Source organism: Lampris incognitus, chromosome 3 (genome assembly GCF_029633865.1).
Source record: "Lampris incognitus isolate fLamInc1 chromosome 3, fLamInc1.hap2, whole genome shotgun sequence".
NCBI classification, from domain to species: domain Eukaryota; kingdom Metazoa; phylum Chordata; class Actinopteri; order Lampriformes; family Lampridae; genus Lampris; species Lampris incognitus.
This window is the reverse complement of record NC_079213.1, coordinates 46,720,810-46,792,898: the sequence shown is the minus strand read 5'-3', so window position 1 is coordinate 46,792,898 and position 72,089 is coordinate 46,720,810.

Genomic DNA, 72,089 nt, shown 5'->3' with positions numbered 1-72,089 from the left:
TGATAAATATAATTTGTTGTTCATCAAAAAGCAATAAACATGCAAGGATCACAATGTTCTATTGTCTGTTTTAAAGTCCATTTGAAAAATGTGTTTCTAGCTTGTAAAGCAAAAAATACATATAATAATGACACCTCTGTTTGCGAAAACATGACCACCAGCTTTCAATCCTTTGATTTGCTGTTGAAGAGCCATACAAATGACTGGCAGCCCCAGCATAGTCGTCAGTGTGAGATGATCTTAAGGTACAATGAATTGCCGCCATTGTGCCATTTTCAGTACCACAGTCAGTGCATAGTCGCATTGGAATGATTCCACATTCTGACAGACAGTTCAGATAATTCTGGGCAATGACCACTGGGTCATTGTTGCTTGCTCCACATCTCAATCACAGTACTTTTTGAGAGTATCCATCTATGCAGCCACTTATTCCAAAACCGTACTGCGTTAACTTATCATATCCATCCACGTGCCAGACATGGTTTGGTCCATCAGAACTGTAAACTCTTTTTACAAATTTTCTGCTAGCACAAAGTTGAATTCTTGTGGATCAAGTTCTCTCATCAGGGCCGAAACATCATCCCTCTTAACAGTCAGAGAGTACTTTAGGTGCAGTGTCTGCCACATTGAACGGTAGCCATAGTGTTGACCTGGACCCTTTAACTCTTCCTGTATGGCAGCACGAACGGTGGCAAGAGGAGAGCAGTCTTTTTGCCTGGATAAAGACAAACTTTTCAGCTTCCTCTTCAGGGAGCGAAGGCTCACATGAACATTGTGTTTTGAAGCCAAAAAATCCAAAATTTCTGCATTGCTGTAGCTGTGATTAAAATATCTTTGTATTAGATCCTCTTTTGTGGAGATATCTGATGCTGACCCTGCCAAACATAAAGTTAGATAAAGACAGAGATTTAATTTTATTAGAATTATAACACTTTTCCTCTGATGGACGGTGGAGGCTCTTTAACATCAGACCCTGCATAAATGCTAATTTTCTACCCTATGGCAGTGAAACTCACTATCCGCACCTCAATGACACACAGCTGATCACCTCAAGATTTGGTTAACTATATCACCAAGCACTGTAACTTTATTACACAACACAAGCTGTTAAAAGTCAAATATAATGCATTTTACATAAGGACGTGGTGTGAACTACATCAATGTTATTAACGAACTGGATATGAGTCCACTTACTGTTGTCTGCCTCTGCCAAAAATTGCACTGTGCTGCCCCCAGATCATAGCTTGGCAGCCAGCTAAACTCAATTCCCTGCCGAAAACAACCCACCCCAGATCGAGTTTCTGGGCGTAGGGTAGATCATGTGGGACATTGACTTGCTTGCGGACTTTATGAACTCTGATACTGTCCCGTCCGAGCAGAAGAAGGATTGGGGCGTCCGGGTCAAGCTCTGGGATAAGGTGTGAGATGGACTTTAAGTGAGGATGGTGAAGGGTGACGTTTGGTGTTGGGATCTCATCCCTATTGTTTGGGATCTCGTTGCATTCGATGAGGCTGGGCAATGGAATGCTGATTTTTCCATCGAGAGATTTCACCTTGTATCCGCTGGCTCTCCTTCCGATTGTCTCCTTCACTCCAGCGCATGCTCTCAAGGAGTAAGGAGCGCTTGGACTTTTGTCATTGACTATATCAAAGAGCTGTGACCGGGCCAATGATCTATTGCTTTGCTCATCTAGTATTACGTATACTTTCACTGCTTTGTCTCTCTGCCCGGCCGGATAGACTTTTGCAAGACATATTTTGGAGCAAGAGCGCTCTGCTTGTTCTCCGCCACAGATTTGTGTGCATTCGGAGGTGACGTTGGGTGCTGACTCGACCTGTGTACAGTCAGCGGAGACGTTGGGTGTGGATGTGACATCCTCATCGCCGTGCTCTGAACCAGGGTCCTTTTCTTTGGTAGAGCGGGCGGGGCCATTGTGGAGCGCTGTGTGATGATAGTCACTTTTGCACTCATTGCATGGAGCTTTAAATTTACAGTTCTTTGCGATGTGTGTAGTGCTGGTGCAACATCTGAAGCACACCCTGTTTTCTTTCAAGAATGCTTTGCGTTCTTCGATGGGCTTCTCTCTAAAGGCGCGGCATTTCCAGAGAGGGTGTGGTTTTTTGTGTATAAGACATAGTTTGTCACCACCGTCTGCTTTTGAGGGTCTTTCACTATCAGAGCTGGTTTGAGGGGATACCTCTGTTTTGTGTACAGACACTTCTCGACGTTTGTTTGGATTCCAGGCTGCTTTCTCTGGTTTATGTGTCGTGTCTGCAGTGAACTTGAAGCTGGGATCGTTTTTGACACTATCCTGCTGGTGAACAAAGGTCACAAAGTGACTGAATGGTGGAAAGCACCCACCATGTGTACGCTTGTAATAGGCACCGTCGGAGGCCCATTTTTCCTGCAGGCTAAATGTAAGCTTCTGTACTATAGGATTGACACCCCTTGCTGTGTCAAGAAAAGAGAGTCCATGAAGGTCTCCTTCGTCCTTCGCTGACTGGAGTTCCATAAGCATATCACTTAATTTTGTTAACTTTGGATAGTCTCTGTTTGTTATCTTTGGAAAGCTATCAAGACGTTTAAACAGAGCCTCTTCGAGGGCACCTGCTGAGCCATAACGTTGCTCAAGTCTACCCCATGCCATGGCCAAGCCTGCTTCTGGTTTGTTAATATGTATAGCTCTGATCTGTTCTACATGTTCGGCTAACTCTTTACCTAGCCATTTGAGAAGTAGATCCATTTCTTCACTTGGTGACAAATCTAAACCTACAGTGGCATTTTCAAAAGAGCGCTTCCAAGCTCTGTAGTTTTGTGGCTAGTCATTGAATTGAACTAGGCCTGCTACGACTAGCTCACGACGAGTCACGTATCTGACAAAGTCTTTAATGTCTGATTTACTGTGGCTCAGATGTGGGGGGTTAGACTTAGGATAAGGCACGTTGTCATGGAGACGTGTGAGAGTCTGTGGGGGAGGAGCTATGTGTCTGTAGCCATCCAGGTGTGACTTAGGTGTCTCCTGTTTGAGTGGAAAGTCAATAGCTGGTGTGCTTTGGGCTGGATAGAATGGGATTGACTCTGGGTTCAAATTGTAGAATGGATTATTGTGACTTCTATCTTTGTCCACTTTTGTTGTTTGGATGTCAATCATGACATCATCACCATCATCCAGACATTCTGTGCTCTTTTTTCTTTGATCAATGAGATATTGTTTAGTGCGTTGTGCAGTCTCAATAGGAGTGGGATCTGGACCTAGTTTGCTGTGTTTGTCACTCTTTGCATCCAAGGCATTTTCTAAAGCCTCCGCTTCTGCCTCGGCTGTGGCTATCTCCTTTTTACAACTAAGTCCATTGATGCTTCTAGCTCTGCCTTTGATGCCTCTAGCCGTGCTTTTTCTAACCTTAATTCCTTTTCTTTTTCAGCGAATGCAAGGCAAGCCTTTGCTCCTTCCGCCTTGGCTCTGGCCTTGGCTACAGCAACGCTGGATGAACTAGATGTTATTGAAGCCTCGGAGCGTGTCTTTAAGGAAGTCTCTTCCATGGCATCGTTGGGTAGAGGTTACCTGATGAGAAGATCGTCCACTGGTTGCGTGTGACGGTGTATGTTGTGTCTGTTAACAGCTTGGACCTCGTGATCTTGCCCGATGAGAAGCTGTTGTTTCACTGTGCTGTCCCCAGATCATAGCTTGGCAGCCAGCTAAACAATTCCCTCTATCAAAGACTGAAGAAATTTCTTGATTCCACAGGCTTAATGATAGACAGGATCAGATGAAACAACAATACAACGTGTAGGTACAAGATGTATGATGATCGACGATGTCTAACGGGACCACGTTATGACTGAACACTTTCCCAACTTTCTACTGAATGAACTGAGCTCCGCCATAGAGGATCATGGGAACGTTTTCCTATTGTACACAGTTCCTACTTTCTGCCACTAGACGACGCAAATGGACCCACAATGAAAATCTCAAAAGCAAATAATGAAGCATACTCCAGTGGTCACATAATGAACAGAATGGCACATAACGCAATAAAATAAAATAAATACTGTCTTATAACAGCACATGCACATTAGACCCACATGAGCCACAGAACATGTGAATTGTTCCCAGACCTTGTCCACAGTAAGGGCAAAACATAGTAGCCTGGAAAAAAAGATGATAAATCAGTATAATCTAGAAAACTAAAAATGAAAAACGTGATAATTAACGTTACTGAGATGAGTATTAATACTCTTCACTACCTCTTGATATACACACACAGTGGATATCATTCATAACTGCTTACAAGTTAACTGCTGTAATTAACAAGCATAACACGTAATGTGCAGCGCTGTATGTTATGGAAGACTGTGATAAGAGGGCTTTTTAATGTACTATTATAACGGGTGCTTTCTATCAATCTCTAATCTTTATCTTATCTTATTAAGCAGGCTAATCTACGTGCAAATATGCAGCCTTGTATCGTCTGGTGTAAAATACAATAAAAAAAACGTCACGTAATGTGCAGCGTTGTACAGTGATATAAACATAGTATATAAATATAAGCAAATAAAAGTCACGTTACCGTTCCCGCTGAATGTTGAAACAGTCAGCTGTTACAGAGACGGCTGTTCTGTCTCTCTCCATCCCGTGTGTCTTTCCATTGAGCTGTTACGCTGAGATCGCCCCCTGCAGGTTTGGAGCGTTATGAAGCGTTTTTCTTTTGAAGATCGTTCCTTGGTTTGTATCGTTTTGTGCTTTGCATCGTTTCTCTATTTGCAGCGCGTTTGATGATGCTGCATTTGTCTTTGTTTTTTGCAGCACGTTTTTTCATTTGCACCACGTTCCTCTTTTTGTACCTCGTTTAGACTTGTGTTTGAGTTTGTGAATTTGAATCGTTTCTGTACTTGAAGCCGTTTTCCTTAACCGAGACGCATTATGCCGTTGCAGTGCGTTTGGCCCTTGTCGGCCACCGTAAAATTGTCACAGCCTCTCGCCCTTGACATCAAAGCGATCGCCTTTGACACCTGCTACGCCAGCTGACACCTGCTACGCCAGCTGACACCTGCTGACCCCCCCCTTCACCCCGGCAATCGCCCTCACCCTAAAAGGCCTCCACTATGGACCAGTCTTCGCTGGAACGTCGCCATTCATGGACTTCTGCCTGCCTGCCACAGAGCCACCTCCTGCTCTACCCCCGAGATTGGTCACTTCAATAAAGACTGGATTCTTCCCTTACCTGGTTGTCCCTTCTGCTTTTGGGTTCTTTCCCGATACGTGACAGTACGTTCCAGCCACTATGGACCCAGCAGACCATTCCACCACAGACCTGGCCACGGTCTGCCAGGCTGTAGCCAACCAGGAATCGGTCCTCGGCCAGCACAGCCAGGTGCTACAGGGGATGGCGACGCCCTCCGTGGGCTCAGCTCAAAGATCTCCGGAATCCAGACCCAACTTAGTGCCTCCGCTAGCCCGGGATCCGCCCCTCCAGCTCCGCCACCCCCAGCGCCATCAACTTCGGCTAAGGAACCATGGGTTGCCCCGCCCGATAAGTGTGATGGAGATTTTGGACTTTGTCGCCCTTTTTTGATGCCGTGTGAGATTGTGTTTAACCAGAAGCCCGACCAGCCGTAAGCAGCTTCAGAGGTTCCTCGGGTTTGCCAACTTCTACAGACGGTTCATCCGCAACTACAGCCGCGTTGCGGCCCCACTAACTGCTCTTACCTCCACCTCCAGACCGTTGCTGTGGACCCCTGTAGCAGAGGCAGCTTTCCAAGCCCTCAAGCACCGCTTCACCACAGCTCCTATCCTCATCCAGCCAGACCCAACCAAGCAATTCGTTGTAGAAGTGGACGCCTCTGCGATTGGGGTGGGGGCGGTCCTTTCTCAGCGCTCCAGTGAGGATGGCAAGACACACCCCTGTGCCTTCCTGTCTCGCCGTCTCTCCCCAGCCGAAAGGAACTATGATGTGGGGAATCGTGAGCTCCTGGCGGTGAAATTGGCACTGGAGGAATGGTGACATTTTCTGGAGGGGTCTGACCTTCCTTTTTATAGTGTGGACTGACCATAAGAACCTGGAATACATCCAGTCAGCAAAGCGACTCACCGCGCGCCAAGTCAGTTGGGCGCTCTTTTTTGGTCGTTTTAATTTTTCTTTGACGTACAGACCTGGCTCCAGGAATGCCAAGCCCGATGCTCTGTCTCGTGTGCATGGGGAGAAGTCTGAGCCCAAGCTCCAACCTGACACCATCGTTCCCTCTACCTGTGTGGTTGCGGCTGCGGCTGTCACCTGGAACATTGAAAGGGAGGTCATGGCAGCACAACAGACTCAGCCTGACCCAGGTAACGGTCCCCCCGGGCGCTTGTTTGTTCCAGACGCTGTTAGATCTAGCGTGTTGCAGTGGGCTCACTCTTCCAAACTTACCTGCCATCCTGGAGTAACCCGTACCCTAGCCTTCCTCCGCAGGCGGTTCTGGTGGCCTTCCATGACGGAGGATACTGGGTCTTTTGTTTCTGCCTGTCCTGTTTGTGCCCAGAATAAGCCCTCCACTTGGGCCAGTGCCGGTCTGCTGCGCCCCCTGCCTGTTCCACACCGTCCCTGGTCGCATCTGTCCTTGGATTTCGTCTCTGGTCTGCCCGCCTCCGTCGGTAACACCGTTGTATTGACTGTTGTTGATCGCTTCAGTAAATTTGCTCACTTTTGCCCTTGTCTAAACTGCCTTCGGCCCGAGAGACTGCGGATCTGCTGGTCAGGGAGGTTTTCCGGGTCCACGGTCTTCCCCGTGATATAGTGTCTGACCGTGGCCCCCAGTTCACTTCTGTTGTCTGGAAGGCTTTCTGCTCTGCCATCGGTGCCACTGTCAGCCTGTCATCGGGGTTCCATCTTCAGACCAACGGCCAGGCCGAGAGGGCCAACCAGGCATTGGAGACTGTCTTCCGCTGTCTGGTGTCTGCCAACCCATCCTCTTGGTCCTCACAACTTCCCTGGGTAGAATATGCCCATAACACCCTGCCATCGTCTGCTACTGGGTTGTCCCCTTTTCAATGCCTTTACGGCTATCAGCCCCCCTTTTTCCTTCTCAAGAGGTAGACATTCCAGTTCCGTCTGTCCAGGCCCATGTCCGTCGGTGCCGTCGGACCTGGCGGCGAGCCCGTGCTGCACTGCTCAGGGCCTCCGGCCGTTACCAGCGCTTGGCGGATCGTCATCGCACCCCTGCTCCGGACTACTCCCCCGGTGACCAGGTATGGCTCTCTACCAAGGATCTACCCTTGAGATCGGACGCTAAAAAACTGTCCCCCAGGTATATTGGTCCCTTTCCCATTGTCAAAGTCATTAACCCCTCTGTGGTCCGTCTGAAGCTGCCCTCTCCGGGTTCACCCTTCCTTCCATGTGTCCTGCCTCAAACCTGTCTCTACCAGCCCTCTAGTTCCTCCAGCCCCCCCGCCCCCACCTCCTCGTATGATCAACGATCATCCGGCTTACACCGTTCGTCGTCTCCTGGACTCTCGTCGCCGCGGTCGCGGCCTGCAGTATCTCGTGGACTGGGAGGGATATGGCCCGGAGCAGAGGTGTTGGGTCCCTCGTCGCCTTGTCCTGGACGCGAACCTCATCCGGGACTTCCACAGAACGCACCCTGACGGGCCTGGTAGGTCGCCCGGTGGCGCCCCTCGGAGGGGGGGTACTGTCACAGCCTTTCGCCCTTGACATCAAAGCGATCGCCCTTGACACCTGCTACACCAGCTGACCCCCCCTTCACCCCGGCAATCACCCTCACCCTTAAAAGGCCTCCACTATGGACCAGTCTTCGCTGGAACGTCGCCATTCATGGACTTCTGCCTGCCTGCCTACCTGCCACAGAGCCACCTCCTGCTCTACCCCCGAGATCGGTCACTTCAATAAAGACTGGATTCTTCCCTTACCTGGTTGTCCCGTCTGCTTTTGGGTTCTTTCCCGATACATGACAAAAATACAGAGTCCCGGTCCAAGTTGAGGAACTTTACTGAAGAACTTTGAGAATGCAAACCTTTTTGTAAAACTGTATAGGGGGGCAATACAGAGAAAGAATGTTTCAATAAACATTGCATAAATTATAAAATGTTATCACATGTCTATGACATAACTACATAACACATGTAAATAACTGCACATGACTGCATGTAAATAATAATTGTAGGCTACATAACTGCATGTAAATAGCTGTACGTAACCTAGGAATTACGAAATCACACATGACTTGTGAACTAGTTGTAAATAATGTACGTATAACATAGATCAGTATACTATAATATAGGCGGAATACGGGCAGACAGAATAGCGTGACACTTCTACCACGGAGCTGACACAGCCAACCAGCAACCGAAAGCCTGGCTGGCTAACTAGCTAACAGAAAATGGGAGAAGCTAACGTTACACATAGCTATTTTCGTATTAACATGAATACAACGACGTTCCCATGACGGACATCATCGATCACTTAAATAATGTCACAACTGAACTTACAGACGATGCTCTCCAAGGCACAAACGTAGATAGAAGCAATAAACACAGGAGCTGGGCAAACATATGAAACTCCGCATGGAAAGCTGGACTGTACTGTTACCATGACTATCAAGCAGCAAACTATTTCCTGAATTAAAGTCACGTGAGGAAGGCTAGAGGGAGCAAATAAACTTCAGAATTAAAGTACTCTTCTCACATTCTAATAAAGTAACGTCACACTCCCCGCCTGGTATAATTACTATACCACTATCTTAAACTAACATGAGGAGCATGTCCGGAGAACACAAACTAACTCAGTCCATATCCTCAGCAGGCATGAGTAGGACTGTCTCGGAGGCAGGCCTCAGGAAGGTCTTTGTAGATACATATTTTGTCACCTTGAGCTCAATCTTCCTGACCTTTCCATCCTGGCCAGGGAATGTCTTTGTAACAAGAGCCAGGGGCCACTCGTTCCTCGTCACTTGATTGTCCTTCAGCAACACTATGTCGCCCTCCTTGGAATTAGGACGCATGTCCTGCCACTTGCTGCGACTTTGGAGTGTGGGGAGGTACTCACGCCTCCATCGGTGCCAAAAGGTGTTGGCGAGATGTTGCACCTGCCTCCACTGCTGGCGGTGGAGATCCTTGCTGTCGAAGGTCCCCGGAGGGGGAGGGAGAGTACACACCTTTTGCGTCAGTAGTGAAGCGGGGGTCAGGAGGAAGGGAGATTCTGGGTCCGAGGAGATTGGTGCGAGGGGCCTAGCGTTGATGATTGTCGTAACTTCTGCCATTAAAATAGACAACACCTCATGAGTAAGGCGTGATTGGCTGATTTCCCTGAGCATGGAGTCAAGAATACGTCTGGAGACTCCAATCATACGCTCCCAGGCTCCTCCCATATGGGAGGAATGAGGAGGGTTAAAGATCCATGAACACCCTTACTCACCCAAGTACTTCCTGACGTTGGGCTCTTCAGGATCTGTGAGGAGCATATGCAACTCCTTGCAGGCGCCTGTAAAGTTCGTACCACAGCCAGAACGAATCTGCTTCGCAGGGCCTCAGTGCAAAGAATCGTCGTAAGGCATTGATGGAACTTGATGTATCCATCGATTCGATGAGTTCGATGTGCACGGCACGAGTGCTCATGCACATGAAGACGACTGCCCACCTCTTGCTGTTAGCTTGACTGCCACGGGTTCGTTTTGTGGTGACAGCCCAAGGACCGAACACGTCGAGTCCTACGTAGGTGAAGGGTGGCTCTGTGCTCAGACGGTCGGAGGGTAGGTCCGCCATTTTCTGTTCGGCCGTCCTCCCTCGAAGTTTGTTGCAAGCCACGCATTTGCGGAGGATGCTGTTGATGCACCGCTTGGCCCCGACGATCCAGAATCCTGCTGTGCGGATGGACCCTTCCGTGAAGATACGACCCTGATGTTTGACTCTCTCATGGTAATGCCTCACAAGGAGCGTTGCGATGTGGCTGCGAGCTGGGATGACGACTGGGAACTGTTCTCTTGTGTCGATTGCTGCATGCTTGAGCCTTCCCCCTATCCTCAGAAGACCATCATCATCCACGTAGGGGTCCAGCTTCCTTAGAGGACTGTGTTTGGGAATACTTTTCCAAGCAGCCAAGCAGGTGAATGTTATGCTCGCGCACCAGAACCCGACCCGTGTGGCGAAACCCAAGACAGACAGACACAGGATAACTTCAAAATCCACAAAGGTGGTTGTATTGTGGGAGGGGAATGTATGGTGCAAAAAACGTTCTGTTAGTGGGGTGTGTGAATAAACTATTTGTGGTGTCCCGTGGTTTGCGTGTATAACTATGTGTGAGTGTTTTTAGCCTATGTGTGGTGCGGTATGTAAATGACCAGGAGGTGTTGAAATAATGTGCGTGCAACTGGCAAGAAAGTCCAGTCCGTGATCCAAGAGGGGTTGTCCGAGAAAGTCCGGGTCCGAGATCCGGGAATTCGAGTCCGAAAGGAGGGGTCCAGGTAGAGGGACAAGGGGGGAGATCGCAGGAGAGGTCCGGGGAAAAACGTGAAGGTCGCTGGGGACGAGGGAGACGCGGGGAGCCGTGGAAGTCGCGGAGGGAGAGTCTTGGGAGGAAACAGAGACACGAAGATAAGACACTGGGGAATAAACAGAATGCAAGGAACGCTGGGGGGCTTGTCAGAACTTTACCGCCAGGGTTCAGTACGTCGAAGCACGGAGTGATGTTCTGGGAGACTTCTTGTAGAGGGCTGCCTGATTGCCGCAGGTGTGCCTGATGGATGATGGCAAACACCTGGTGCAGTGCAGCGCTCGTCTCCTCAGAGCGCGAGCCGAGCGCTCGGATGTTTCCGGCACGTCCAAGCTGGGGGAGTGGCTTGAACGTGCCGGGGAGGCAGCTCGGGGCGGTGTAACCACAACAGGACCCCCCCTCCTACGGGAGACACCGGGTGACCGTCCGATAGCGTTGGGGTGGGCCCGACAGAACTCCTCCAGGAGTGCGGGGTCGGCCAGGTAGGACCGGGGAACCCAGCTGCGGTCCTCGGGCTCATAGCCAACCCAGTCCACCAAGTATTGGCACCCACGCCCCCGGCGGCGTACGGCGAGCAGCCGGTCGACATCCCAGACCATGTCACCACCGTCGAGGACCCTGGGGGGTGGAGGAGCTTGGACAGGGGGAGACAGGGGGCTGGAGGCTACCGGTTTGAGGCGCGAGACATGGAAAACGGGATGGATCTTGAGTGAGGTGGGGAGATGGAGACCCACCGCCGATGGGTTGACGATGCGGTCGATGGTGTAGGGACCGCCGTAGCGGGGAGCCAGCTTCCGGTTGAGGGTAGGGAGGGGCAAGTCCCGGGCCAGGAGCCATACCCTCTGGCCAGGTCGATAAGCTGGGGCCGGCACTCTCCGCCGGTTGGCGCTGCGCCGGACCCGCACTGTAGCTCGCAACACAGCGGCCCGGGCGGTCTTCCAAACGCACCGACATCGGCGGAGATGGGCCCTCGTGGACGGGACCGCCACCTCCAACTCCTGATGGGGGAACAGAGGGGGTTGATAGCCAAGGGAACACTCGAAGGGGGACAAACCGGTAGCCGAACTCTCCATGGTGTTGAGCGAGTACTCCACCCAGGGCAGGTACTTGCTCCAGGAGGCGGGGTTGCTGGTGGTAACGCAACGCAAAGCCGCCTCCAGGGCTTGATTGGCCCGCTCTGCCTGCCCATTGGTCTGGGGGTGATACCCGGAGGAGAGTCTGACCGTGGCCCCAATCCCCTTACAGAAGGCCTGCCACACCTTAGAAGTGAACTGGGGACCACGGTCAGAGACAATGTCCAGGGGAATCCCATGGGGTCGGACGACGTGGGAGACGAGAAGGTCCGCCGTCTAGGCTGCAGAGGGGAGTTTGGTGAGGGCAACAAATTGGACGACCTTGGAAAACCGGTCGACAATGGTCAGAATGGTGTCATTGCCTTGGGACACGGGGAGAACAGTTACGAAGTCCAAGGCAATGTGGGACCAAGGTCGGCCGGGGAAGGGAAGGGGGCGCAGGAGACCTGCTGGAGGGCGATGGAGAGCCTTGCTGCGGGCGCAGGTGGTGCAGGCAGCCATGAACTCTCTGGTGTCTGCCTCCATGGTGGGCCACCAGAAACCCCTGCGGATGAATGCCGCCATTCGGTGGACACCGGGGTGGCAGGCAAAACGGATGGAGTGGCCCCACTCTAGCACCTGGGGCCGGACAGAGGGAGGCACAAATAGCCGGTTCCTGGGTCCATTGCCTGGGTCGGGCTGGGCGGGCTGGGCCCTTCTCACAGGAAAGGGGGTCCTGTGAGCCTTGTAGTTTTTGTTAGCTCGGCGGCAGGTACCGATCGGGTAGCATGAGCCGCTGGGTTTTGAGCTGTGTGGACGTACCTCCACTGTTCTGGTTTGGTGAACTTCCTGATTCGCTGCACTCTGTTGCAGACGTACACATAGAACCGCCTGGTCTGGTTGTATATGTACCCTAAGACAACTTTGCTGTCTGTGTAGAACCGCATCGTGTCTACATTGATGTCCAACTCCCTCTCCACCAGCTCTGCCATTTCCACTGACAGCACAGCGGCGCCGAGCTCCAGTCTTGGGATAGTATGAGCGGACGGAGGCGCCAGTTTCGCCTTTCCCAGGACAAAACCGACATGACACTCTCCATTACTGTCGATCACCTTGAGGTAAGCTACCACGGCGATAGCCTTCACTGAAGCGTCAGAGAAGACGTGGAGCTCATTCCTTTGCGCAGTAGATAGGGTGGTGGGAGTGTAGGCTCTTGGTATCCTGATGTCTTTCAGGTCTTGTAATGAAACTTTCCACATCCTCCATTCTGCTTCCTTTTCATCTGATAGAAGGGTGTCCCAGTCGAGAGCTTCATTGCAGGTGAGTTCTCGCAGCAGAAACTTTACCTGAATGACAACTGGAGCGACGAGACCGAGGGGGTCAAACAAGCTGTTCACCGTGGCTAGAGCACCTCTGCGGGTGAAGGGCTTCTCTGTGGCCGTTGCTCTGAAGGTGAAGATGTCGTGCTTGAGTTCCCAGCTGAGTCCCAAGCTGCGTTGGATGAGGGTGGAGTTGTCGTCGAAGTCCAAGTTTTGCAGTCCCTTTGCATGGTCTTCTGGAGGGAAGGCCTCCAGGACATCAGAACTGTTTGACGCTATCTTATGGAGTGTCAGGTTTGAGGCAGCAAGCATCTCCTGTGTCCTTTTCAACAGGTCGATGGCTTCTGTGGCTGACGGGAGCGACTTGAGGCCGTCGTCGATGTAGAAGTCGCATTCCACGAAGTGCTTGGCATCTGTTCCGTGTTCCCTGGAGCTGTGTTCTGCTGCTCAGTGAAGTCCATAGATGGCGACAGCTGGGGATGGTGAGTTGCCGAATACGTGGACTTTCATGCAATACTCGACAATCTCTTGGTTGGGGTCGTTGTTGTTGAACCACAGGAAACGCAGGAAATCTCTGTTGTCTTCTCGAACGACGAAGCTGTGAAACATCTGCTCGATGTCTGCTATGACAGCCACTGTTTCTCTTCGGAAGCGCAGCAAGACTCCCAGCAAGCTGTTGTTCAGATCCGGGCCGGTAAGTAGCACATCGTTCAGGAAGATGCCTTGATGTTGAGCGCTGGAGTTGAAGACAACCCTGATCTTGTCTGGCTTTTGAGAGTGGTAGACGCCGAAGATAAGTAAGTACCAGCACTCACTTCCCTCCGGTAGTGGTGGGGCCAACTCAGCCTGGTCGTAATCAAAGATGTTTTGCATGAAAGTGACGAAGTCGGCTTTCATCTTAGGCTTTCTTTCCAGGGTGCGGCGGAGAGAGGTAAGTCTGCTGAGAGCTTGAGCTCTTGAGCTCTCGATTGTTCGGGAGCCGTCGACGAGGGGATCGGAATGGGAGAGGCGCCACCCAGCTGTTGGTGTCGTCCATCACCATCTCTCTGTCCATGAACTCCAGGAACAGACGATCTTCGATGGAAAGCCCCACTTTGTCGTCATCTTTAGTACTCTGGAAGATAGTGCTGCCTAGGCTGCAGTCATCAGGGACTGGGGTGTCATGTTTGACGCTGTAAGGAGGAGAGGTGCTGTTCTGTGCTTTGGAGCTGAACCTTTCCTTGACCTGGAGACGGTTGGGGCACGGAGTAGGGAGAGATGGCCTTCAGTTTTCGAGCACGCTGGTGCGATAGGAAGTCACAGCTGCTGGCTTGTGGGCTGAACCCAGGCACACGTCCCCTATAACCACCCAACCCAGGTCTAGACGTTGGGCATAGGGGGCGCTGGGAGGACCATTGCGTTGCTCCCTGACTTTGTGGACCTGAAGGATGTGGCATCCCAGAAGTATCAGGATCTGGGCTTCAGGGTCCAGGCGAGGGATTCTGCGAGCGATGGACTTCAGGTGGCTGTGGTGCTGTGCAGCTTCTGGGGTCGGGATTTCTGACCGATCGTCAGGCATATGGTTGCACTCAATGAGTGTTGGAAGCACCACACTTATTTTTCCATCCAACGACTCCACCAAGAACCCTGTGGCTCTTCTTCCAGATGTCTCGGTGAATCCTGCACATGTACGCAGGGTGTACGGTGAGTCTGAACCTCTGATTTGGAAGAGGTTGAAGAATTCAGACCTTGCCAGAGGTCTATTGCTCTGGTCGTCCAGGACGATGTAGACGTTAGTAGCTCTGTCTGGGTGTGCTTTGGGGTATACCTTCACCAGGCAGATTTTGGCACAGGATCTGAGGCTTTGGCCTCTGCCACAGACTTCTGTGCATTTATAGGTGACTGCTGGTGGAGGCGCCTCCTCTTCACTCTCCCCGCCATGCTCTGAGGTGGGGTCCTTGTCTTTTTTGTCCCATGGAGGAGGTCCAGGGTGGAGCGCCGCTATGTGGTCATCACTCTCGCATTCGCTGCACTTCAAAGTTGCCTTACAGTTCTTCGCCAGGTGAGTTGTGGAGGAGCAACACCTGTAGCAGGCACCATTCTCTTTCAGAAAGGCTTTGCGCTCCTCAAGAGGCTTGCTTCGAAAACCCCGACAGGGTCTTTCTGAGAGATTTTTGGAAAGTTCTCCAGCCTCTCGAAGAGCGCTCTCTCGATCACTTCAGGGGAGCCATAGCACTCTTCTAGGCGTTCCCAGACAAGTTGTAGGCCCACTACAGGGTTGGTGACGTGCACGGAGCGAATCCTTGTAACGTGCTCTGAGGACATTTTTCCTAACCACTTTGTCAAGAGGTCGAGTTCCTCGATGGCAGTTAAGTTCAGTCCTTCAATGGCGTTGAAGAAAGAGGACTTCCACGCCCAATAATTTTCTGGGCGCTCGTTGAACTGGGTGAGACCAGAATTCACAAGCTCTCGGCGCACCAAGTACCTCGCAATGTCATTCATACCAGTCGTGTCATCACGATGTGGCTGCGGTGAGGCTCTGAGAGGAGAGTGGTGCAGCTGAGCAGGAGGAGGCTGAGGAGGGGAGAGCTGAGCAGGATGTTGGTGATGTACTAGAGGTGTTGACCTCGCAGGTTGCTGTGCCGGAGCTGCAGGCGCTGACCTTGCAGGTTGCTGTGCCAGAGCTGCAGGCGCTGACCTGGCAGGTTGCTGTGCTGCAGCAAATCCACATGGAGCCACCACCCCGTGGACCCACCGCATGCGGGGATGAGCATTGAGATGCAAAGGAGGCGAGCGGGGCGTGCAGACTTCCGGCATCGCAGATTGATCATCGCAGAATGTCACCTCTCTGGCAGAGAAGGAGCCTGAGCTAGATATAGCTGGGTTCACCTCCACACATAGCATGGGCTCTGGTAGCAAACTCCTGGGGAGGGGCTTGACTCATTACTTTTCCGGAGGTGGCCAAGGTGACAGGCGCTGGTTGAGCGCCGCCGTGTTTGAGTTCTCCCCGGGGAATGAGAGGGTTGCCTCTATATGACTGCGAGTCGCTGGGTGGAAGGCTCTGACTGTTGTGTGTGCTTATGCACCAAATAGCAGTTTGGAGTATCCGGCCTTCTTGGAGTCTCTCGGTGGTGTCCTGGATAAGGCTCCACCTCGGGACTCTATAGCTCTGCTGGGTGACTTCAACGCTCACGTGGGCAATGATGGAGAAACCTGAAGGAGTGTGATTGGGAGGAACGGCCTCCCCGATCTGAACCCGAGCGGTGCCTTGTTATTGGACTTCTGTGCGAGTCATGGATTGGCCATAACAAACATCCTGTTCGAACATAAGGTAGTTCATAAGTTTACTTGGTACCAGAACACGGCCGAAGATCGATGATAGACTTTGTGGTAGTATCATCAGATCTGCAGCCATATGTTTTGGACACTCGGGTGAAGAGAGGAGTAGAGCTGTCAACTGATCACCACTTGGTGGTGAGTTGGATCAGATGGCAGGGAAGGCTGCCGGACAGACCTGGCAAATCCAAACGTGTAGTGAGTGTGAACTGGGAATGTCTGGCGGAGGCCCCTGACTGTGAGGTCTTCAATGCCCACCTCTGGAAGAAGTTCTCGTGTATCCCAAGTGAGGCTGGGGACGTGGAGTCTGAGTGGGCCATGTTCAAAGCCTCTACTGCAGATGCGGCAGGCAGGAGCTGTGGTCATAAGGTTATCGGTGCCTGTCGAAGCAGCAACCTAAGAACCCGCTGGTGGACACCGGCGGTGAGGGAAGCCGTCAGGCTGAAGAAGGAGGCCTTTCGGAATTGGTTGGCCCAGGGGTCTCCTGAAGCAGCAGACAGGTTCTGGGTGGCCAGAAGGGCTGCGGCTTCAGCGGTCGCGGTAGCAAAAACTCGGGTTTGGGAGGAGTTCGGCGAGGCTATGGAGGAGGACTTTCGGTTGACTCAGGAAGGGGAAGCAGGGCTTGACTGAGGCTGTGTTCAGCCGGGAAGGGGAACTGTTGACCCGGACTGGGGATGTTGTCGAACGGTGGAAAGAACATTCTGCGTAGCTCCTGAACCCGGCTAACATGTCCTCACTGGAGGAGGTAGAGTCTGAAGACTCAGGGGAAGCCCCACCCATATCCTTGGCAGAGGTCTCTGAGGTAGTTAAAAAGCTCCTCGGTGGCAAGGCGCCGGGTGTGGATGAGATTGGCCCTGAGATGCTGAAGGCTCTGGACATTGTTGGGTTGTCTTGGTTGACACGCCTCTTCAGTGTGGAGCTCGGGGACAGTACCTGTGGAGTGGCAGACTGGGGTGGTGGTTCCCATATTCAAAAGGGGGACTGGAGGGCGTGCTCCAATTAAGGGGGCATCATATTGCTTAGCCTCCCTGGTAAACTACTCTAGGGTGCTCGAAAGGAGGCTCCCACTTATTGTCGAAGCTCGGATCCAGGAGGAACAATGTGCATTCCGTCCTGGTCGCGGAACAACGGACCAACTCTTTACCCTTGCGGAAGTGCTGAGGCGGGCATGAGAGCTTGACCAGCCAGTCGACATATGTTTAGTGCACTTGGAGAAGGCTTACGACCGTGTACCCGGGGCACTCTGTGGGGGGTACTGTGGTAGTATGGGGTACAGGGGCAGTTGCTACAAGCCATCCGGTCCTTGTATAACCAAAGTGAGAGCTGTTTCTGCATTCTTGGCAAAAAAGTCAAACAAGTTTTTGTTGGGTGTCGGACTCAGCCAAGGCTGTCCCTTGTCTCCGATTGTGTTTGTGATATTCGCGGACAGGATCTCAAGGCGCAACCAAATTGGGAGTGTTTCCGTGTTGGGAATCTCAGAATTGCATCTCTGCTCTTTGCAGGTGGTATGGTTTGGTTGGCTTCATCAATACACAACCTCTAGCGCGCACTGGTGTGCTTTGTAGCTGAGTGTGAAATGGCTGGGATGAGAGTCAGCACCTTCAAGTCTGAGGTCATGGTTCTCTACCAGAAAATGGCGGATTGCTCCCTCCGGGTCGGGGATGAGTTGTTGTCTCAAGTGAAGGAGTTCAAGTATCTCAGAGTCTTGTTCACGAGTGAGGGAGGATGCAGCGGGAGATTGACAGGTGGATTGGTGCAGCATCAGCAGTGACGCGGACGTTGTACCGGACCGTTGTGGTGAAGAGGGCGCTGAGCCGGGAGGCAAAGCGCTCAATTTACCAGTCAATCTTCATTGCAACCCTCACCTATGGTCATCAGCTTTGGGTAGTGACCAAAAGTGTGTGATCGCGGATACAAGCGGCTGAAATGAGTTTCCTCCGTAGGGTGCTTGGGCTCAGCCTTAGAGATAGGGTGAGGAGCTCGGACATCCGGAGGGGGCTCGGAGTAGAGCTGCTGCTCCTTCGCATCGAAAGGAGCCAGTTCAGGTGGTTGAGGTGATTAGGATGCCTCCTGGGCGCCTTGCTTTGGAGGTTTACCGGACACGGCCAACTGGGAGGAATCCCCGGCGTAGACCCAAAACTTGCTGGAGGGGCTACGTGTCCAATTTGGCCTGGGAACGCCTCGGGATCCCCCAGGAGGAGCTGGAGGGCGTTGCTGGGGAGAGGGACGTCTGGAGTGCCCGACTTAGCTTGCTGCCACCGCGACTCGACCCCGGAGAAGCGGCTGATGATGAATGAATGAATGTTGACAAAGAAGCGGGATAGCTAGAGAGATGAAGAAAGTAGACAGGGGTACAAGGAGATGTGGCGAAAAGCGAAGCGAGAGGCGGTGAAGGCAAAGGAAATGCATATGGCGTGTGTAAGGACCTCTAAAATCTATTGTACATACGTTGTGGTACTTCATTTACCAGCATGCTTTGCGTCTTCGATATTTACTATGTTCGTGTGGGTTCTAAACATGTGGACCAATGGAATGTATTTGTTCTTTGTATTTTTATTTGAATTTTGTTATTAGCCAATGATGTGGTGTGGAGTTGTTATGCCCGCGAAATCGCGAGGTTCGCAACGGTCGATCTCCTCACGGAAAGGGAGGAGTTTGGGATTCCAAGCAAGACTCCGAGGAGAGACGTCCATTTTTTCTCTACTGCTCCGTCTGAGTACCCGTTTCGCGGAGACTTTATACACAGCCGTGTACTAGGCCCGCATTTGAGGACAGGAGTGTTGCGATTGGCCCGCGGTCGTATGCTTGCTGGTGGGGTTTGTTTTAGTATTCCGATTATTTTGCTTCTGCCGCATAGCCAGTGTCGCCGCTAGCTAGCTAAGTGGATTTAGCATCCAGTGCTAGAGTTGTGGAGGCTAGCCAGAAGTCATCGGGCTGCGCTGGACGGTGATCTAACTAGGGGAGCCGCTCTGCTCCATTCCTGGGACTTGTCTGCTGTCCAAAGAGGACTCGCTTCATCTGCTCTCCGGCGCTGGGCCCACCGGAGGACCATTATCTTCGCCAGGGTTGTCTGAACATTGCAACCTGTGGCCATCTTGTAGGCTAGCACTACGCCTTCCATCCTCTGGACTGCACATAGCCTCCCGGTCGAGGGAGCGATGGGTTGTGAGTAACCCGAAAATTTCATTTATACTGACACACACACACACACTTTTATCTCGTCACCTGGGCATCGTAGCGGTGGCTGTCTTGCCTTCCGCTCAGAGAGCTGTTTTAATGTGCACCAACGGGCCCCATCGGAAAGCACTGGGTATTTGTGTGTTCTTTTGATACTTTCTTCCTGTTTATTGTGACCGGTTGTCACACCCTGTGTAATTTTAATTAATGTTTATTTAATCAACAATACTACACTCGTGTGGTACTCTCTCTCTCTCTCTCTCTCTCTCTCTCTCTCTCTCTCTCTCTCTCTCTCTCTCTCTCTCTCTCTCTCTCTCTCAGTATTATCAAATAAATCCTATTATAATTAATTATATTTCGGGTGTATTGGCAGCTCATTTTCCGCATATGCAAAGCCTAGGTTACTTTTAGAGTGCTGGTAATAAGCTTGTACAGTAATTCAGTACACAGCAGGGTTATAAGATCTGCCTTAACCACATGTTTGTTTAATTCTGGGAAGACACACCATTCACTAGCCTGAGGTAAGTGTAGTATTTTCACAGTGGAGGCACCGCGCTACTAAATTTATTATTATCTTGGTTAATTATTTATATGATCAATTATCACTAATATTGTCAGTAGGGGCACTAGCCTACTAGTACACAGGAGGTTCAGCCAGCTCACCATTCCACCGCTGAGAACTCAGGATCCGGTTGCGCTATTGATTTGTATTGTAACACTTTAGTAACTGGTAGCATTAGGCTTTTGTCTTGTTTAAATGTGCTTGGCGTTGCCCGCCAGTGAAAAAGGGGTTACATTTTGGAGGCACCGCTGGGATTTTCCTGTTTTACTAACTTTAGTAGGTAGTTTGCTGTTTATTGTTGTTTGTTGTGATTTAAGACAGTTAGCATGGAGCTCAGTCAGGCTGTCGAGTGGCGCCGTGAGGAGAATGTGGATGTGTCTCGTGCTATTTTGCTTGGCAAGGTGCCACTGAATGTCGGAAATGATATTGTGAGCCGTGTACTTGATACAGTCAAAGTTTTGGGTCGCACTCGGATACGTGGTTGCCGTAGCGACAAGACTGGTAGGCACATGTTCATTCTAGTGGAGACATCTGCTGTTAGGGCTCGGTCTGTTGACCAACCTGGCAACCAGCAATGAGAGCGGGGGAAGGGCGCGTCTGAAACACCTGCAGCCTACCTACTCGTTAACCACTCTAGTATAAGTTTGTTTGCTTTCCAGAACTCGTCGCGAGTTCGTCCTGAACAGTCCCGTGAGTAAATTCTTCGTCTCGAGTTTTGTGACATTTCTGTGTCTCCCGGTGGAGTACAGATTGTAGTATTCTCCGTGTTTTTGCTTGTTTGATTATTCCCTTGTGTCAGTTCTCCTTGAGAGCTTGTTCGGAGAAGAACTCTCTTTGTGTTTTCCCCATTGGATTTTCCCATCGTGATTTTCTAGTTGAGATCAAGTTTTTGATATTCTAATTTCTCCTCTCTCACTGTGGATCTTATTACTCGGTTGGACTTCTACCTTAAAGGAGCAGTTTGTGTTTTTTCCCCTTTCGGACTTTAAAGGAGCAGTTTGTGCTTTTTTCCCTTTCGGACTTTAAAGGAGCAGTTTGTGTTTTTTTTCCCTTTCGGACTTTAAAGGAGCAGTTTACGTTTTTTCCCTTTCGGACTTTAAAGGAGCAGTTTACGTTTTTTCCCTTTCGGACTTTAAGGGAGCAGTTTACGTTTTCCCATTTTTAAGAAGCTATTCTCAAGTTCCGCCTGAAGCGCCTCCCCCTTCTGTCCAGGCCCGGCCGGCTCTCCTCTACGAGTCCTGCCAGGTTGGTGCTTTACTTTGTCTTGTGTTGTCGCTATTGGGTTCGTTCTACAAACCTTAACAGTACGAACTCGCCCTCACTATGAACCCAGACAACCTAGACGCCAATCCTGTCCAGGCTGCTCTCTATAAGCAGATTCAGCTTACAGCCTCCCACGGCCAGCAACTACAAGAGGCCGCTGTTGCCATGCAGGGCCTCCGGGCTCAGGTGCAACCCCTCCAGGCTTCGGTGGATTCTCTTTCGGCCCAGCAAGCGGCGCTCGCGAGCCAACAAGAGGAGGTTCTTAAGCAGTTGCAAACTCTCACAGCGGCTATCACCATCCAGCCAGCTGTCCCACCAGTTCCGGCCGCCCCTCCTCCAGCAGTGCCCGCAGCCGTTGCCTTAGACAATCCTACCGTTTATGTTTCGGATTTCCGGGAGCCCAGTATCTCCAATCCCAAGCCTTTTGATGGCAACTTTGAGACCTGTGCCACGTTCATCATGCAGTGTGAGCTTGTCTTCGCCCACCATTCCAGGGGGTTCACCACAGATGCTGCAAGAGTTGCTTACGTGACTAACCTGCTGACTGGCCGCGCTGCTCAGTGGGCCACTGCTTCCTGGTCCATGGGGGCCAGTTTCTGCTCTTCCTACGATGACTTTGTGGCTGAGCTTCGGAAGGTATTCCATCATCCAGTGTACGGTCAGGATCCGGGTGTCCGATTGAGCAGGATCCAGCAGGGCAGTGGCAGTGTCACTGACTACTCAGTCGAGTTCAGGCTGGCTGCGGCTGAGAGTGGCTGGAACGACCAGTCACTTCGGGTAACCTTCCGTAGGGGCCTCAGCGATGCCGTCAAGGATCAGCTAGCCACCCGGGAGGATCCTACCTCTCTCGACGACCTTATCAGCCTTGCCATCCGCATCGATGGACGTCTCCGCGAGAGAAGGCGCGAGCGAGGTCTACGGGGAACCGATTCTACCTCTCAGCCATCCAGAGCTTCCGAAGGGGGCTCTTCTTCGTCGCACTCCACTTCCCCTGTGGCAAGCCTCTCCTCCTCCCAGACAGTGACAGAGGAGGAACCTATGCAGCTTGGGCGTACACGACTGACTCCCGCTGAACGTGAGGCCCGGTTCAAGGCAGGTCTCTGTCTTTACTGCGGTCTTAAGGGACACCGGATCAGCGAGTGTCCTACGCGGCCAAAAGATTAGGCTCACTGGGACCCTGGGAGATCCTAGTGAGCCGTCTTTTCTGTTCCCGCCATCCTGCTCCGGCTAACCATCTTGTGAGCGTTACCCTGGCTTGGGCAGACCAGCGGCTCACTGTAGGCGCACTCATCGATTCGGGAGCTGATGGGTGTTTCTTGGACTCTACGTTTGCTGCTCAAGCTAACATTCCATGTGAGGAATTGGAGAGGCCAATAGAGGCCTTTGCTCTGGATGAGCGCCGCCTGGCCAGTGTTACCCGACAGTCCTGTCCCGTGTCTCTCACTATTGCTGGAAACCATGTGGAGAGCCTTCAGTTCTTCGTCATCCAGTCTCCCTTAGTTCCTGTGATCTTGGGGCGTCCCTGGTTGGCTCAGCATGAGCCACACATTGCTTGGTCGTCTGGTAACATTTTGGAGTGGAGCTCCTCCTGTCACGCCCGGTGTCTTCAGGCCGCACCTGGTCCAGCAGTCCAGACTGTTCCGATTGCCCCTCCTCCCGATCTTTCCTCTGTTCCTCCCGAGTATCATGATCTCGGGGAGGTCTTCAACAAGACGCGGGCTCAGTCTCTCCCTCCGCATCGGCCATATGATTGTGCTATCAACCTCCGTCCTGGGGCCTCTCTCCCTAGCAGTCGTCTTTACAGCCTTTCCATTCCCGAGAAGGCTGCTATGGACGATTACATTTCAGAATCGTTGGCGGCAGGGCTCATCCGACCCTCAACCTCCCAGGTGGCAGCTGGTTTCTTTTTCGTTAAGAAGAAGGATGGTGGTCTCCGACCCTGCATTGATTATCGCCAACTCAACGACATCACCATCAAGAATAAATACCCCCTGCCTCTGATGAGCTCCACCCTCGAACCCCTGACCCAGGCGACTGTCTTCACTAAGCTGGATCTCCGGAACGCCTACCATCTCGTTCGGATCCGGAAAGGGGACGAGTGGAAGACAGCCTTTAAGACTCCCCGTGGTCATTATGAGTACCTGGTAATGCCGTTCGGCCTCACCAACGCCCCGGCGGTGTTCCAGGCACTCATGAATGACATCCTTCGCGACATGCTCGACCAATTCGTTGTCGTCTACCTTGATGACATCCTCATCTTCTCCAGGTCCCTCGAGGAGCATGTCCAGCACGTGCGGCAGGTTCGCGAACGCCTCCTTCGTAACCGGCTGTTCGTCAAGGCTGAGAAATGCCTGTTCCATTCTGAGTCAGTGGACTACTTAGGTTTTATCGTGGAGGGAGGCAAGACTCGAGCTGATCCTCGCAAGATCAAAGCGGTGGTGGAATGGCCGGATCCTAAGTCACGTAAGGAACTGCAGAGCTTCCTCGGGTTCGCGAACTTTTACAGGAGGTTCGTCCGAAACTACAGCTCTGTAGCAGAACCCCTCACCCGTCTAACCTCCCCCTCTCAGCCGTTCGTCTGGTCCCCAGCTGCTCGCTCTGCATTTCTGTCGCTCAAGGAGAGGTTCACCAGTGCCCCCGTCCTACTCCATCCCGATCCCAAGAGGCAGTTCATAGTTGAGGTGGACGCTTCGGACACCGGATTGGGGGCTGTGCTCTCCCAACGATCAGAGACCGACCAGAAGGTTCATCCTTGCGCGTTCTTCTCCCGCCGGTTCCTTCCCGCCGAGGAGAACTACGATGTTGGTAATCGGGAGCTTCTCGCTGTAGTGGCTGCACTTGAGGAATGGCGCCATTGGCTGGAGGGGGCAGAGCATCCATTTACCATCTGGACTGATCATAAGAACCTGACGTTCATCCGGGCAACCAAACGTCTCAATGGTCGGCAGGCACGGTGGGCCAGTTTCCTCAGTCGGTTCGACTTCACACTGACTTATCGTCCTGGCTCCTGCAACACCAAGGCAGATGCTCTGTCTCGTCAACACCTTAAGGAACCTGTAACGGTGGAGCCAAGTCCCGTCCTCCCTGAGACCAAGGTCGTTGGCGTGGTGACCTGGGGCCTTGAAACGGTGGTCAAGCGCGCCTTGCGCTCCAGTCCAGCCCCGAGCAACGTGCCGCCTCGCCGACTGTTTGTTCCGGACTCAGTGAGGTCTCGGGTCCTCAAATGGGGCCACACCAGTCAGCTCGCTTGCCACCCTGGAGTCCACCGCACTTTCACTTTCATAGCTCGACGGTTCTGGTGGCCCACTATGAGGAGGGACGTCAAGGAGTTCGTCATGGCCTGCACCATCTGTGCCCGCAGCAAGGCCTCTCACCAGGCACCGGCTGGTCTGCTGCAGCCCCTTCCTATTCCCAGTCGGCCCTGGTCCCATGTGGCGTTGGATTTTGTCTCTGGACTTCCTCCGTCTCAGGGCAACACAGTGATCCTGACGGTGGTGGATCGCTTCAGCAAGGGTGTTCACCTGGTGGCTTTGCCTAAGCTTCCTTCTGCTTCAGAAACCGCTGACCTCCTGATGAGCCACGTCTTCCGTTTGCATGGACTTCCCAAGGACATTGTGTCAGACAGAGGGCCCCAGTTTGTTTCCCGTGTGTGGCGTGCTTTCTGCAAGGGGTTGGGCGCCTCGGTCAGCCTTTCGTCGGGATATCATCCGCAGACTAACGGACAGACTGAGAGGATGAACCAGAGTGTGGAATCTGCTCTCCGTTGCGTCGCTGCCAAGAAGCCAACCTCCTGGAGTCAGTTTCTCCCCTGGGTCGAGTATGCGGTCAACTCCCTGGTCAGCTCCGCCACCGGCCTCTCGCCCTTTGAGGCATCCCTGGGTTACCAGCCGCCCGTCTTCTCTGCACAGGAGTCCGAAGTGGAGGTTCCCTCCGTGCAGACTCATCTGGACCGCTGTCGTCGTGTCTGGGAGATCACCAGGGCTGCGCTGCTCCGTGCTACGGAACGTGCCAGACGAGGAGCTAACCGTCGCCGATCCACAGCACCAGCTTACCAACCCGGACAGAGAGTCTGGCTGTCCACCAAGGATCTCCCCCTTCAGTCCTCTGCCAAGAAGCTGAATCCCCAGTTCGTTGGACCCTTCGAGATCCAGGAAGTACCCAGTCCTGCAGTTGTGCGTCTTAAGCTCCCGGCCTCCATGAAGATCCATCCGGTTTTTCATGTGTCCCGAGTAAAGCCTGTCTCCGAGAGCCCCCTTATGCCTCCGGCCCCAGCTCCGCCTCCCCCTGAGATTGTGGATGGGCATCCACAGTGGAAGGTCCGTCGGCTGATGGACGTCCGACGCAGGGGACGGGGGTTCCAGTATTTGGTTGACTGGGAGGGCTATGGGGTGGAGGAACGAAGCTGGGTATCCCGCCAGCTCATCATGGACCCTGGTCTGCTCACTGAGTTCTATCGCCGTCACCCTGACAAGCCTGGCAGGTCGCCTGGTGGCTCCCGTAGAGGGGGGGGGGGTACTGTTAGGGCTCGGTCTGTTGACCAACCTGGCAACCAGCAATGAGAGCGGGGGAAGGGCGCGTCTGAAACACCTGCAGCCTACCTACTCGTTAACCACTCTAGTATAAGTTTGTTTGCTTTCCAGAACTCGTCGCGAGTTCGTCCTGAACAGTCCCGTGAGTAAATTCTTCGTCTCGAGTTTTGTGACATTTCTGTGTCTCCCGGTGGAGCACAGATTGTAGTATTCTCCGTGTTTTTGCTTGTTTGATTATTCCCTTATGTCAGTTCTCCTTGAGAGCTTGTTCGGAGAAGAACTCTCTTTGTGTTTTCCCCATTGGATTTTCCCATCGTGATTTTCTAGTTGAGATCAAGTTTTTGATATTCTAATTTCTCCTCTCTCACTGTGGATCTTATTACTCGGTTGGACTTCTACCTTAAAGGAGCAGTTTGTGTTTTTTCCCCTTTCGGACTTTAAAGGAGCAGTTTGTGCTTTTTTCCCTTTCGGACTTTAAAGGAGCAGTTTGTGTTTTTTTTCCCTTTCGGACTTTAAAGGAGCAGTTTACGTTTTTTCCCTTTCGGACTTTAAAGGAGCAGTTTACGTTTTTTCCCTTTCGGACTTTAAGGGAGCAGTTTACGTTTTCCCATTTTTAAGAAGCTATTCTCAAGTTCCGCCTGAAGCGCCTCCCCCTTCTGTCCAGGCCCGGCCGGCTCTCCTCTACGAGTCCTGCCAGGTTGGTGCTTTACTTTGTCTTGTGTTGTCGCTATTGGGTTCGTTCTACAAACCTTAACAGTACGAACTCGCCCTCACTATGAACCCAGACAACCTAGACGCCAATCCTGTCCAGGCTGCTCTCTATAAGCAGATTCAGCTTACAGCCTCCCACGGCCAGCAACTACAAGAGGCCGCTGTTGCCATGCAGGGCCTCCGGGCTCAGGTGCAACCCCTCCAGGCTTCGGTGGATTCTCTTTCGGCCCAGCAAGCGGCGCTCGCGAGCCAACAAGAGGAGGTTCTTAAGCAGTTGCAAACTCTCACAGCGGCTATCACCATCCAGCCAGCTGTCCCACCAGTTCCGGCCGCCCCTCCTCCAGCAGTGCCCGCAGCCGTTGCCTTAGACAATCCTACCGTTTATGTTTCGGATTTCCGGGAGCCCAGTATCTCCAATCCCAAGCCTTTTGATGGCAACTTTGAGACCTGTGCCACGTTCATCATGCAGTGTGAGCTTGTCTTCGCCCACCATTCCAGGGGGTTCACCACAGATGCTGCAAGAGTTGCTTACGTGACTAACCTGCTGACTGGCCGCGCTGCTCAGTGGGCCACTGCTTCCTGGTCCATGGGGGCCAGTTTCTGCTCTTCCTACGATGACTTTGTGGCTGAGCTTCGGAAGGTATTCCATCATCCAGTGTACGGTCAGGATCCGGGTGTCCGATTGAGCAGGATCCAGCAGGGCAGTGGCAGTGTCACTGACTACTCAGTCGAGTTCAGGCTGGCTGCGGCTGAGAGTGGCTGGAACGACCAGTCACTTCGGGTAACCTTCCGTAGGGGCCTCAGCGATGCCGTCAAGGATCAGCTAGCCACCCGGGAGGATCCTACCTCTCTCGACGACCTTATCAGCCTTGCCATCCGCATCGATGGACGTCTCCGCGAGAGAAGGCGCGAGCGAGGTCTACGGGGAACCGATTCTACCTCTCAGCCATCCAGAGCTTCCGAAGGGGGCTCTTCTTCGTCGCACTCCACTTCCCCTGTGGCAAGCCTCTCCTCCTCCCAGACAGTGACAGAGGAGGAACCTATGCAGCTTGGGCGTACACGACTGACTCCCGCTGAACGTGAGGCCCGGTTCAAGGCAGGTCTCTGTCTTTACTGCGGTCTTAAGGGACACCGGATCAGCGAGTGTCCTACGCGGCCAAAAGATTAGGCTCACTGGGACCCTGGGAGATCCTAGTGAGCCGTCTTTTCTGTTCCCGCCATCCTGCTCCGGCTAACCATCTTGTGAGCGTTACCCTGGCTTGGGCAGACCAGCGGCTCACTGTAGGCGCACTCATCGATTCGGGAGCTGATGGGTGTTTCTTGGACTCTACGTTTGCTGCTCAAGCTAACATTCCATGTGAGGAATTGGAGAGGCCAATAGAGGCCTTTGCTCTGGATGAGCGCCGCCTGGCCAGTGTTACCCGACAGTCCTGTCCCGTGTCTCTCACTATTGCTGGAAACCATGTGGAGAGCCTTCAGTTCTTCGTCATCCAGTCTCCCTTAGTTCCTGTGATCTTGGGGCGTCCCTGGTTGGCTCAGCATGAGCCACACATTGCTTGGTCGTCTGGTAACATTTTGGAGTGGAGCTCCTCCTGTCACGCCCGGTGTCTTCAGGCCGCACCTGGTCCAGCAGTCCAGACTGTTCCGATTGCCCCTCCTCCCGATCTTTCCTCTGTTCCTCCCGAGTATCATGATCTCGGGGAGGTCTTCAACAAGACGCGGGCTCAGTCTCTCCCTCCGCATCGGCCATATGATTGTGCTATCAACCTCCGTCCTGGGGCCTCTCTCCCTAGCAGTCGTCTTTACAGCCTTTCCATTCCCGAGAAGGCTGCTATGGACGATTACATTTCAGAATCGTTGGCGGCAGGGCTCATCCGACCCTCAACCTCCCAGGTGGCAGCTGGTTTCTTTTTCGTTAAGAAGAAGGATGGTGGTCTCCGACCCTGCATTGATTATCGCCAACTCAACGACATCACCATCAAGAATAAATACCCCCTGCCTCTGATGAGCTCCACCCTCGAACCCCTGACCCAGGCGACTGTCTTCACTAAGCTGGATCTCCGGAACGCCTACCATCTCGTTCGGATCCGGAAAGGGGACGAGTGGAAGACAGCCTTTAAGACTCCCCGTGGTCATTATGAGTACCTGGTAATGCCGTTCGGCCTCACCAACGCCCCGGCGGTGTTCCAGGCACTCATGAATGACATCCTTCGCGACATGCTCGACCAATTCGTTGTCGTCTACCTTGATGACATCCTCATCTTCTCCAGGTCCCTCGAGGAGCATGTCCAGCACGTGCGGCAGGTTCGCGAACGCCTCCTTCGTAACCGGCTGTTCGTCAAGGCTGAGAAATGCCTGTTCCATTCTGAGTCAGTGGACTACTTAGGTTTTATCGTGGAGGGAGGCAAGACTCGAGCTGATCCTCGCAAGATCAAAGCGGTGGTGGAATGGCCGGATCCTAAGTCACGTAAGGAACTGCAGAGCTTCCTCGGGTTCGCGAACTTTTACAGGAGGTTCGTCCGAAACTACAGCTCTGTAGCAGAACCCCTCACCCGTCTAACCTCCCCCTCTCAGCCGTTCGTCTGGTCCCCAGCTGCTCGCTCTGCATTTCTGTCGCTCAAGGAGAGGTTCACCAGTGCCCCCGTCCTACTCCATCCCGATCCCAAGAGGCAGTTCATAGTTGAGGTGGACGCTTCGGACACCGGATTGGGGGCTGTGCTCTCCCAACGATCAGAGACCGACCAGAAGGTTCATCCTTGCGCGTTCTTCTCCCGCCGGTTCCTTCCCGCCGAGGAGAACTACGATGTTGGTAATCGGGAGCTTCTCGCTGTAGTGGCTGCACTTGAGGAATGGCGCCATTGGCTGGAGGGGGCAGAGCATCCATTTACCATCTGGACTGATCATAAGAACCTGACGTTCATCCGGGCAACCAAACGTCTCAATGGTCGGCAGGCACGGTGGGCCAGTTTCCTCAGTCGGTTCGACTTCACACTGACTTATCGTCCTGGCTCCTGCAACACCAAGGCAGATGCTCTGTCTCGTCAACACCTTAAGGAACCTGTAACGGTGGAGCCAAGTCCCGTCCTCCCTGAGACCAAGGTCGTTGGCGTGGTGACCTGGGGCCTTGAAACGGTGGTCAAGCGCGCCTTGCGCTCCAGTCCAGCCCCGAGCAACGTGCCGCCTCGCCGACTGTTTGTTCCGGACTCAGTGAGGTCTCGGGTCCTCAAATGGGGCCACACCAGTCAGCTCGCTTGCCACCCTGGAGTCCACCGCACTTTCACTTTCATAGCTCGACGGTTCTGGTGGCCCACTATGAGGAGGGACGTCAAGGAGTTCGTCATGGCCTGCACCATCTGTGCCCGCAGCAAGGCCTCTCACCAGGCACCGGCTGGTCTGCTGCAGCCCCTTCCTATTCCCAGTCGGCCCTGGTCCCATGTGGCGTTGGATTTTGTCTCTGGACTTCCTCCGTCTCAGGGCAACACAGTGATCCTGACGGTGGTGGATCGCTTCAGCAAGGGTGTTCACCTGGTGGCTTTGCCTAAGCTTCCTTCTGCTTCAGAAACCGCTGACCTCCTGATGAGCCACGTCTTCCGTTTGCATGGACTTCCCAAGGACATTGTGTCAGACAGAGGGCCCAAGTTTGTTTCCCGTGTGTGGCGTGCTTTCTGCAAGGGGTTGGGCGCCTCGGTCAGCCTTTCGTCGGGATATCATCCGCAGACTAACGGACAGACTGAGAGGATGAACCAGAGTGTGGAATCTGCTCTCCGTTGCGTCGCTGCCAAGAAGCCAACCTCCTGGAGTCAGTTTCTCCCCTGGGTCGAGTATGCGGTCAACTCCCTGGTCAGCTCCGCCACCGGCCTCTCGCCCTTTGAGGCATCCCTGGGTTACCAGCCGCCCGTCTTCTCTGCACAGGAGTCCGAAGTGGAGGTTCCCTCCGTGCAGACTCATCTGGACCGCTGTCGTCGTGTCTGGGAGATCACCAGGGCTGCGCTGCTCCGTGCTACGGAACGTGCCAGACGAGGAGCTAACCGTCGCCGATCCACAGCACCAGCTTACCAACCCGGACAGAGAGTCTGGCTGTCCACCAAGGATCTCCCCCTTCAGTCCTCTGCCAAGAAGCTGAATCCCCAGTTCGTTGGACCCTTCGAGATCCAGGAAGTACCCAGTCCTGCAGTTGTGCGTCTTAAGCTCCCGGCCTCCATGAAGATCCATCCGGTTTTTCATGTGTCCCGAGTAAAGCCTGTCTCCGAGAGCCCCCTTATGCCTCCGGCCCCAGCTCCGCCTCCCCCTGAGATTGTGGATGGGCATCCACAGTGGAAGGTCCGTCGGCTGATGGACGTCCGACGCAGGGGACGGGGGTTCCAGTATTTGGTTGACTGGGAGGGCTATGGGGTGGAGGAACGAAGCTGGGTATCCCGCCAGCTCATCATGGACCCTGGTCTGCTCACTGAGTTCTATCGCCGTCACCCTGACAAGCCTGGCAGGTCGCCTGGTGGCTCCCGTAGAGGGGGGGGGGGTACTGTTAGGGCTCGGTCTGTTGACCAACCTGGCAACCAGCAATGAGAGCGGGGGAAGGGCGCGTCTGAAACACCTGCAGCCTACCTACTCGTTAACCACTCTAGTATAAGTTTGTTTGCTTTCCAGAACTCGTCGCGAGTTCGTCCTGAACAGTCCCGTGAGTAAATTCTTCGTCTCGAGTTTTGTGACATTTCTGTGTCTCCCGGTGGAGTACAGATTGTAGTATTCTCCGTGTTTTTGCTTGTTTGATTATTCCCTTATGTCAGTTCTCCTTGAGAGCTTGTTCGGAGAAGAACTCTCTTTGTGTTTTCCCCATTGGATTTTCCCATCGTGATTTTCTAGTTGAGATCAAGTTTTTGATATTCTAATTTCTCCTCTCTCACTGTGGATCTTATTACTCGGTTGGACTTCTACCTTAAAGGAGCAGTTTGTGTTTTTTCCCCTTTCGGACTTTAAAGGAGCAGTTTGTGCTTTTTTCCCTTTCGGACTTTAAAGGAGCAGTTTGTGTTTTTTTTCCCTTTCGGACTTTAAAGGAGCAGTTTACGTTTTTTCCCTTTCGGACTTTAAAGGAGCAGTTTACGTTTTTTCCCTTTCGGACTTTAAGGGAGCAGTTTACGTTTTCCCATTTTTAAGAAGCTATTCTCAAGTTCCGCCTGAAGCGCCTCCCCCTTCTGTCCAGGCCCGGCCGGCTCTCCTCTACGAGTCCTGCCAGGTTGGTGCTTTACTTTGTCTTGTGTTGTCGCTATTGGGTTCGTTCTACAAACCTTAACATCTGCTGCTTTAGAGCCCATTTCTTTACCCCCTGAGGTGGGAATTGTAGGTGAAGCGGGTCCCTGGTCTGTTCATGCTCTGAGTAGCTTGCCGTATGCTAACCATGTCCCTGAAGGGGATGCATTTGAGGCCAAGCTGTTGGCATTGTTACAGCAGGAGGGTAAGTCAATGGGTGATGTCATGGGCACCCAGCCTCCTACACCTGATGTGAGCATGGATTTAGTCAATGTCATAAGCAAGCTGGTTGACTGCTGTAATCAGGCCCCATCTGATGCACCTAGTTATAGGAAGCTGAGGTTGTTTTCAGGTTTGCGACCTGTTCCCCCTGGTGAGGAGGAATATGATTCCTGGATGGAACAGGCTACTCAGATGATCACTGAATGGCAGTGTGCAGATGCTGCAAAGAGGCAACACATTGTTGAAAGCTTGCGTGGGCCTGCTGGGGACATCGTGAGGTTCTTGAAGGTCAGTAATCCCTCTTCCACGGCTGCTGAGTGTTTAACTGCTCTTGACACTGTGTATGGGTCCACTGAGAGTGGGGCAGATCTTATGGCATCGTTTCGCCATACATTCCAGGAAAATGGAGAGAGACTGTCTGCTTACCTCTATCGCTTGGATAAACTCCTCCACCGTGTTCTTGTGAGAGGAGGGATTGGTCCTGCTGACTTGAATCATGCACGCATGGAGCAGCTCTTCAAGGGTGCCCTTACCACTGACTTGGTGGCTTTATGTGTGCGAATGATGCATGCTTTACAAGATCCACCTACTTTCTCTCAGCTGATGTGGGAAATCTGAGAAGAGGAGCATTGAGTAAGCATGAGAGAAAACACTAAGCTTTCTGTTGCTGCCGCTGCGGTTCCTCATGCACGTGTGACTGCTGCTGCTGCTGCTGTTCCCCAGGTGGCTGTGAATCCGGTGCCATCTGAGGTGGATAGTTTAAGGAATGAAGTCAAGGAACTGACAGCTTTAATAAGTAGAGTTTTGAGTGCTGCTACCCTGACTCCTGAAATTCCAGTCCCGCAGACTGCACTGGGCCAGAGCTTAGAGACCACTGTTTCCCCGAGGGTTGTTTCCTTGACCTTTCCCATGTCTGCTGCTTTATCTTCTTTGCCTGGCATCTTTTGCTATAAGTGTGGGGAGGATGGTCACACCAAGCGAGAGTGTACGCATTCTGAGAACCTCAGACTGGTGAATCAGAAGCTGATCAAAAGGTCACGGCCACAGGGAAACTTCAGCGGAGTTCAGTGATGGAACGGCGTCGAGCTCCATCACACTAAATCCGTTCCACACAATGCTTACCTCAAATTAAAGTAAGCCAGTCACCCCTGCCGGCTGGCTTAGTGGGGCCCTCTACTGAGGTGCCTGTGCAGATAGAGGGGATATATGCCAAAGCTCTTTTTGATAGTGGTTCCCAGGTCACTATATTGTATCGCAGATTTTATGATGCATATTTGAAACATTTGCCACTGCAGCCAGTGGAAAATCTTGAAATATGGGGTTTGAGCTCTCACAAATACCCATATGATGGCTACTTGTCTCTCAGGCTTGAGTTTGCTGAGGCTGTTACTGGAGTGCCTCAGGTGGTAGACACCCTAGCTCTTTTGTGTCCCGACCCTCAGACCAAACAGGGGATAGCTATTTTGGTTGGCACAAACACTCAGGTAGTGAGAAAGTTGTTTGCTTCTTGTAGGGAACAGGCAGGAGACCAGTTTCCCAGCACTCTGAGGGTACACCCGGTCAACAAAAAGGCTTTTGAGTCCCTCCAACACACTGGTATCGTGCAATATTGTGTGGACAAGTATGGCACTGTGTGGTTTACAAAGCCTAAACCTGTTGTCTTGCAGCCTGGCCAGGTGTTGCAGCTTTCCGGCATGCCTAAATTACATGGTACCTGTAGTGAGTGTTCTGTGCTTGTAGACCAGGCTGTTACCAGTGATGAATCGTCTGTCCCTGAACTACAAGTGAGGCCTGAAGTTCATCCTGTCTCTGTTGTGTCAAGTTGGCATATTACAGTAACTGTAAGGAATGTTTCCTCTAGGGAATTAGTGGTGAAGAGAGGAAGTCCCCTCACTCACCTCTTTCCAGTAGAAGTAGTGCCGCAGGTTCCGTCCACTAGCCGCTCCAAGGATGTCGGTGTGCTCAGCCCTTCTTCTTTTGACTTTGGCACTTCTTCTATGCCAGAGGAGGCCAAGCGGCGCCTCTGTGAGAAGATGATGCAGCGAAAAGATGTCTTTTCCTGTCATGAGTGGGAAATGGGCTGTTCCAAAAGCACCATGCATTATATTAGGTTAAATGATGCACGGCCTTTTCGAGAGAGGTCTCACCGCTTGGCTCCAGCGGATTTAGAGGATGTGCGAAAGCATTTGCAAGAGCTTCAGGAGAACGGCATCATCTCAGAATCCAGGAGTCCGTATGCCTCGCCTATTGTAGTTGTGCGCAAGAAGTCTGGAAAGGTCAGGATGTGTGTGGACTACAGAATGCTTAACAAGCGGACCATCCCTGACCAATACACGGTTCCCAGAATTGAGGACGCCCTCCATTGCCTCTCTGGCAGCAAGTGGCTCTCTGTTTTGGACTTAAGATCTGGTTGCGTATGTATGTAAAACTAAGCTAGCTAGAAGGGAAGTTAGTGAATGCATTTATCGTGTATGTTGAGGTTAGAAACGGGGATATAGGTCTACAGGTTGATAAGGGGTTGGTTTGGCTTGTTAGCTGATAGCTGCTTGACTAATGGTGGCAGGTGTTTTCCTGGTGTGTACTGCAGAGTATCGGTTTTAGGTCTTCGAGTAACGTCGTGAGTGCTCTGTGTGCGGTCTGCTCATATCAATTTCTGGGAATATTTCGATTTATGAGCTACCTCTTGTTGCAGGTTATATGTTGTATGAGAGTCTTGTCTCTTTTGGTTAGCCTAACTTTTGAGAGAATTTGATAACGATAACCATGGCAACGTTCAATGTAGAGGAGTTTTGTGGGAGTGATTTTGGGCTCAAGGAGTTGCGTAAGCTTAAAAGGGAAGATTTGCTTGCAGTAGCTCAATATTGTGAGGTAGACGTCACTCCAGAGACGAAAAAGCAAGAGATTGTGGAGACCCTGATTTCAGTGTTACACCTAAAAGATCACGTACATGAACGAGCAGAGCGAGAGAGAGAGAGGGGGGGGAGCAGCTGTTTCAGCTTGAGTTAGCAAAGCTGACATTAGAGCAAGAGAAGCTTAATGTGAATAACATTGACTTGCAACATAAGCACGGAACTTGTTTTATGTTTCCAGCTGTTTCCAGCTGCCAACATTTAATCGAGATGATGTGGGCTCTTACTTTGACACTTTTGAGAAAATCGCCAAAGAGCTAGAATGGCCTGAAAATAGGTGGACATTGCTTATCCACAGTGTGCTTGAGGGCAGAGCCCAGTAAGTGTATGCTGCGTTAGATGCTTCTGACAGCAGAGACTATGATACTATGCGGAAGGTGGTTCTGGCAGCCTATGAGGTGGTGCCAGAAGCCTACTGACAGAAGTTCAGGTTTCTGCAGTGTAAATCAAGTGAAACCTTCCTTGGTTTGGCTAGGCAACAGGTGGCTGTGTTTGGCAGGTGGTTAGCAAGCACTAATACTCACACCTTTCAAGAGTTGCAGCAACTTATGCTGGTGGAGCAGTTCAAAACCAGTTTACCCTGGCATATGGAAATGCATCTAAATGAGATGGACATTGTTGAGTTAAGAAAAGCTGCTATGGCAGCAGATTGTTATGAGTTAAATCACAGAGAAATGCCATGGAAAGGAAAGTTTGGCATACAGGATAGGAGGCAGGCTGCAACTGACTGGCCTGGTGAGTCTGTCATGACAGAATCTACTCCCACCTCTTTTCAGTCTACAGGGCCAGGAAAAAGATATGAGAAGCCTTATTTTTTTCCAAAAAGACGTCATCTGCTATTATTGCAGAAAACCTGTCCATGTAAAGTACAGCTGTCCCGGTCTCAAAAGGAAAAATGGAAATGGGAAAATTGTGGGATTGATTAGCACTCAGACTCAGATCAGTTCCTGTGAAGTGGACAGTTTGAACCTGCCTTCCTGCCCAATAGTGAAGGGGTTTGAAGGTTTTGTGTCAAAAGGGGCAGTCTCTGGTGCACCTGATGGCGAAATGGTCCCTATATCAATTTTGAGGGATACAGGTGCCACACAATCCTTAATGGTTCAGGGTGTCATAGACCTACTGCCCGCCACCTATGTAAAAGCTTCTACCCCAGTGAAGGGGGTGGGAGGTGGTTTTGTTGGTGCCCCTCTGCACAAAGTATTTCTGGCATCTAACATTGTAAATGGACTGGTAGTAGTGGGTATTGTTCATTCCTTGCTGACTAAAGGAGTTGCCTTTGTATTGGGCAATGATTTGGCTGGTATTCAGGTTTGTGTGACACCTGTTGTGAGTGAGACACTTTGTGAGGTCCCTGAGACAATGGCTTTTGGAGAGAGAACATCCTGAGGTGTCTACGGCATGTGTGATGACACATGCTCAGGCTCTGGCTGCTGAAAAGGGAAATTCCAGTAAGCAGGATGAACTGTCTGGTGGTTTGGCTGGCGCCTTTTTTTGCTAGAGTAGCTGAGGTGGCCCCCTGCTCCTAGTTTTCTTGGGAAGCCCTTATATCAGAGCAAGGAAAATATCCTTCTGTAGCTCCGTTAAGACAGGCGGCTGATAATGCTGAGGACATGAAGACTGTGGCTGAAGGTTTCTTTCTCCAAGTTGGGGTCTTGTTGAGGAAATGGCGGCCTCGTGATCATCCTGCGGATGAACCGTGGTCTGTTATGACTCAAATTATGTTGCCTGAGAGTTTTAGGAAGGAAGTCCTGCATTTAGACCATAGAGTATCCTTAGCAGGTGATTTAGGCATTCATAAAACTAAAGAGAAACTCGGTAGACATTTTTACTGGCCCAAAATGCATAAAGACGTGGTTTCGTACTGTCGTAGCTGTCGTGCTTGTCAGGTTGTGGGCAATATTGGAAAGGGGCAAGTCACACATTTCGGTCACCAGGTGGGTCAAGGTTCAGTGAGACCAAGGACTGCCAAGGTGCAAGCCATTTTAGACCTACTTGTTCTGAAAACAAAACGCCAGCTAATGCGCCTTTTGGGCATGTGTGGTTTTTATAGGCAGTTTATTCCCAACTTCGCAGCTGTGACAACACCACTCACAAACCTGTTGAAGAAAGGAGTTTAGTTTAGCTGGTCAGCGGATTGTCAGGCAGCACTGGAAATGGTTAAAGCTTTTCTAGCTAGTGAACCGGTGCTGGTTGCTCCAGACTTCTCTGTCCCATTCAAGCTTGCAGTGGATGCTTGTAATTTTGGAGTGGGGCGGTGCTGCTACAGACTGATGGGTCAGAAATAGACAGGCCTGTTGCATATTTCTCTAAGAAACTGAATCGCCATCAGAGGCGATATTCCACCATCGAGAAGGAGGCCCTGGCTCTTGTCCTAGCAGTCCAACACTTTGAGGTGTACGTCTCTAGTGCTGGAGCTGATCTGGTAATCCTCACTAATCACAACCCACTTATGTTCCTGTCAAAGTTCAAAACCTCCAGTCAGAGAGGGTTCCATTGGAGTTTAAACTTACAACCATATAACCTGACGGGAGAGCATTTGCTAGGCAGTGAAAATGTTATTGCGGACACCCTGTCAAGGGGATGAACATATGGTTTGTGTATTTTTGAAAATTTGGGAGCGCATTGATAGTAATGCACTTGAATCAGTGGATTTAAGAATTAGATTATAATTGTACATAATCTTGTTGGTGTTGTTTTAAGAAACGAGAAAATAATTAACATAAAAATGATAAAACAAAAATAAAAAAAAATAGGTTGAAACCAGATGGTTTTTTTTGTTTGTTTTTGTAAGGGGGGAGGAATGTTAGAAGTGATAGGGGTTATAGCTGCCCTTTTCCCTCTTATTTTCTTACTTACTTGGACTGGTTCTCATTGAGAAATGATTGGAGGTGAGGTTAAGCAGGGTTTATAAGAAGACGTCACTGTGAGGTGCGGGTGCGTCTCCTGGAGTTAGTTAATGGCGGGAGGTTGCATAAACGCCTCAGGATATGCCACTTTGAAAACGCGGTACAGGTTCACACCATTCCAGCTTTGAAGGACTTTGAAGAAAACCAAGTTTCTTTTATTTTTGAGGATCCATCCGTTGTTCAGTTTAGGTTGATAGTTCAACCTAAACTGAACTACTATCAACCTAAACTGAACTAAACTACCAAGACAGCGTCTGCCGCTTATGGTTGCCGAGACCCACGCGGCCGAGGTCTTGTCGAAGGGACCTGCTAACTGTTAGCCTGCTACCTCGGTAAGCTAGCCCACCTCCGCTATTTCTCTCGTCTTGGAAATCAGTCTTTCTTCTTGTTTCTTCACTCGTTTCCATCTTTTCCACACACTCCAGGTTAGGACTAGTATTGCGTGTTTAACCCTTAACCCCTAGACACGACTAGTCTGTAACACTTGCAGCTTCTTAGCCACGGAGTCTGCCCTCATGGCTTGCTCATTTTTACAGATGAAGCGAATGGAGTATCTGTATCTTGCATTAGTGAGCTTTTTGTGTTTAAGCTCAGGCCCTGGTCTGGGTCTGCCTGCCATAGCCCATGATTTAAAGGCTTCACAGGCTTCTTCATGATACCCAGCAGCTACGTAGTACTTGTTCCAACCAGGTCTGATGTTATGTATCTTAAGTTTATACTTATAGTAGGGCTTACTACCTTCATACAGACCACTAACAATATCATCATACATGCAGCAGAGATCTCTCCTACGCTTCATATCCTCACAATTAATGTCTGCGCATAACTGCATCTCTAAGCAGATGTGTATGAGTGTGCAGTCCAGGTTAGTCAGTTAACGTGTACATGTGTGTAGCTGTATGAGTAGTGGGACTGCTGTAATGACTACCAATGCTGAACCATTTGGAGAAGAGACATCCTCTTGTGTTTCTGCAGTCATTGTTCCCATCGCCTCTCCTGGCAGCTCTTCTTCTCGCCGGTCAGGAAGTCACATGGGGCGCTGAGTATGACATCACAAGTAATTTCAGGGGTAAAAAAATCTGATCTGAGCATTTAAATTCAGGTAGGATCTTGCCAAACAGAATTGTATCAGAATGTAACACCAAATACAAAGGAGGCCTGTACCTGATCTAAAAAAAAAAATATTAAAATGCCCCCAGGTCTGCAGTCAGCGGACTACGTGTTCATCCGTCACGACGCACACCGCCCCCCTCTGCAACCCCCTTATGACGGCCCCTTCCGCGTCCTGGAACGGGGAACTAAGCACCTGGTGGTGGATTTTGGGGGCACGGCCGAGCATGTTTCAGTGGACCGAGTTAAACCCGCACACCTGGACTTTACGCAGCCGTTGGAGTTAGCCCAACCTCCTCGTCGCGGTCGTCCCCCGGCTCCGCCTCCTCCCCCCGTGGAGGCCCGCGCTGCCTCTTCTGCTCCTCAGGCCGACCTCCACAGGCCCGCGTCAATGCCTCCCAGAGACACTCCGGCCCCTGTTACCCGGAGCCGCCGCGGACGGCCTGTCGTCCCCCCGTGCCTGCCTGACTTCGATTACTAGGGCGGATGCTGGGGGGGCTCATGTGATGGACACGTATTGGGGATTGAATTCACCCCAGGAACTAAGGGTTAAGTCAGGGTTGCCCTGGCAGGTTAACGCAGGGTTAAGTTATGGTTGTTCAGCCAGTTTTCTGGTTATTCTTGCCGCCTCCGCTCAGTCGAGCTGGGGTTTTGTTGTCTCTCTGATTTACCGTGGATAAAAGAAAGTTGCCTACACGGCTAAAGTGTGAATCTACGGTCTTCTCCGTTCCTTCGGCTCTACACTGGTGACCCCGACGTCGGTTCTCGGATAAGTTTTCTGAAACCACACACATTATGGCTACGAACGCCGTTGCAATTAAACTGCCGGAGTTTTGGGAGTCTTCCGCGGCTACATGGTTCGCGCAGGCTGAGGCACAGTTCGCGCTCAGAGACATAACAGCAGACGAGACCAGGTACTACTACGTAGTGGCAGCGCTGGGGTGCGCTACGGCTTCCAGGATAAGCGGTTTCATAACCGATGGTAAATACGCCGCACTTAAAAATCTCCTCCTTGAAACTTTTGAACTGTCAACAACGGAGAGAGCACGTCGCCTCTTCGCAATTCAGGGCTTGGGAGATGGCAAACCATCGGAGCTAATGAGCAGGATGTTAAATCTACTGGGTCAAGAAAAGCCATGTTTCCTGTTTATGGAGCTGTTTCTGCGCAACATGCCGCCCCACGTCCAGACTGCGCTCTCTAACTCCACCATCACTGATCCCCGTGAGCTGGCAAAGGAGGCTGACCGATTCTTCGTCGCTACACAACGTTCCTCCCATGCCGGGGTAATGGCTCCTACCTTCACTGGCCCCCCGCCGACATCGCGGGCGCTGCCCGACGGTGGCGCCACAGCGTCAGACCGCTACAAGCCCTCTGGACTATGTATGTACCACGCTCGATTTGGTGCGAAAGCTAAACGGTGCCGTTCCCCCTGCAACTACAGGCCGACGGGAAATGAGAGGGCCAACACTCAGTAGTGGCCATGAGTGTTGGCGATACGAGCAGGCTACTCTTCATCCTCGACACCATCTCCGGTCGGCGATTTCTCTGTGACACGGGCGCACAGAGAAGCGTGCTCCCTGCTACTGACGTCGACATCATGGGCGGGGAGCGGGGCCCCCAGTTGGTGACGGCTGACGGCAGCCCTATCCACACCTACGGCGTGCGGTCTGTAGAACTGTGTTTTGGTGGACAACGTTTCACGTGGGAGTTCGTCATGGCCAATGTAACGCTTCCCCTCCTCGGAGCTGATTTTTTGTGCGCTTACGGTTTGCTAGTGGACATTCAGAACAGCCGTCTGGTCGACGCCTTAACCTTCTCCTCCTTCGTATGTACGCGGGGGGAAGCGGCCTATGCAGGTCTAGCCAACTCTCTCTCAGAGGCAGACAAGTTCAACCGCCTCCTCGCTGAGTTCCCTGACCTCACCCAGCCTACCTTCTCTGCACCCACCGCTAAGCATGGGGTGGAGCATCACATTGCTACGAAGGGGCCCCCGGTCTACGCCAGAGCCAGGCGTCTCGACCCCGCCAAACTCGCCATTGCCAAGTCTGAGTTCGAGCACCTGGAACGCATGGGGATCATCCGCCGCTCTGACAGCCCGTGGGCGTCCCCACTCCACATCGTCGCTAAGCCTGATGGAGGTTGGCGCCCATTCGGGGACTACCGCCGACTAAATGACGCCACCACGCCCGACCTCTATCCTGTCCCGCATATCCAGGACTTTTCTGCAAACCTGTCTGGCAAACGCATCTTCTCAAAAGTTGACCTGGTCCGTGGTTATCATCAAGTTCCCGTGCACCCCTCGGACATCCCCAAGACAGCGGTGACTACCCCATTCGGCCTATTTGGATTCCTACGAATGCCATTTGGACTCAAAAACGCGGCCCAGTCCTTTCAGCAGCTGATGGATTCAGTGCTCCGTGGCCTTCCTTTCATCTTCGTCTATTTGGACGACATACTCATCGCCAGCGCCTCCGAGGAAGAACACCTGTCCCATCTTCACGCCCTCTTCACACGCCTCAGCCAGCATGGGCTGATCGTCAACCCGGCGAAGTGCCGGTTCGGGCTGACGGCCATTGATTTCCTCGGGCACCGCATCACTGGGGACGGGGCGGTCCCCCTGCTCTCAAAGGTGGAAGCGGTGGCGGCCTTTCCGCGCCCCCAAACAGCTCGTGCGCTCAGGGAGTTCATCGGGATGGTGACATTCTACCACCGCTTCATTCCCCGAGCCGCCTTTTACATCCGGCCACTGTACGAGGCGCTGAAAGGCAAGTCCCCCAACCAAGCGGTCGACTGGACAGCAGAGCGGGACCGTGCGTTCACCGAGACTAAAGCTGCGCTCTCCCAAGCTACCCTGCTAGCGCATCCTTAACCTACAGCGCCCATTTCCATAACCACGGATGCATCGGACTATGCTGTTGGTGCGGTTCACGAGCAGTGGATGGGGGGGGGGGCTTGGCAGCCTTTGGCCTTTTTCAGTCGCCAGCTTACACCCCGAGAGCGCAAGTATAGTACTTTTGACAGGGAACTCCTCGGTCTCTGGCTCGCCGTCCGGCATTTCCGGTTCCTGCTAGAGGGCCGCGAGTTTACTGCGTACGTGGACCACAAGCCCCTCACGTTTGCCATGTCCAAGACGGCCGAGCCATGGTCTGCTCGCCAGCAGCGACAACTCTCCTACATTTCGGAATTCACTACCGACATCCAGCACGTCGCTGGTAAGTCTAACCAGGTAGCTGACTGCCTCTCTAGGGCAGTGATTGGAGCGGTCCACCTAGGCCTGGACTATGCACAGATGGCCGCTGACCAGGCCACGGACCCGAGCATCCTCCGTCTCCGGACCTCCGACACGGGGCTCCGCCTGCAGGACGTTCCTTTCAGCGACACAGGTGTCACCCTCCTGTGTGACGTCTCCACAGGACAGCCCAGGCCCGTCGTCCCGGACAACTGGAGACGCCCCGTGTTTGAAGCTGTGCACGGCCTCTCTCATCCAGGCGGTAAGCCATCCGTGCGCCTGACCTCTGCTAAGTTTGTGTGGGAGGGACTTAAGAGAGACGTGAAAGCGTGGGCCGACTCGTGTGTTGCCTGTCAGCGGGCTAAGATACACCGCCACATTAAGGCGCCCCTGGAACGCTTCGCAGTGCCGGAGAGACGATTTGACCATGTCCACGTCGACCTGGTTGGTCCCCTACCCCCCTCCCATGGGTTCACCTACCTCTTCACTGTGGTGGACAGGACTACGCGCTGGCCTGAAGCTGTTCCCCTGGCATCCACGACGTCTGCTGATGTGGCCCGGGCTTTTATTGGGTCGTGGGTCTCACGTTTCGGTACGCCTTCCGACCGTTCATCTGACCGCGGGCCACAGTTTACCTCAGAGCTATGGAATGCTGTGGGTGAGGCTCTGGGCGTCAAGCTTCACCGCACTACCGCCTACCACCCTCAGGCGAACGGCCTATGTGAGCGCTTCCACCGGTCCATGAAGGCTGCGCTTCGGGCTACTCTCAAGGACTGCAACTGGGTCGACAAGCTCCCATGTGTAGCACACTTGATAAGAATGACACTTACAAGGGCTGGTGTTTTTGTTGTTTTACTCCATCTGTCAAATAGACATTACAGAGGACACGTTTTCAGAGCATGGCTCACTATACGAACGGCAACACTCATCTGACGACTCTATGTCCCAGAGTGCACGGCGAGAGCCAGCACTACGTCACACAGGCTAGAAGCAATTAACCTGCAGTGCCCTCCTGTGGCAAGAACCGGCTATCACAACAACACAGCAGACAATTCTCCTCTTTACTATTAGTGAGTGGTCAATGAAGGTAAGTATATAAAATAAAAAATAGATGGGGGGCTACTAAATCCCAAGTACCCCACACTCTCCCCTCAAAAAGATAATGGCGTCCCGACATAACAAATCTACCAGTCCACATTGCATAACTTTTCATTGAAAAGATAGGTTATTACTAAGCAGGAGTCAATCTGGATACTGTACTGTAATCAGTCATAACATATAACACACATCTCCTATTAATGGTATATGTTTGCAGTAAATAATGTGCACTTGAATCCACTGCTTCGTCCGTCTTGAGGCCGGGGAGCTATAGTATCTGACTAAAAGCAAATAACTTTGTAATAGTAATATCCCTGGTGGTAACAGGTGTGTTCTAAAACCCCAATGCTACAGTAACTCTGTGTCTGGTGATCACAGGACAACTAAAATCACATAGCTATAACAATTGTAACATGTCAAAAGTTTTTTTGTTTTTGTTTTTTTTGTTTTTTTTTTTTTTGTTTTTTTTTCATTTATTTATTTATACTGAGTTGTCTGATTTGCTTATCTACCAGACACACTAGGCTGCCCTAGTCTGTGATAAGTAAACACTGGTGTAGGTTTTCTATTTCTCAAAGGATATGCTTTTTCTCTGGCAGGCTGCACAGCTTCCCCTGGAGGAGGCTGCAAGGCATCTTCTGGTGGAGGCTGCAAGGCATCTTCCAGGCTCTTGTCGTCATCGGGCTCATCCTCTTCTTCAGCTCCAGATGTCTCGCCATTCTCTGACACTGTCCCATTGTCCTCTATTGTTGCAGGCTGCTCCGCAAAATCCTCTTCATCTTGACCGTCTCTTTCCTCCGGATAGAACTCCAAGGCATCTGGGCTCAGCTGACTCTGGATCCGCTCACTGGCTCTGACTGTTGGTCGTCCCACGATGCATCTCCAGTTATCCTCATCATCTGAGTCACTGTCCTGTTCCTGGTTCCACTGCATTTGTCTGTCTGTCTTCTTTCTCTCCCGTCTAGGTTTCACAGGTAAGTCCTCTTCTCTTGGTTCCACCGGCAGGAAGTCGCATGGCAGAAGAAGGTTCCTATGCATGATTCTGGTTCGTCCTTTTCCATTCTCCGGCTTCAGCTCATACACAGGGCTGTCGGCGTGCTTCCTCTGTGTTACTACATGCACCTGGTCCTCCCAGAATGGTCTTAATTTCCCCGGTCCTCCTTTCTCGTTCAGGTTGCGGATGAGAACCCTGCATCCGGGATACAGCTCTGTCCCGTGGGCCTTTTTGTCGTATAGTGTTTTGTTTCTGGCCCCCTCCTTCCGTGCTGTCTCTGATGCTAGGCGATAGGCGTCATTCATGCGGGCCTTCCACTTCTCTGCATATTCTTGAGGGGATAGTGCCTGGTCCTTTGCTCTAAGGCCAAACATCAGGTCAATGGGAAGTCTTGGATTTCTGCCGAACAACAGATAGTAAGGTGCAAATCCGGTCGCTTCATTTCGGGTGCAGTTGTATGCATGTATCACCTTTGGGAGTGACGCTTTCCAATCCGTTTTCGCAACCGCTGGCAGGTTTCTCAGCATCGCCAGAACCGTTCTGTTGAAACGCTCGACCTGACCATTTCCTTGCGGGTGATACGGTGTTGTGTGAGAACCCCTGACTCCACTGTACTCCTGCAGCTTGGCGAAGAGCTTATTGTCAAACTCCTTCCCTTGGTCATGGTGCAGCGTCGCCGGGAAACCAAATCTCAGCACAAAGGCCCCGAATACCTTCTCTGCGGCGGTCTTGGCAGCTTTGTTTCTGCATGCATAGGCTTGAACAAAACGGGTAAAGTGGTCCATAACCACCAGTATATACTCGTACCCTCCCTTACACTTCTCTAAGTGTAAGAAGTCAATGGAGACCATCTCAAATGGGTGTGTGGTCACGATGTTGGTGAGAGGGGCTCTGGTTGGTTTGTTGGGGCGCTTGGTCTTCAGGCAGCTACACACCTGTGTGATGTAATGTTCCACATCTTTCTGCATGTGAGGCCAATAGAAACGGTCCCTCAACAGGTGCAACACCCTCTCCACGCCTAGATGGCCCAGGTCTCTGTGCAGTTCTTTATATACCAGCTCATGGAACTTTTTCGGCAGGACTAGCTGAGTTCGGGTAGCTGTTTTCCGGCGCAGGATGCCATCATCATCAAGGCACAGCCGATGCTTCTCTCTCATGAGTGTCGCAACACCCCTGTTCGCACACTGTGTTTTTCCCCGAGGCCACTGATTGGAGGTTATGTACTTCAGCACCTCTCCAATGACAGCATCCTCCCTCTGGGCGTCTCTCACCGTCTGACTGGGTATCTCTGCCACAGGTGATGTATGTTCCTTCTCAAACTCGGCTAGTGCTGTGGCTATGGTTACCGGACACATCCAAGGCTCAGCTCTCTCCAGCTGTACTGACAGCGCCTGGGTCACACTGTTCATGACCTCGGGGTGTACTTCTTGTGAACAGGTCTGCATGTACTGCTCCATCGGCATGCGTGAGAGGCCATCTGCGTCCCCATTGGCTCGTCCAGGCCGGTACTTGATAGAGAACTGGAAATCGGCTAACTCTGCTACCCACCTGTGGGTGGTCGCATTCAGTTTGGCTGTCGTGAGCACATAGGTGAGGGGATTATTGTCTGTGTAGACAGTGAACGATGGAGCGTTGTAGAGGTAATCTCTAAATCTCTCACATATGGCCCATTTCATCGCGAGGAACTCCAACTTCCCTGAGTGGAGATGGTAGTTCTTCTCAGGAGTTGTCAGTGTCCTAGACCCATACGCGATGACTGCCAGCCCACCCTGTGACTGTCTTTGATACAATACTGCCCCGAGGCCCTCTCGTGACGCGTCGCAGTGAAGGATAAAGGGCTGTTCAAAGTCTGGGTAGCCCAACACTGGTGGCTGGATGAGGAATTCAATCAACTGACAGAGGACCTGTTGGTGTTCAGCTGTCCACTTAACTGGGTGAGAGGAGGGCAGATGGTCTCGGGAGCCCTTCCTCCCCTTGTCCTTTCTCTTTTGTTTGAGCTTCCCCGCTGCTGTCTTCTCTGGGGTGAGGAGGTCATAGAGAGGCCTTGCGATTCGGGAGAAGTTAGGTATGTAGGGCCGGTAATACGAGATGAATCCCAGCATCTTCCTGAGCTCTCCGATGGTCGTAGGTTCTCTCTCCTTCAGTGCCTGGACCGGGGCCACATCAGCGGGGTCCATTGTGTATCCATCCTTGGTCACAAGCCTTCCCAGGAACCTTACTTGGTTTTTGAAGAGTTCACATTTTCTTGCCGTCAGCTTGATTCCATGGCTTCTGTAGCGGTGCAGTACTCTTCTCAGGTGCTGGAGGTGTTCGTCGAATGTGGTTGAGTGGACCAGGTTGTCATCTAAATACGGCTGACAAATGTTGTCCCTCAGCCCAATCAAACATTCCTCCATGGACCTCTGGAACTCTGCTGGTGCTGAGGACATTCCGAAGGGAATTCTCACCCATTCATAAAATCCCCACGGGGTGATGAATGCAGTCAGTGGACGGCTGGACTCCTCAAGAAACCCCTGGTGATATGCCTTCCCCTGATCCAAGACAGAAAACCAGGCACTCCCCTTCAGGCTGTCGAGCATATCCTGGATGCGTGGTATTGGATGGCGGTCTGGGATGGACCTCTTGTTCAACTCACGGTAGTCACAGCAGAGGCGGAGGCTCCCATCCTTTTTCCGCACACACACGATTGGGCTTGAGTAGGGTGATTTTGACTTAGTTATCCAGCCTCTGTTCAGTAAATCCTCGAGGTATTCCTTCACTTCTTTATGAAGAGGCTTTGGGACTGATGTGTATGTCCGCTTCACCGGTGTGGTGTCACTCAGGCGGATCTTGAGCTGGAGTGATGGAATAGTCCCCACATCATGGTCATCGCGTGCGAACACACTACTCTCCTCCCGCAGTAGCTCTCTCACCTGCAGTTGTTGTTCAGGTGTCAGGTGGTTCAGAGGGACAGGCGGGTCCCATAGATCTTCCTCCTGGTGTTCCGTCTTGACATCACCTGGCCCTTTCAGCTTTGTTGTGTCTCTAATCACAGGTCTTCGTTCTGTACCTGTTGTGGAGGTCCCTGGGATGACTGGGTTCACTGTACTAGTCCCATCCACATCCAACGGCTTCACGGCGGCAGGGTAGATGGCTCTAGTTCTTTGGGTCTGCCCCAGGGGAGTCCGTGGCGGCAGTGTGATGTCATGAGCTGTGACGTTAGTCACTGGGACAGCGATGCGTGACCAGGTTCCCTTCTGTAAACATACAATGTTTTCATCCACCTTCAGGCCCTCTGGCCACTTTGGGTTCACATTAGGCTCAAAGAGGACGTTCTGGTCTGCTTGGAGGGGCCCTGCTCTAACACCACACTTAACAATCTTTGTCTGGCCCGCCGGAATAGTCATGCTTTCTCGGCCCACTTTAACCATCCCCTCACCTTCCATATCATCTTGGCTGTTTATCAGCTTCACGAGGACTTCAGCCTTCTTGTAGTCAACCGCGAACGCAATGCTTAGTGCCTTTGTGATTACACTTGATGGCTGTCCAGCTCCAGACTCTAACAGGTGTTCAATTACATTGTAACCGATGATCGGTTCTTCTGCGGTGCCCTGGTGTGTGGTTACTAGTATTGGCACAGTGAGTTCCATTGGTGGAGTCTGAGTGGTGCTATTCGGTGCTAACTGGACAGTCACTTCCACCCATCCAGAGAAAGGAATGGTTGTCTGGTTTGCTGCTTTACCAGTCAGGGTGCCAGGGCCAAGGATCTCTTCTGTGCTTCTCACCTTGGTGTGTGGGAGATGTTTTCTCCTCCATTCTTCACTGATTAGGCAGACCTGCGACCCGGTATCCCACAATGCCTGTGTGGCTACACCATCAATGTAACAGTTTATCATGTATTTCTTTCCAATTAGGTTCAGCAGCTGTGACTGGCGTTTTGAGGAGATATGACTCACTGTGGGTGCTTGCTGTTCCCGCCCTGCCTCGTCTCGCTGTCGGGCAGACACTCTGGCTTCTAGTAGCTGAATACTGTCGTCGATGAGCTTGCTGGTGACAGTACAGCTAGACGTGTCTACCTGCTCCGATTTTTCAGGCCTCTGAGCTCTACACCCTCTTGAAAGATGGCCACTCTGTCCGCATTTGAAACAGTGGTTGCACTGGTCGCCCCTTTCACTGTCTTGACAGGCTTTGCATCCGCGCTTCCTCACAGGCTGCTGCTGACGAGAAGGTCTTTGGCCAGAGGAGTGGTTCATGGCTTTTCTCATCTGTTCCATTTCTCCTTTCAGCTGTTGGATTATCTCGTAGAACGCAGACTCCTTTTGGTTCCCTGCCTGTGTCTTAAGGGCTTTCACACTCGCGGATGTTGATGGCGACGACTCCTGACCCCCGACCACTGCAGCTTCCGCTCCTCGATACTGATGTGCCTCAGCTCGCACTTCCCGCACTCTGGTTTCCTTACTGTGGGAGCTCTTCTTGAATTTCCGCTGTCTCTCTGACTCGAAACTTGCGGCCTCTATCATCTTAACAATGAGAACATCATCAGTAGTTGCTTGATCATCGAGATAGCTCTTGAGCTGATATTTTACCTGGTCACTCACTAGCCCAGTTCCCACAGCTCTTAGGAACTTCTTCTGTATCAGTTCAGGGCTGTATTGTTCATCAGAGCCAGGCTCTCTCGCTGCTGCTAAGAGTCTCTCTTTACATGCTATGGCTCGGAACAGGAAGTTCTGTGGTGACTCCTGACTGTCCTGTGTGATGTTGATTAGTCGGTGATATAGGTCCACAGAGCTATCCTCTTTGAAATGGCCGTTCAGAATGGTCCTCAGCTGAGGGAGGGTGAGTTCGGTTTTGATCTCTAACAAGTCACGGAGAGTCAGCCCAGGGCTGATGGCTCGGATTACAGCCTCTATTATCTCCAACTCGCTGTGGCCTTTTCTCACCCCCATATCAATCTGATGCGTAAGATTTATATAAGACAACTTGTCTATCTGCCCCCGTTCTCCTATTTGGCCATTTATCTTAAAGTCTCTGCGTATGGTCACTTCAGGGGGTTGGATTACTGACGGAATTGGGTTTGAAGGTTGACTAGGTCTACTGGGTTCTTTAAGACTTAGTTTCTCACTGAGGCGTGATATCTCTTCCTCAAGCGCTTTTGTGGATGCAGTAAAGCTGGACTGTAAGGCCTGATATTGTTCATGTAAGCTTGCCAATTCAGCAGCATCCTTGTTAGTACTGTCTGCACCTGCACCAGTATGTGACTCCGCCCCTCTCTGCTTCATTTCACTAGAGAGGTCCACTAGTCTGGACAGAAACTGACGTGCTACCTCTTCATCCTCCTTCTCAATTGCTTCATCCACAGTTTCACTAATAAGTCTGATCAGCGCATGCCTCTTTGTCTGGTTTTCAGTGGGGACTTTAGCAATAACACACACCTCTTTTAACTGGTCCAGCCCTAACTGCAGGAGGGTCTCACTCAGCCTGTCTTGCAGTTGCTCAAGCTCCAGTTCCATTGTTGGTCACGTGTTCTCACTCCGCTCCCCACTTCTTCTCCTGACAATGGTGGCAATGGCGCTGATCCCGGGTTTCGGCACCAATATTTGTAGCACACTTGATAAGAATGACACTTACAAGGGCTGGTGTTTTTGTTGTTTTACTCCATCTGTCAAATAGACATTACAGAGGACACGTTTTCAGAGCATGGCTCACTATACGAACGGCAACACTCATCTGACGACTCTATGTCCCAGAGTGCACGGCGAGAGCCAGCACTACGTCACACAGGCTAGAAGCAATTAACCTGCAGTGCCCTCCTGTGGCAAGAACCGGCTATCACAACAACACAGCAGACAATTCTCCTCTTTACTATTAGTGAGTGGTCAATGAAGGTAAGTATATAAAATAAAAAATAGATGGGGGGCTACTAAATCCCAAGTACCCCACACATGGGTCATGCTGGGCCTGCGGACCGCCCCGAAGGAAGACCTACGAGCCTCCTCTGCGGAGCTGTGTACGGCACGCCGCTGCGAGTCCCAGGCGATTTCATGCCCAACGCAACGCGTCCCTGGTCAGCTGTGGACCAACGAGCCTCCTTGCTGGACGGGGTCAGAGCTTTCACACCCGTCCGTACCGCCCAACACGGCGCTCCGGTGTCCCAGGTGCCCCCAGGTCTGCAGTCAGCGGACTACGTGTTCATCCGTCACGACGCACACCGCCCCCCTCTGCAACCCCCTTATGACAGCCCTTTCCGCGTCCTGGAACGGGGAACTAAGCACCTGGTGGTGAATTTTGGGGGCACGGCCGAGCATGTTTCAGTGGACCGAGTTAAACCCGCACACCTGGACTTTACGCAGCCGTTGGAGTTAGCCCAACCTCCTCGTCGCGGTCGTCCCCCGGCTCCGCCTCCTCCCCCCGTGGAGGCCCGCGCTGCCTCTTCTGCTCCTCAGGCCGACCTCCACAGGCCCGCGTCAATGCCTCCCAGAGACACTCCGGCCCCTGTTACCCGGAGCCGCCGCGGACGGCCTGTCGTTCCCCCGCGCCTGCCTGACTTCGATTACTAGGGCGAATTCTGGGGGGGCTCATGTGATGAACACGTATTGGGGATTGAATTCACCCCAGGAACTAAGGGTTAAGTCAGGGTTGCCCTGGCAGGTTAACGCAGGGTTAAGTTATGGTTGTTCAGCCAGTTTTCTGGTTATTCTTGCCGCCTCCGCTCAGTCGAGCTGGGGTTTTGTTGTCTCTCTGATTTACAATGGATAAAAGAAAGTTGCCTACACGGCTAAAGTGTGAACCTACGGTCTTCTCCGTTCTTTTGGCTCTACACCATACGTTTTTCTGCTGTCTACAGTTTGAGCAATTAAATCTGATCTGTGGAAAAAATTGAAAGCCGGTGACAACACTGTAGTGAGGTAAATGATGTGATGTGTAAGTAATGTAAACGCTGTGATGTGTAGTGTAAGTGATGTAAACGTAGTGATGTGTAGTGTAAGTGATGTAAATGCAGTGATGTGTAGCGCAAGTGATGTAAACGTTGTGATGTGTATTGCAAGTGATGTAAACGTAGTGATGCGTAGTGTAAGTGATGTAAACGTAGTGATGTGTAGTGCAAGTGATGTAAACGTAGTGATGTGTAGTGCAAGTGAAGTAAACGTTGTGATGTGTAGTGCAAATGATGTAAACGTTGTGATGTGTAGTGCAAGTGATGTAAACGTGGTCCGAGTCACCATATGATAAATCATGCATCATCACTTCTTGACCTCCCTGTAATGATTTTGTCATGACCGTAACACAGTGTACGACAGCTGTTTGACATGTGTCATCACAAATAGTTTGTGGTATGTAATCTTGATTTATTAGTAGAATTATAATCAGATATTTAAGAAATAATTTGACTACATTTTTAATTCAACTTATCAGAAATGATAAAAATCCATTTTTTTATTCAAAATAATGTCAGAAGGAAGGGTTTTCTAAAATGAGCAAAACGTTCTCAAGAAACTACTACTACTTTCGGCTGCTCCCGTTAGGGGTCGCCACAGCGGATCATCCGAAAATTTTCTCAAGAAAGGGGAAATGAAAATGGTAATGGTGTTGATGAAAAACAAAATATTTTTTTTATTACAGAAAAAAATATAATTTCTTTGTAGAATATACGGCTTTTCCTAATCCACTGCTGTTCTGTATTTGCCCATGTGTATAATCTTTTTTCAACTCTTTCCTCAGCTGCTAAAAAAATAGTGTTTGCCTCCTCTATTCCCTGTTCCGATTCAGTGCCCAAGGCTGCCCACTGCCCACTGCTCCTAGCATAGCATCGCATGGGTTAAATGCTCTTAGCATAGCATGGGTCAAATGCTCCGAGCATGCCATGGGTTAAATGTAAGAAACGAATTCCGTTACATGTGTGTACAATGACAAATAATCAAGTGTCTTCTTCAAAGTGGATGGTGGCGGACACACACACACACACACACACAGGTAAGAGTCACATAGCCTCTGAATCAATCTGTCACAGGTTTGGGATATGGTAGGTCAGGTTAGAATAGATTAGGTTAGGTTAGGATAGATTAAGATAGGTCACGTTAGGATGGTATAGGTTGGGTTAGGCTGGGTTAGGTTAGGGTTAGGTTAGGTTAAGTTTAGGTTAGGATAGGTTACATTAAGATAGGATAGGTTAGGAGATGTGTTTATAAAAACTGCCCTCACTGTGTGATAAACTTGTACACATAGAGAAATGTTCCTTTAGTTACATTAGTTATTGGTGTGGAAGAAGATGATGAAGAGGTATAAGTTAATGCTACTCTATGCATTACTAGGAACTGTAGTAGCTTCCTAAAGTCTATGCTCTTGATTAACTTTTGAGTGTAAGTTTTCATCCTGTCTTATCAGCCCTACTTTAGCCAATCATGTTTCAGTATCACAACATCATTAAATAATCTATGTGCATATTTGCTTGAGTTTTAATTATATGATCAGAATGAAAGCACAACAATGTAATTTCCCCTCTCTCTGCTAGTCCCATGGGGCCTGTCCATTGGAGATTGGAGTTGCATTATTGTGGTGGTGATGCTAGTTATGTTGGCTTCTTCCAGAACACTGATGTTGGTGCGTCTGTCCTTCCAGGTGATCCTCACGATATTTCATAAGGTTCTTTGGTGGTATTGTTCTAGGGCTCTCAGGTGCTGGCTGTAGGTAGTCCATGATTCTACTCTATACAGCATAGTGGGGAGACAAACAGCTCTTTAGACCAGGAATTTTATTTGGGCCTGTAGATCTTGTTCTTCAAAGACTCTTTTCCTGAGTCTGGTGTAAGCACCACTGGCACAACTTAGGCAATTGTTGACCCCAGAGTTGATGTCAGCCTTTGAGTTGAGAAGGCTGCCGAGGAAGGGGAAGTGATCAACGTTTTCAATAATTTTGTTGTCTACTTTCATGGTGGGCTGGTTGCATGGAGGTTGATGTAGGACCTGGGTCTTTTTGATGTTTAATGCTAGACCCAGGGATCCGTATGCCTTGGCAAAGGCATTCAGGATGTCCTGGAGGTCTTCTGTGGAGTGTGCTGCAATGGCGTTGTCATCTGCATAATGAAGCTCCATGGTGGTAGTGTTGCAGACTTTACTCTTGGCCTTGAACCTATTAAGGTTAAAAAGCCTGCAGTCAGTTCTGTATTCACCCTTTGCAGACATGTCACAATTGTCACGTGATGAGGGAGACTGCGCCATGACGGACGGCAGGAAGTGATAGACCGGGAAATTCAAAAGCGAACAACAAAAACAAACAAAATATTGCGACGGATGAGTAGCTATTATAGTTTAAATTGAAGTGATGGCTACCAATAGTCAGAGTAATGTTGTGGAGTTGTCCTGTGAAGTGAGTCAACCTTGTATGATGGCACAAAGAGTGATATGTGGAGAAGCTAGCGATAGCAGGGTTAGCTACCGACCCGTACCTTCTTCCTACCGATGTGTTCACGGATCTAGCAAAATCGTCCAGTCTGCCCGAGTTCAATCCACACGATCTGTACCACTATGTTACCAACGGAGTGTCCCCATACACAGGTGCTGACCTAAAAGCATACAAAAGTCTGGATGCTGACCAGTTCTTTGTAGCTGGTGGGGCTACAGAATTGCGGTGCTACTCTCACAGCAGGAGAATGTACCTCATAATGGCAAAGGTAAGACATAGCTAGCCAGCTGTCTATGTTTTTAACCTGTTTCCCCTAGGATGCCATCAAAACTCAAATCGACTCTGTAACCAAAAGCAGCTCATACTTTCCTTGCCATTTCATAGTAGGTTACACAGTCTTGCCATCTAGCTAGCATTTGGGTCATTCCATAGTCCACAACATTCAAAGGGGACAAGGAGGCATAATAAAACTGTCAGTAATGTTTTCAGTGTCTGAAGCCACGGATTCAAGTGTACTGGTTAGCATGAAGCAAAATACAATTAAATAATAAATATACAATTTGTATATTTTTAGCTGTTTTTGTGAAATTACAATCATTTTCTCATGTCCACTCTGACCATTTCTCACATTCATGTAAGGAAACACTTAAAAAAATCACATAAATCTCAGACTTTTATTGTTCTTATGAGCAAAAATACTTCCCTCTTCATATGAAATGTGTTAATTAATTAAATTAAAAATGCATAATTTTTTGGTTAAAATGTATATATATATATATATATATATATATATATATATATATATATATATAGTCAGTTCAGGTTCAGGCCTTGCCTGTTGGCACACTGCACGGCACAGCAGGAAATCACCATCGTACCATAAAAGTAAAATGAAAACTAGCTTCAAACAACGAAATGTCGAACTACAGCTAACATGCCTGCTTGTCTTAAATTTGACGCCCAAGTCTTCTGCCGTCCGTCATGGCGTTCATATTCCCCGCGAGTGGGACGTGACGTCACGTGCAAAGGGTCAATAGGATTGGGTGGAGTATGGCAGCAGTAAAGATGGCAAACAGGGTGGGTGCGATGAGGCATCCCTGTTTGACCCCTGTTTCCACAGTGAAGGACTCTGGCTCAGAGCTGCTGTTGCTGAGCACTGTGACTGACATGCCATCATGTAGATGCCTCGATATTCTGATGTATTTGTCAGGGCAGCCATATCTTGATGGTATGATCCACAGAGCCTGGCGGTCTACTGAGTCAAAGGACTTTGTCAGGTCTATTAAAGTCATGCACAAATGCTGCCTTTGTTCACGGCATTTTTCCTGGAGTTTGGTGTGCTGTAAATATCATGTCTGCCATACCTCTGGATGGGCAGAAGCCACACTGAGATTCTGGGAATACTTCCTCAGCCAGGGGTAACATGCAGTTTGCGAGGATGTCAATGAGGAAGGTGGCTTTTGTTGAGAGGAGTGAGATGCCCCCGTAGTTTCCACATTCCGCCTTGTCCCCTTTCTTGAATATCGCCACCATTAGAGCATCCCTCAGATCTGGTGGAAGTTCTTTTTCCCAGACCTTGAGGAGGAGGATATGGATGTAGTACATTAACTCTGGCCCACCTTCCTTTACAACCTCAGCTGGGATCCCATCTGAACAGGCAGCCTTGGTGTTCTTGAGGGTCCTGATGGCATTTTGAACCTCTGTCATAGTGGGCGGTTCCCCAATGTCTTCTGTGATGCGACTCTGGGGAATGAGGCTGGCAGTGCCTGTTTCACCTGTGCTGTTGCAGTTGAGGAGTTCTTGGAAGTGCTCCTTCCATTTGGCGTTAATGGACTTATAACTTCAGCAGCTCCTGCCCGTCCTTTGAGCGCAGAAGGTTTAAGCCGCGGTTGCTTGGACCATAGACGCCCTTAGTAGTGCTGAAAAAGCCTCTGATATCACCCAAGTCTGCCAGTCGCTGGATTTCCAGAGCCTTTTTTGTCCACCAAGAGTTTTTAAGCTCCCTTGCCCATCTCTGGACATCCACCTTGGCTCTGGAGTGAGTCGCTCTTTTAGCCTTGCAGGTTACATCGTTTTGCCAGACACGGAATACTTTCCTTTTCTTGGAGATGAGCTGTTCTATCTCTGTGTCATTCTCATCAAGCCAGTCCTGATGTTTTCTGGACTTGTGCTCAAGGGTTATTTTGCTGGTTTCAAGTATGGTGGATTTGAGTGGGCTCTAGTGCTTCTCAATGTCATCAGGATTTTCCTACTGGAGGGTTTCACCAAGACAGGCCTGAAATCACTACTGGATGGCAGTTTCATTCAGGCTTTCAAAGTTCAGTCTTAGACGAATCTGCTTCTTTTGAACCCTCTTCTTCCTCTTGAGTTTGATGGACATCATGGAGTGGATGAATCCACGATCTGTCCAGCGGTCATCTACATTGATCATGGGCCCTCACGATGGTCATGTCACGGTGGTTCCCGGTTTGTACAATGACATAGTCAAGGAGATACCACTGTTTGGAGCAGGGCTGTCTCCAAGATGCCTTAAATTTGTTTTTCTGGTGAAACAGAGTGTTAGTGATGGTGAGGTCATAGTAAGCATATTTGCTAAGAAGCAGAACACTATTGGAGTTGATGTTCCTGATGCCTTCCTTTCCTAGAGCCCTTCCAGAGGTGTTGATCCCGGCTGACCCTGGTGTTGAAGTCTCCTAAGAGAATAATATTATCCTCCTTGGGGATTCTTGACAGTGTCTCATCTAAGCAGGCATTGAAGGTCTCTTTTACTTCCTCTTCAGAGTCTAAAGTATGGGCATAGGCACTCACAATTGTGGCCATGTGGTTGTTGGCAAGCACCAGATGGATGGCCATAATACGTTCACTGATGCCCACAGGAAGTTCAGACAGGTGGCTGATGATCTGGATCCTGCTGGTAAATCCAATGCTATGGATCCTGTGCTCATCAGCAGTTTTTCCTTTCCAGAAGTGTAGCCACTCTCCTTCTCCTTCAGTTGTCATTCGTCTTACTGCCAGGTTTCAGAAAGGGCAGCTATGTCAATCTGGCATCTCTTCAGTTCTCTAGCGATGATCACCTTTCTCCCCTCCAGTCTGTCACTGGTTACACTATCCATCAGTGTGCGCACATTCCAAACTTCAAAGTTGATGTTTTTTCTGTTTCTGGCTGCATGTGGTGATCCCTCTGGACATGGTAGTCAGTCAGGATATATTAGGCAGGCTATTTTTAGGTCAGTTTTTCTAGCCCTTTCCCCAGGTGGGGTGAGCAGAATGGATCCTAAAGAACGCTGCTCAGTCATGGATGCAGCTACCCAAGGGCTTTTTCTACCTTGTTCCAAGAGCCCAGCGACTGAATCTAGCTCCCACCGTCTGATGTGCCAGCTCATGACTAGGGGCTTCCAGATCACACAATTCTGCCCCTATCACCCCTTGTTGGTCATCATAGAACTTAATCTCGGAGGTTAGGGTGGATTCCCTTTATTGAGAATGCCTGTGTGTGACCTTGTCTAATGTGGGGAGACTGGTGCACAGACAGCCACCACACAGTCCTTGACAGATCTGGGTCAGGATCCAGTGGCATGGAGTCCAAGACGACTGGGGGCCCAGTTCTGCTGCAGCCTTCGTCCACCTTCCCAGCCGTTGTGATGCCTCCCTAAAGCAGCTCCAGCAGTTTCTGCTTGTAGCAAAGCATCGCTGATGTTTATTTCACTTTCTTTCTTCTCCGTTATTCAAAATAATTAAAGTCTGTTTAAAATTTACTCAAAATATAGGGCAGATAAAAAGGGAGGTGTGTGGGTATGCAAATGATGAATATAAGCATCCAAAAAGCCAGCTCTCTGATGTTCATATATATATACATCACTTTGGTAGCTTTCAAATCCACATCACTTGGTACAGACTTTGGAAGCTTGTTCTGAAGTTCAAACCATTTTGACTGGTGTGAACACATCATGTGAACTTCAACACAGACAGTTGTTTGGATTATTTACGATGCGGAAGCAATTTCAATAAAGTCTGAATCAAATACAAGGAAGTGATGTCATGTGGGGTGTTTTGTGGGTTCACGGTCAGATGTTTTAGTTATTTGTTTTACCTTGGAAGATTTGCAACAGACAAAATGCAGAATATTATGAGTCAGTTAGGGTTGGTGTGGTGTTCCCAACACATAATATTAACCAGTGTGGGTTGGTTGGTTTTGATTGCGCACATTCAAATGTGATTGGTGCTGAATGAGGTGGAGGTCAGCTATTGGTTGTTCCTGAAGAGTATATAAGGCAGAATCGCCACCAGGGCGTTCTCTTGGTACTCCGCTCTACTCGGGATTGCTAGGTTGTTACAGCGTAATAATAAATATACTACGTTACTGTCATAAGTCTGCCGTGTGCACTTTCCAGTTATCTACTTAAACAGTTTAGAACAGTATTAGTGTTTCATACACCACAGTTTGGCGACGAGGATGGGCTGTTTAAGTTGGAAGTCACAGAGTTAGCATGTCAAGCAGCTCCAGCGAGGCAGAAGTAAACGACGAACAACCAGGGAGACGTTCGGTGAGTTAAAGGACCGTCGAACAGAAGATGGCATTCGGTAAGCCAGAAGATTTCCACTTCGAGGAAAGTGAGGAAAGTTTTGATAGTTATCGCCAGCGGTTAGAGCAGTACTTCGCAGCAAATGGATTGGACACTCGAGATTAGAAAACCAAAGCGGTATATCTTACGGTAATAGGAAAAAGGGCACATGGTTTGCTGATGGATTTGTGTGCACCATATAAGCCATCGGGTAAAACATATGAAGTACTGGTGGGAATGCTAGAAAAGCACTACATCCCGAAAACCAACTTTATTGCCGAGAGATGCAAGTTTCACGGAAGAAACCAAAAGGAAAACGAAACCATAAGTGAGTACATTGCAAATTTGAGAAAGTTAGCAGCCACATGCAAATTTGGAACATTTTTAGATGAAGCACTGCGTGATAGGTTTGTCTGTGGAGTTAAGAGCAGTGAGCTAAGAGATCGGTTACTCAATGCTGCTCACACAAACGACTTAACGTTACAGCTCGCAGTTGAAATGGCGCTTTCTTTTGAGGTAACAAAAGGCAACAGTGCGCAACAGTTTGCACAGAAAGGCTATAAAGCTAATGTGGTAGAAAAAAAGGCTAACCTAAAGCATAGAGAGGCTACGCTAAAGTCTACAGCTAATGGAAAGCCCTGCTATCGCTGCAATGGAAAAGGCCACAGACCGGATGAATGCAGGTTCAAGGACGCAGAGTGTCACCAGTGCAAGAAAAAGGGACACATCGCAAAAGCATGCCGTTCACCTAAAGAAGGAAGCTATGGCAAGGCATCGAAAGGGACCAGGCATTTGGAATGTTGCCACGCTCTCAAGCACGTGGACCAGAGCAACGCTCACAGTCTTCGGGCAGATGGAGATCCTATCCAGCCTCAGCTCTGCAGTGCCAGAGACGACTGCTGTGTGCCGACAAGGTGCATGGTGGATGCTGTACAGAACATTGACACTGGTCAGACATTGGACAGTGGAGGGGCCGAACTTTTTGCAATGGACACGGGTAAAGGTGACATTGTGAAACCCTACTATGTGTATGTCAGTGTAAATGGTACAAGGGTGAAAATGGAGGTAGACACTGGCGCAGCCGTGTCAGTGATATCTGAAACTCTACTTAAACGCAGGTTTAAAGATGTGAAACTTAGTCCTGCAAATTGTGTGCTGAAAACCTACAGTGATGAATCATTGCCGTTGATAGGAAAATTCGCAGCAAAGGTGAAATGCAAGTGTAGCCCGTGGAATTAGATACCACACAGTACACAATTACTTCCGGGGTTCTTGTAGCTTTAATTTTATTGTTTGAACCTTCGAATGCAGATCGTTTTACTGAGTGCATAAATTCCTGTCTCTTTCGAGCAAACAGCTCATAAATGTTCACAGATGTGGCAAGTTTAACAGAAAAGATTTTAAAACGAAAATAATAAATACAAAATACAACATACGGTGCAAAATACGGCAGTGGACTATGTATGTTAAACAGGGTTTAACAAAGACATGTGGAACTTCCTGAAGATCGCGCAACTTCTCACTCTGTCAGTTACCTTTAAACAGAATTAAAATGCATATAAAACCTTTACATTTCCCTTACTACCCAAATACAATGGCATGGTGTGGCTTTATGCACGCCAACATTACCTTGTCATGCCTGCAATGGCGAACAGTGGTCGACGGCTCGCGCCCAAAATCACCGAACATCAACTCCAGTAGCGTCTAAATCAAACCATCTTGTCAAATTACCGACATACAATATTGTTTGGAATAATGTTACAGGTATATTTCACAAGATATTTACCTCTACTTACCACGGAGTCAGAGCACCGTCACACCGCAATCTTCAGGTGGTTCACACAAAAAAAGAAAGAATACCCAAGATGCACTTGGATAACTTGCAGAAAGAGTACCCAAGATGCACTTGGTAACTTGCACGGAGTTACAATAAAAGTCCGCAACACTGCCACTTACTGGTCAAAACATGCAATGACAACCAAAACTATAAAAATACACTCACAATCTGCTTCACAATTTAATTACATCAAATGACATTTTACATGGCTTGACAGTGTAACAATTATATGCAGTGGCTTGCAAAAGTATTCATACCCCTTGAACTTTTCCACATGTTGTCACGTTTCGACCACAAACATAAATATATTTTATTGGAATTTTATCTGAAAGACCAACACAAAGTGGCACAAAATTGTTAAGTACAAAGAAAATTATACATGATTTTAATTTTTTTTTACAAATAAAAAACTGAAAAGTGCGGTGTGCAAAAGTATTCAGCCCCCTGAGTCAATACTTTGTGGAACCGCCTTTTGCTGCAATTACAGCTGCAAGTCTTTTGGGGTATGTCTCTACCAGCTTTGCACATCTAGAGACTGAAATTTTTGCCCATTCTTCTTTGCAAAACAGCTCAAGCTCAGTCAGATTAGATGGAGAGCGTTTGTGAACGGCCGTTTTCAGATCTTGCCACAGATTCTCAATTGAATTTGGGTCTGGACTTTGACTGGGCCATTCTAACACATGAATATGTTTTGTTTTGAACCATTCCATTGTAGCCCTGGCTTTATGTTTAGGGTCGTTGTCCTGCTGGAAGGTGAACCTCCGCCCCAGTCTCAAGTCTTTTGCAGAGTCCAACAGGTTTTCTTCCTAAGATTGCCCTGTATTTGGCTCCATCCATCTTCCCATCAACTCTGACCATCTTCCCTGTCCCTGCTGAAGAGAAGCACCCCCAGAGCATGATGCTGCCACCACCATGTTTGACAGTGGGGATGGTGTGTTCAGAGTGATGTGCAGTGTTAGTTTTCCGCCACACATAGCGTTTTGCATTTAGGCCAAAAAGTTCAATTTTGGTCTCATCTGACCAGAGCACCTTCTTCCACATGTTTGCTGTGTCCCCCACATGGCTTCTGGCAAACTGCAAACAGGACTTCTTATGGTTTTCTTTGAACAATGGCTTTCTTCTTGCCACTCTTCCATAAAGGCCAGATTTGTGCAGTGCACGACCAATAGTTGTCCTGTGGACAGATTCCCCCACCTGAGCTGTGGATCTCTGCAGTTCGTCCAGAGTCACCATGCGCCTCTTGGCTGCATCTCTGATCAGTGCTCTCCTTGTTCGGCCTGTAAGTTTAGGTGGACGGCCGTGTCTTGGTAGGTTTGCAGTTGTGCCATACTCTTTCAATTTCCGGATGATTGATTGAACAGTGGTCCGTGAGATGTTCAAAGCTTGGGAAATCTTTTTATAGCCTAACCCTGCTTTAAAATCCTCCACAACTTTATCCCTGACCTGTCTGGTGTGTTCCTTGGACTTCATGATGCTGTTTGCTCCCCAATATTCTCCTAACAAACCTCTGAGGCCGTCACAGAACAGCTGTATTTGTTCTGAGATTAGATTACACACAGGTTGACTCTATTTAGTCATTAGGTCAACATTCGATCATTCAGCAATCATCAGGCAACTTCTGAAGGCAATTGGTTGCACTCAGAGAAAAGGGGGCTGAATACTTTTGCCCACCGCACTTTTCAGTTTTTTATTTGTAAAAAAAATTAAAATCATGTATAATTTTCTTTGTACTTCACAATTGTGTGCCACTTTGTGTTGGTCTTTCACATACAATTCCAATAAAATATATTTATGTTTGTGGTCGTAACGTGACAAAATGTGGAAAAGTTCAAGGGGTATGAATACTTTTGCAAGCCACTGTATATTAACAGTTAAACTATACTAAATTTAAGTGGAAAATCATTTAACATATTTAACAGATTTACCACCCGGCTACATACTCCCCTGCAAATATAGTCAACGTCCTCCGTGACTACGAAACATGAACTGACTCAAATACTCCCTGCAAGGCCTTTTCAAAGAGAGCAGCACCCAGGCTTGTCAAAACCTTAGAGACCATGTCTGTGCTGACTGAGACTGCATTACAGGCTGACTTTGGCAGATGAAATGGGTTTGAATGAGATCCAGCCATTTCCCGCTTGCTTTTCCTAATGGCAGGTTTAGGTGCATAGGTTCTACGTCCTGCTCCACACCAGCATCATCTGTCAGTGCGGGCCTGTCCCTGTTTTCAATAATGGGCAAGTCACTGTCGCTAACGTCTGGATGCACATAATTAACACATTCTGTTTCTGTGCCACGATTTCTCATATCTGAATAACCTTCCTCAGGTCCTTCACCGTCACTCTCATCTGTGGGTGCTGTCTCATGTAAACTAACACTTTCTGCTGCAAGAGGCAGGTTAGGTACTTGCACAAGCCGGCGAGGGATGACTTCCTCAACAATAACAAAATCAGCCTCAGGTGACTCAGGCTCATCCTCAGCTACAGGCTGTGTAGTGGTCTGTAACCTAGTTCTAGTTCTTGGTTTGGGAACTGGTTTTGCACAAGGTCGCAACTCCGACCTATGAACTCTTTTAATGGGACCTCCCTCAAAAGGTTCAACGGTGTGTGTGGTACCCCTGATGTCAACTACCTTGTAGACTGTTGAGGTCCATGTGTCCTGAATCTTATGTCTACCTGGGGGTCTGTGACGTAGGAAAACCAACTGACCAATGTCCACAGGAGGACAATACACCTTCTCATTTTTGCAGTGAGATCCTCTCAGCTGCCTTCTGCTCTGAGTACTCTCTGGCTCTCTCGTGTGCCTGTCTGAGTCTCTCCTGATGAACAGACAACCAATCCTCTTTCCTGTCTGACACACACTCACTCCCTAATAAAGCATCTATTGGGAGATGTGGCTGAACCCCGAAAAGCAAATAATAAGGCGAGTACCCTGTGGTGGAATGAGGAGTGACAGTATAGGCATATACTACTTCAGACAGATGCTCTGGCCAACGCTTTTTTTCCTCTGGTGGGAGTGTCCTTAACAAGTCATGGAGTGTGCGATTGTATCTTTCACACTGACCGTTTCCCTGTGGCCTGTAGGGAGTTGTCCGTGTCTTTTTACCCCCATAGAGTTAGCACAGCTCTGCTATAATTTCACTCTCGAAATTTCGACCTTGGTCTGAGTGCAGTCTCTCTGGGACCCCATATTTCATGAACCACTCCCTGAGCAAAACTTTAGCTGTAGTGTCAGCCTTCTGGTCTTTGGTAGCATACGCTTGTGTGAACTTTGTAAACACATCGGTCACAACAAGGACATTTTCACGGCCATCTGAAGCTGCCTCCAACACTGTAAAATCAACAGCCACCACTTCTAGAGGTCGGGAGGCCAGGAATGCCTGAACTGGAGCATGGATTTTTGGCTGAGGCATCTTGGTCAAAATGCACTGCTCGCATTTTTTAACCCAGCTTTCAACATCCTCGCATAGCCCTACCCAAAAACACCTCCCTCTTAGCAAGTTTACAGTGTGCTCTATGCCCTGATGTCCCATGTTGTTATGTACATTTTCTAGAACTTGGTCCCTCAAACAACTAGGCACGAGTAACTGCCACACTTCTCCATGACGTGGGTCTGTGATAATCCCGTACAACCAACCTTCTCGTTGTTGTATGCATCTCCATTGTTTCAACAATCTTTCACTTGAATAGACAGGGCTGCTCTCTCTCTGGGACATGGCCTCCTCCCCCGATCCCAAAATGCCCTAAACTCTTTTAGGGTGGGGTCACTGGCCTGAAAACCTACCAGCTCCTCTCTGGTATAACCTGGCAGTGTGGGGGTGTTGCCCTGTTTAGTACCTGTCTCACCAGACCTCGACTCACCAGCACGGATCTGTCTCACTTTGTAACACTCCAGACCTCTAGAGACAAGACCAGGATCCAGAACTGTTCCTCGCTCAATCAGGTTACACACAGCGATACAGCTGTCAAAATCCGAGTCAGGGTCTGTTTCAGGTTCCCCTGCAAACTCCTGCCTAGAGAGAGCATCTGCGGCGGCATTAATGCAACCAGGACGGTACTTAACCTCGAAATCAAAAACAGACAGTTGCGCACCCACCTCTGCTCTATAGCAGCTAACTTGGCTGTCTTGAGGTGGCAGAGGGGATTGTTATCAGTCAGGACAACAAACTTTGAACCAAGCAAGTAACCCCTGAATTTTTCAGCAACTGCCCATTTTAAGGCAAGCAACTCCAACTTCATGCTACTATAATTACGTTCATTCTTCTCAGCCTGGCGTAGTCTGCGGCTAGCATATGCTAGGACACGTCTGGTGTCACCTTGCTGCTGACACAATACAGCGCCTAATCCATGCTGACTAGCATCTGTCTCAACTACAAATGGTTGTGTGAAGTCGGCAAAACCCAAAATGGGAGCAGAGGTAAGTTTTTCCGTTAACTGCTCAAAGGAAGAGTCACACTCTGGTGTCCACATATTTAACAAAACTGGTGACCTACTTTCCCTGTTTTTTTCACACCTGAACATTTGTTGACTAGGTCATGCAGTGGCCCGGCAATCTGTGAGAAGCCTCGAATGAATCTCCTGTAGTAACTACAGAAACCCAAGAACGACTGCAGCTCTTTGGCAGTGGTTGGGACCTCCCAGTTCTTAACAGCAGAGACCTTGGAGGGGTCAGTTCCTATACCTTCTGCTGACACCTGATGACCCAAAAACTTTACTGACTGTTGTAGAAAAGCACACTTCTGCAACTTCACCTTAAGGCGCGTCTCTGCCAGTCTCTTAAACACAGTCTCAAGTATCTCCAAATGCTGCTCAAATGTCTATGAAAAAACCAAGATGTCATCTAGGTAGACCAGGAGTATCTGAAAAATGAGATCATTCATAGTAACTTGCATAAGTCTCTGAAATGTAGCTGGACCGTTACAAATACCAAAAGGCATTCTCACATACTCATACAGACCAAACGGTGTAGTAAATGCAGTCTTAGTCCGATCTCTCTCATGCATAGCTACCTGGTGGTATCCGCTCGCCAGATCTATGGTCGAAAAGAACTTTGCCCCTCTCAGCGCATCAAAACTGTCATCAATTCTCGGGAGCGGGAATGCATCATGTCTTGTCTTTGAGTTGAGTTTCCTGTAATCGACACATAGCCTCAGACTACCATCTGCCTTTCTCACTAGTACTATGGGCGAAGCATAAGCACTGGAGCTTTCTTGAATGACCCCTTTTTTTAGCAGCTTGCCAATATGTTCCCTGACTTCACTGCACTGTGTGGGTGGGATTCGTCTGTATGGCTGTGTTACAGGTATGTCATCTGTCAGATGGATCTCATTTTGTACTTTGTCAGTGTGGCCTAGATCGTCATCTTCTGTTGCAAACACAAAAGAGTACTTCTCCAGTAACAAAGTCAGCTGTGCTTGCTGTTCTGGGCTACCACAAAAATTGAGCTTGCCGAGAAGTTCCTGCACATCTGTCGGTGTTTCAGGGTGTTCACTGATACTCACTTGTTCAGTGTCTGCTGAGATTCTCTGGAACTGTACCTCACAAAGCTCATCACTTTTCACACAGGCTACCTGAGTCAAAACCCCTAGCCTAGTCCGTGGCCCTAGCCAGATATCTTCATCAGACATGTTCATGACTCGGACTGGAAAAATGTGATTGCCCGATGAAACCAAAGTAGGCACAACAACCAAACCTCCAGGAACCGGGACACCCACAGACTCCAGCAACAAAAAAGAACCATCCTCACTCACGGTCCTGAGTCCCCTAGCCATAACTGTAGCAGCAGATGAAGCAGGTATATGGACTACATCCTTACCAGCTACCCTAGCGAAAGAGAGTCTGTCTGTTGCATGTACTGCATGAAGATGATTAAAAGCCTCTCTCCAGTTTGAGTCAAACCTCTCCTGCAGTGTGGTGTCAAACTCAGTGTGTACTAGCTCTCTGCATTTTTTGACAATGTTCATCCCTATTAGACCTGGAACAGAGGAAGAGTGTTCAGAATCTTTAACTATCAGAAAACCTCGCCCTGGGATAGTCAGACCCATGGCTTCTACATCAAGCTCCACATAGCCCATATAGGGTATGTCTAATCCATTAGCTGCAGTGATCTTTAACCACTCAAATGCCGGGTGAATGTCTTCACCTTTCACTGACAGGTGTTCCCTAAAAAAACTCTCAGAAATTGTACTGACCTGGCTACCAGTGTCAAGTAAGCAGGACACTGTAACACCTTGTAGTTTCACCTCAACAGTTTTACATTCTCCGACTGCACGCTCTAAGATCCTGCTTCTGTCTGGTGTCTCTTTTGGTGAGCCAGCTTCCTCCCCTCGAGTTGTGTGGCTCATGACAACTGAGGGTGCGAGTTTTCCTGCACTACAGAAGAACTAGGTGTTGCGTCCCCTTGAACCCCTCTGGCCTGTGAGCATTTTCTTGCAATGTGACCTATGCCTCTACACTTGAAACAGATAGGCTGACCATCTGGTGTGAACTTTGGCTGGGGTCTAGGTCGTGGCTTGGGCTCTAGGAATGTCTGTTGAGTGCTGCGCTTACTCAGTTCACCTACAGCAAAGGCTAGATCAGCGAGTGTTTTGCCTAACTCTGCTAGCTGTTTTTCCTGATGGGCTACTGCTCTCCGAACATCATTTAATGCAGTACCTTGGTCATTGCTTGTTTTAATAGTAGAGCACTGGGTTTCTGGAACCTCTGATGTAACTTGGTTGCTCTTTATGACCCTGGGACGATGAGACCTGCTGTCCTCCATCTCCCACAGGAGGGCCTCGTTCCTCACATCTAGAAGACTGCTCTTTGGTTTGTCTCTAACCATTTTCCTGAGTTCACGCCTGAGTGCTGCTTCTCTTAAACCCTCAATAAACCGGTCTCTAAGCACAGTTTTCTCATTAGGTATTACATCTGTGGACTGTTTCACTACAGAGCTCAAAATCTGGGATAGTGCATGGGAGTAGTCACGGAGGTCTTCTCCATCAGTTTGGTTACGGTTGTAAAAGGTCTGCAAAAGCTGTGTGGAACTGCGCTTGTCCCCAAATGCATTGCTCAGGTAAGAGTATAAATCACTGGGCCCCACTGACTGACCCCTCATGCATAGTCTCACCTCTTCTAATGCAAGGTCACGCAATAGAGATAGTATGTAGTCACATTGTTCTTCTGTGGTTTGCTCTCTGTATCTTAAAACCCTTTCAACCTCTTCAATAAACTCTTCGACAGATCTCCTGTCTGTACCACACTCCCCACTAAATGCTTGGATCTGGCGTTCTCTTGGAACGTAAATGTATGAACGTGTGGGTGCACTGTTATCACTTGCTCTCTGAGCCCTTGCTTCACCATTTAACCTGGTGAGCTCATCTCGCAGTCTGGCGAGCTCTTGCAAGGTGGTCTGCATTTCTTCTGTAGCACCTTCACCTATACCCGTTATGCCACCTGAGGTGTGGCCATTATCATTACGTGAACTCCCTTCACCACCAGAATCACTAGACATAATGATATATTAATCTTTACTCAGTCCAGTATAAATGAGGATATTTAGTTCAAAACCTGGTTAAAGGATACTACAAGGACAGTCTTTAACTTGGAGCCTTGCTGGATCTTGGTCTTTGTAGCTGAAGTTAGCGCTGGAGTCCTCTGCGCTGGTACGGCTGAGTCGTGTGAAACAGGAAGCACCAGAACCTCGTAGAGCCCCTCACGTCGTCTCTCGATGGTCACCACCTCCACAGCAAGTTGGCTTCAGACTCAACACCAACGGACGTCACCAGCAATCTTCACCACTGCCGTATTTTTTTTAAAGTAAAAATAAGCCACTCTGTTGCCAATTTAAAAAAAAAATGTTTTAGCTACACCACACTCCTGGTACCAAAATTATGTAGCCCGTGGAATTAGATACCACACAGGACACAATTACTTCCGGGGTTCTTGTAGCTTTAATTTTATTGTTTGAACCTTCGAATGCAGATCGTTTTACTGAGTGCATAAATTCCTGTGTCTTTCGAGCAAACAGCTCATAAATGTTCACAGATGTGGCAAGTTTAACAGAAAAGATTTTAAAAGGAAAATAATAAATACAAAATACAACATACGGTGCAAAATACGGCAGTGGACTATGTATGTTAAACAGGGTTTAACAAAGACATTTGGAACTTCCTGAAGATCGCGCAACTTCTCACTCTGTCAGTTACCTTTAAACAGAATTAAAATGCATATAAAACCTTTACATTTCCCTTACTACCCAAATACAATGGCATGGTGTGGCTTTATGCACGCCAACATTACCTTGTCATGCCTGCAATGGCGAACAGTGGTCGACGGCTCGCGCCCAAAATCACCGAACATCAACTCCAGTAGCGTCTAAATCAAACCATCTTGTCAAATTACCGACATACAATATTGTTTGGAATAATGTAACAGGTATATTTCACAAAATATTTACCCCTACTTACTACGGAGTCAGAACACCGTCACACCGCAATCTTCAGGTGGTTCACACACAAAAAAAAGAAAGAATACCCAAGATGCACTTGGATAACTTGCAGAAAGAGTACCCAAGATGCACTTGGATAACTTGCACGGAGTTACAATAAAAGTCCGCAACACTGCCACTTACTGGTCAAAGCATGCAATGACAACCAAACCTTAAAAATACACTCACAATCTGCTTCACAATTTAAATACATCAAATGACATTTTACATGGCTTGACAGTGTAACAATTACATATATTAACAGTTAAACTGTACTAAATTTAAGTGGAAAATCATTTAACATATTTAACAGATTTACCACCCGGCTACACAAGGAACGCTCAGAAAACCTAGAACTACTAGTCGTGAAAGGAAGAGGTCCTGCATTAATGGGCAGAGACTGGATAAGTCAATTAAAGTTAGACTGGTCAAGAGTCAACAGAGTGGCTCATGATACAGTGGATGATGTGTGTGCCAGACATGCATCAGTGTTCAAACCTGAGCTAGGCAATCTAAAAGGTATTGAAGCCAGACTACATGTAGTTCCAGATGCAGTGCCCAAGTTCTGTAAGCCTAGAAACGTGCCTTATGCATTAAGAGAAGCCGTAGAGAGAGAACTGGCAAAATTGGAAGCATCTCACCCATTAATTACAGTGAGTGGGCAGCTCCAATAGTTTGTGTGCCTAAAAATGATGATAGTGGGAGAATATGTGGAGACTACAGGGTCACCATCAATCCATGGTTGAATGTGGAACAGTATCCACTACCCAAAACCCAAGATTTATTTGCTAAACTAGCAGGAGGTCAGCAGTTTACCAAATTAGACTTGTCGCAGGCTTATCAGCAAGTTCTGTTAGAGGACAATTCAAGACATTACCTAACTATCAACACACACAGAGGGTTGTATCACTACAATAGGTTACCCTACGGTGTTGCTAGCGCCCCTGCTATTTTTCAAAAGATTATGGATCAGGTTCTTCAGGGTATGGAAGGGGTCATCTGTTATTTAGATGACATTTTAATTACTGGAAAAGATACAGAAAGGCACTTGACTAACTTGGAAGAGGTGCTTAGTAGACTTGAAACTTACAATCTCAGGGTTAAAAGAGAGAAGTGTGCATTCATGCAGAACAGCGTTTCATACTTAGGGCATGTCATTGATGCCATGGGCATACATCCAATGAAGGAAAAGACAGATGCTATTCAGAGGGCTCCAGTTCCGAAAAATGTAACTGAACTCAGGTCATTCTTAGCTCTGTTAAACTACTATGGGAAGTTTATCCCTAATCTATCTACTCTGATTCATCCAATGACAGCATTGCTGCATAAAGATGCAATGCAAGTGCATTTGATAGTGCAAAGAAGTCTCTTCAGTCAGATAAATTCTTAGTACATTTTGATGCAGAGTTACACATCATACTAGCATGTGATGCTTCTTCTTATGGAGTTGGTGCTGTAATCAGCCACAAAATGAAAGATGGAAGTGAGAGACCTATCGCATTTGCATCCAGAATGTTAACTAAAACAGAACAGAATTACTCTCAACTGGAAAAAGAGGCACTGGGTCTTGTTTTTTGAGTTATGAAATTCCATGAGTATCTTTATGGAAGGAAATTCTTGTTATTGACAGACCACAAGCCACTGCTGAAAATTCTGGGGCCTAAAACAGGTGTGCCAACACTGGCCGCCGCTAGATTACAAAGGTGGGCTCTAATTTTGGCAGCGTATACATACGAAATCCAGTTCAAGAAGTCAGAGCAGCATAGCAATGCTGATGCTTTATCAAGATTACCTGTGAAGCCTGATGTAGATGTGGTGTCAAACCCAATTTACAGAGTGTCTTACCTGGAAGACTTACCTCTTACTGCCAGAGAAATAGCCAAAGAAACAGACAGAGATCCTGTGTTAAGAGTGGTTAAACAGTTGGTGTTAACTGGATGGCCTAAACATGTACAGGATGAGTCACTGAAGCTTTATTTTCAGAGAAAATTAGAGCCTAGCATTGAGGATGATTGTTTATTATGGGGTTACCATGTGGTAGTGCCTGATAAACTAAGAGACAGGCTATTGTCGGAATTACATGAGCACCACTGGGGAATAGTTAAAATGAAGTCCCTCGCCAGAAGTTTATTCTGGTGGCCTACATTAGATGACAGTATTGAACGCGAAGTGAATCAGTGTACTATTTGTCAGCAGCAGCGTAGTATGGCTACTACCGCACCGATACATACATGGAAATGGTCTTCGAGTCCATGGGAAAGAGTACATCTTGATTTTGCTGAGGACCACAAGCAGATGATTTTAGTAGTGATGGATGCCTATGCTAGATGGCCAGAGATAGTTCCCATGACCACTACTACTTCATCTAAGACAATTAAAGCAATGAGAAATTTATTTGCAGCTTATGGGTTGCCTAAAGAGGTTGTAACTGATAACGGACCTCAGTTCGTATCGCAAGAGTTTGAATCATTTTTGACTAAAAATGGAGTAAAACACATCAAGTCACCTGCATACCATCCTGCAAGTAATGGTTTAGCTGAAAGATTGGTCCAAAATCTTAAGAAATCCCTTGCAAAGAATAGAGCCATTGGTGGTATGACGCTTGAGCACTGTGTAGCAAATTTTCTGATTGGGTACAGAAACACACCCCATACTAAGACAGGGAAGACCCCAGCTGAGTTATTTCTGAGAAGACAAGTGCGAACCAGGTTGTGTCTTATCAAACCAAAGTTCTCTCAGAGAATGCAGACCGAGTCTGAACCAAATCTTCCCCGTGTTAGGTCTTTTAATGTTGGTCAACACGTATTGGTAAAAAATTACAGGGGAGGGGAGAAATGGTTGAATGGAGTTATAAGTGAAGTGTTGGGTCCTGTCACATACAGTGTTGAAGTAAATGGAAATTGTGTGAAAAGACATGTGAACCAGATGTTGGGTGTCAAAGGAAATCCAGATCAGACTCAAATGGACTCTTGTGATGGAGCTTCTTGGGAGATTGATGATTTCAATGCAGACACTCATGTGTCAGAACATCCTGAACCACAGGTTGTGGAAGAACGACCTGTAAAACCACCACCGCCAGTTGTGGAAAGGAACACTCGTCCTGTGAGAGACAGACGTCCTCCTGATAGACTGAACTTGTGACTGACATGCAGACTGGTTATGAAAAATAAATAAATAAAAGAAATATGTAATGTAATGTATGGTTACTGTTGAAGAAATACTGTACATGGTTATGAGCTTAAGAGCAAAAAAAGGATACGTTAGAATCCTAAAAAAAAAGAAGTTTGAATTTACAGGGGAGGAGCTGTCGTGTTCCCAACACAGAATATTAACCAGTGTGGGTTGGTTGGTTTTGAATGTGCACATTCAAATGTGATTGGTGCTGAATGAGGTGGAGGTCAGCTATTGGTTGTTCCTGAAGAGTATATAAGGCAGAATCGCCACCAGGGCGTTCTCTTGGTACTCCGCTCTACTCGGGATAGCTAGGTTGTTACAGCGTAATAATAAATATACTACGTTACTGTCATAAGTCTGCCGTGTGCACTTTCCAGTTATCTACTTAAACAGTTTAGAACAGTATTAGTGTTTCATACACGACAGTTGGAAAATGGACTGTGTGTTGTAGAGGCATCATCTTGTACACATTCATTCATTTTCCAAGCCACTTATCCTAATTAGGGTCGCAGGGGTGCTGCATCCTATCCCAGGGCACATTAGGCGGAA